A 72089-nucleotide genomic window follows, 5' to 3' on the forward strand; every position below is an offset into this window, starting at 1 on the left:
CCTTTACCCTCTTCCACGTTTCTAACTCAATCTGACCCAAGAATAGATTACATATCATAGGACCAGCCATTTAGGCCACTAAATCCGGCGTGTCTTATGGTATAATCCTTTGTCGATATGACGTACGTTTAGTAGCAGTTAATCTGTAAATGAAGTTCTTCAATATTGTAAACAGGCATATACTTTCGTATGTCGATCTATATATATTCACTGATGTCGATTATTAGCGATCGAGAAATGGTGGGTCTGCTATTGTAATCAGTACTCTCCACACCGACTTTGACTGGCAGTAGGAAAGGGTTCCTTCTCCAACTCCTGTGTAACTGTCATTAGTAAGGAAAGCCTACAATTGTAATGAATAGTTCCCTTCTCGATTTGACTTGCAGAAGGCAAGTGAGCATGCAGTTTTGTTTAAAACTCCCCTACCCGATTGTGTTTGGCAGTAGGCAAGGGTGCCTATCATTATAAAGAAATGTCCTCATCTAAAATGTGACTGGCATTAGGCATAGTGGCCTGCTATTTTGATGGAAACTCACCAACTTGGTGTGACTGGCAGTAAGCTGGCTGGCAGTAGGAAAATGGGCCTGGCATTATAATGATAACTGCACAACTCAATTTCGAGTGATAGTAGGGTAATTGCCTGCCATTACAATAGAAACTCCTCAACTGTAATCTGTCTGGAAGTAGGAAAGGGGGCTGCCATATTAACGAAAACTCCCCAAATCGATTCTGTCCGCGTAGTAGGCAATGGAGCCTGCAATTATAATGTAAGCTTCCCAACTCAATTGTGAATGGCAGTAGGCAAGTGAGCCTGCCGTTATATCACAAATCCGTAACAAACACTTTACATTGGAAACAACGTACGGGGAACTCCCCATGCTCTTTCTCGGATAACGCTAAGAGACATGCAATTTTAAAACAATCTTATTTACTGCATGTACACTGTTTACTTCGATAACCGAATACAATGTAGAATACCGTAGCGAAGCACGGGTACATTCGCTAGTTCATGAATATTCATAAAAAATTATCTTAATTTTATGTTTAAATAGAAACTATGTACTCACCACAAGCTGAATACACAAATCAACGCTTTATATAATTAATTTTAAGGCCTATATCACCTAAAAACTCACTAACTTAACTTTTTGTTCACTATTTCCGTATAAGTCTATTTTAAACAGTGGAGGAGTAACACGCAGTCTAGCGGCGAGTCTGGAACTAGAACGTATTGCACGCTGCATAAGCTGCCACGCGGAGGCCTTATTACTAATCACGTAGGCAACGCTCAAACACACTGTAAGTTGAACAGCTGATTCTTGGTTTAAAAGTTTATCGATAGATGGCAGCACATACACATCTTAGTTCGGAAGTGAGTTCATAGATGGCCATCCTGATGCTTCCACGGATTTTATAAAATCACAACTTGTTTTCACCAAATTTTTATAAAATTAATTGTACAAGTTTTGCGAAACATTTTGCCGTGAGCAATAGGCATTCTACTTTTAGGATTTATGTAGCTTTTGACATGACAAATAAATAAATAAATAAATAAATAAATAAATAAATAAATAAATAAATAAATAAATAAATAAATAAATAAATAAATAAATAAATAAATAAATCTATCTATATAAATAAAATTGTAGGGGGTCCGCTGTCTGTAATTTCTTTTGTTTTGCCAATTTTTCAGATATTTATCCGTTTTAGGTCAACTCAAGACCGAATCGGTGGTTTTTACGTTTCGTGTCTGTTTGTTTGTCTGTTTGTCTGTTTGTTTGTCTGTCTGTTTGTTTGTCTGTTCCACCATCACGTCGAAACGGCTGGATAGATCTCAACCAAACTTCATATTTAAAGTATACTCATCCCGGGGAAGGTTTCGATATGCATATTGTTTTAAAATCTTTGAATACACGGGGGGTTTATAGGAAAACCAGAATGGTTTTTCCACCATCACGTCGAAACGGCTGGATAGATCTCAACCAAACTACATATTTAGAGTATACTCAACCCGGGCAAGGTTTCGATATGCATATCATTTTAAAATCTTTGAATACACGGGGGGTTTATAGGAAAACCAGAATGGTTTCTCCACCATCACGTCGAAACGGCTGGATAGATCACAACCAAACTTCATATTTAGAGTACACTCATCCCGCGGAAGGATTCGATATGGATATCATTTTAAAATGTTTGAATAGACGGGGGGTTTATAGGAAAACCTGAGTGGTTTTTCCACCATCACTTCGAAACGGCTGGATAGATCTCAACTAAATTTCATATTTAGAGTATACTCCTCCCGGGGAAGGTTTCTGTATGCATATTATTTTAAAATATTTGAATAGACGGGGTTTTACTGGAAAAACAGAATGGTTTTCCTCCATTTTCTCTTATACTATTGATTTTCTGTAAACTTAGTTTACCGTACGTGAAACGTCTCTTCATTATAAACAACTTTCGTTATGTTCATAATTTACCTTACTCTTCACATGACGGAGAAATTTACAATTTTCCGCTGGTATCATGCTCTGCATTGAGTGACCGACAGAACGACAACGAACCTACAGGTTACCATGGCAACGTCTCTGACTGCATGCCAGCAGGGAAGTAACGTATTGCCATTTTCCTCATCATGCTTTTAAATTCGTGGTTGTTCCTCGGGTAGAAGGCAAGAGAGGCGTCAATCGGCCTATCTGCGGGATATTGGCGGAATATCGTTGGATGTTATAACCGCCCTCGAATAGATTAGGTAATAACACCATTAGTCATCTTCTTATTATTTGTTTACCTAGGAATCACTGGATCTAAATTTCTCCTCTGTTACTGCTTTATTATATCCATAACACACACTAGCATAATTTATTGAGGGGATTTGATTTTCCAATACGTTAACTTGGCATTTACATATTTGTCGTTATCCGGCTGTCCTCAGTTATAATCCATTTTCTATTACTTTCAACTTTCTTAACTGTATTATTTTCTTCCTTAATTACGCCGTATGTACGCGAATGCTACAAACTACTGGATGTATTTCCACCAAGACTCATATTTAGAATACACCTGTCCTTGATAGGTTTTAGGGAAAATATTGTTTCAAAATCCCTGAACTGACTGGGGGTTTATACGAAACCGAAACAGTAATTTTGCACTTCCACAAAATATACACAACCAACGTTAATTTAAATCTACCTGTCTTGGTAGAAATTAATTTATAAACTTTTTTTCTCATGTGCATCATTTCGATACCAGGATTAATAAGGGAGATATCATTAACGGACCGTTTTTCTGTACAAGTCCCATCGGACTTAACTCACGAGCGGGTGAGTGTAAAGCGTATTCCTTACAACTTGAAAACTACTGAAGACATTCGAACCAAAATTTATATTTAGCATCCACCTGTCCAAAGGTAGGTTTTAAACGTAAATAACATTTCATGTTCCGGAATGGACTGGCGGTTTATAGGGAACCGAAATGGTGATTTTACTCTTCCACAATATATACAGAACAAGACCAACCTAACTGGAAATCGACCAAACGTGATGGAATTCCACCTCTAAACCTTTTTCTTCATGTGCATTTTTCATAAATGGTCACTTTTGCAGGTTAAGTCCAGCGGACATAGCCCAAAAGGTGTTTTACATGGAGCAGATTCCTTATCTATATAAATCAAATCGTAACGACTGTGTGCCTCTACACTGACTATTTTGGCGAAATTTTCGTACAGCATTCCGTTATAAGGGGTAATAATGATCATCTCCATAATTTTTGGTTTAGTTTCCTGAAAGTCCTAATTTTTATCCGCCTCGCCCAAAATCCAGATTGCGGCATAATCTGCCAGAAGGAAAAGAAGATAATTGAAATTTGACAAAATTATACCTTTTCGCCTGTAACGAACGGAATACATCCCAGATCATTACATTTTTCACTTTTTATCCCCGAAGAATATCGAAATATGCAGGCAATTTTAATGATGGTGCAGACCTTCGGAAATTCCTATCACATAACGGATTGCACAATCTCCGTTCAATTTGGAATGATCTACAACTTTGGTCTTTGACTTTTGCCATATCTGTATCCCATTTACGTTTGATTTTTCTCTATTAATCGATGTTAAGTCAATTTGGAATTTTCACATGCATAATTCATACTTTCAGTTACATATATGAAATACAGAATCATCATACTCTTCACGAAAATCGGCCCACCCAGTAGGCATATGTGAGCCAAATGCTATGTATGTAGCTGTCACATAATTATCCGAAAGGTAATGTAATGTGAGATAATCTTACCAAACCTTTACCCTGTTCCACGTTCCTAACTCAATCTGACCCAAGAATAGATGACATATCATATGACCAGCCATTTAGGCCACTAAATCCGGCGTGTCTTATGGTATAATCCTTTGTCGATATGACGTACGTTTAGTAGCAGTTAATCTGTAAATGAAGGTCTTCAATATTGTAAACACGCATATACTTTCGTATGTCGATCTATATATATTCACTGATGTCGATTTTTAGCTATCGAGAAAGGGTGGGTCTGATATTGTAATCAGTACTCCCCACACCGACTTTGACTGGCAGTAGGAAAGGGTTCCTTCTCCAACTCCTGTGTAAGGAAGGCCTATAATTGTAATGAATAGTTCCCTTCTCGATTTGACTTGCAGAAGGCAAGTGAGCATGCAGTTTTGTTTATAACTCCCCTACCCGATTGTGTTTGGCAGTAGGCAAGGGTGCCCGCCATTATAAAGAAATGTCCTCATCTAAAATGTGACTTTCATTAGGCATAGTGGCCCGCTATTTTGATGGAAACTCACCAACTTGGTGTGACTGGCAGTAAGGTAGCTGGAAGTAGGAAAATGGACCTGGCATTATAATGATAACTGCACAACTCAACTTCGAGTGATAGTAGGGTAATTGCCTGCCATTATAATAAAAACTCCTCAACTGTAATCTGTCTGGAAGTAGGAAAGGGGGCTGCCATTTTAACGATACTCCCCAAATCGATTCTGTCCGCGTAGTAGGCAATGGGGCCTGCAATTATAATGTAAACTTCCCAACTCGATTGTGAATGGCAGTAGACAAGTGAGCCTGCCGTTATATCACAAATACATAACAAACTTTTTACATTGGAAACAACGTACGGGGACCTCCCCATGCTCTTTCTCGGATAACGCTAAGAGACATGCAATTTTAAAACAATCTTATGTACTGCATGTACACTATTTACGTCGATATTCAAATACAATGTAGAATACCGTAGCGAAGCACGGGTACATTCGCTAGTCTATATAAATAAAATTGTAGGGGGTCCGCTGTCTGTAATTTCTTTTGTTTTGCCAATTTTTTAGATATTTATCCGTTTTAGGTCAACTCAAGACCGAATCGGTGGTTTTTACGTTTCGTGTCTGTTTGTTTGTCTGTTTGTCTGTTTGTCTGTCTGTTTGTCTGTTCCACCATCACGTCGAAACGGCTAGATAGATCTCAACCAAACTTAATATTTAGGGTATACTCATCCCGGGGAAGGTTTCGATATGCACATCATTTTAAAATCTTTGAATACACGGGGGTTTATAGGAAAACCAGAATGGTTTTTCCACCATCACGTCAAAACGGCTGGATAGATCTCAGCCAAACTTCATATTTAGAGTATACTCATCCCGGGGAAGGTTCCGATATGCGTATATTTTTAAAATCTTTGAATAGACGGGGTGTTTATAGGAAAACCAGAATGATTTTCCTCCATTTTCTCTTATACTATTCATTTTCTGTAAACTTCGTTTACCGTACGTGAAACGTATCTTCATTATAAACAACTTTCGTTGTGTTCATAATTTACCTTACTCTTCACATGACGGAGAAATTTACAATTTTCTGCTGGTATCATGCTCGGCATTGAGTGACCGACAGACCGACAACGAACCTACAGGTTACCATGGCAACGTCTCTGACTGCATGCCAGCAGGGAAGTAACGTATTGCCATTTTCCTCATCATGCTTTTCAATTCGTGGTTGTTCCTTGGGTAGATGGCAAGAGAGGCGTCAATCAGCCCATCTGCGGGATATTGGCGGAATATCGTTGGAGGTTATAACCGCCCTCGAATAGATTAAGTAATAACACCATTAGTCATCATCTTATTATTTGTTTACCTAAGAATCACTGGACCTAAATTTCTCCTCTGTTACCGCTTTATTATATCCATAACTCACACGAGCATAATTTATTGTGGGGCATTTTATTTTCCAATACATTCACTTGGCATTTACATATTTGTCGTTATCTGGCTGTCATCAGTTATAATCCATTTTCTATTACTTTCAACTTTCTTAACTGTATTATTTTCTTCCTTAATTACGCCGTATGTACGCGAGTGCTACAAACTACTGGATGTATTTCCACCAAGACTCATATTTAGAATACACCTGTCCTAGATAGCTTTTAGGGCAAATATTGTTTGTAAATCCATGAACTGACTGGGGGTTTATACGAAACCGAAACAGTGATTTTGTAATTTAAAAAAATATACAACACCAACGTTAATTTAAATCAACCTGGCTTGGTAGAAATTAATTTATAAACCTTTTTTCTCATGTGCGTCATTTCGATACGAGGATTAATAAGGGAGATATCATTAACGGACCGTTTTTCGCTACAAGTCCCATCGGACTTAACTCATGAGCGGGTGCGTGTAAAGCGTATTCCTTACAACTTGAAAACTACTGAAGATATTCGAACCAAAATTTATATTTAGTATCCACCTGTCCAAAGGTAGGTTTTAAACGTAAATAACATTTCATGTTCCGGAATGGACTGGCAGTTTATAGGGAACCGAAATGGTGATTTTACTCTTCCACAATATATACAGTACAAGACCAACCTGACTGGAAATCGACCAAACGTGATGGAATTCCACCTATAAACCTTTTTTACATGTGCATTTTTTCGTCAGGAGGATTAATAAGGGAGATATCATGAATGGTCAGTTTTGCAGGTTAAGTCCAGAGGACATAGCCCAAAAGGTGTTTTACATGGAGCAGATTCCTTATCTATATAAATCAAATCGTAACGACTGTATGCCTCTACACTGACTATTTTGGCGAAATTTTCGTACAGCTTTCCGTTTAAGGGGTAATAATGACCATCTGCATAATTTTTTGGTTTAGTTTCCTCAAAGTCCTAATTTTTACCCGCCTCGCCCAAAATCCAGATTGCGGCATTATCTGCCAGAAGAAAAAGAAGATAATTGAAATTTGACAAAATTATGCGTTTTAGCCTGTAATGAACGGAAAACTACCAAGATCATTAATTTTTTCACTTTTTATCCCCGAAGAATATCGAAATATGCAGACAATTTTAATGATGGTGCAGACCTTCGGAAATACCTATCACATAACAGATTGCACAATCTCCGTTCAATTTGGAATGATCTACAACCTTGGTCTTATGACTTTTTGCCGTATCTGTATCCCTTTTACGTTTGATTTTTCTCTATTAATCGATGTTAAGTCAATTTGGAATTTTCATATGTATTATTCATACTTTCAATTACTTATATGAAATACAGAATCATCAAACTCTTCACGAAAATTGGCCCACCCAGTAGCCATATATGAGCCAAATGCTATGTATGTAGCTGTCACATAATTATCCGAAAAGTAATGTAATGTGAGATAATCTTACAAAAACTTTACCCTGTTCCACGTTTCTAACTCAATCTGACCCAAGAATAGACGACATATCATAGGACCAGCCATTTAGGCCACTAAATCCGGCGTGTCTTATGGTATAATCCTTTGTCGATATGACGTACGTTTAGTAGCAATTAATCTGTAAATGAAGGTCTTCAATATTGTAAACACGCATATACTTTCGTATGTCGATCTATATATATTCACTGATGTCGATTTGTAGCGATCGGGAAAGGGTGGGTCTGCTATTGTAATCGGTACTCCCCACATCGACTTTGATTGTCAGTAGGAAAGGGTTCCTTCTCCAACTCCTGTGTAACTGTCATTAGTAAGGAAGACCTAAAATTGTAATGAATAGTTCACTTCTCGATTTGACTTGCAGCAGGCACGTGAGTATGCAGTTTTTTTGTAAAACTCCCCTACCCGATTGTGTTTGGCAGTAGGCAAGGGTGCCCGCCATTATAAAGAAATGTCCTCATCTAAAATGTGACTGGCATTCGACATAGTGGCCTGCTATTTTGATGGAAACTCACCAACTTGGTGTGACGGACAGTAAGCTGGCTGGAAGTAGGAAAATGGGCCTGGCATTATAATAACTGCACAACTCAATTTCGAGTGATAGTAGGGTAATTGGCTGCCATTATAACATAAACTCCTCAACTGGTGTAATCTGTCTGGAAGTAGGAACGGGGGCTGCCATTTAACGAAAACTCCCCAAATCGATTCTGTCCGCGTAGTAGGCAATGGGGCCTGCAATTATAATGTAAACTTCCCAACTCGATTGTGAATGACAGTAGGCAAGTGAGCCTGCCGTTATATCACAAATCCGTAACAAACACTTTACATTGGAAACAACGTATGGGGACCTCCCCATGCTCTTTCTCGGATAACGCTAAGAGACATGCAATTTTAAAACAATCTTATTTACTGCATGTACACTATTTACTTCGATATTCGAATACAATGTAGAATACCGTAGCGAAGCACGGGTACATTCGCTAGTCTATATAAATAAAATTGTTTCTGTTTGTCTGTTTGTCTGTCTGTTTGTCTGTTCCACCATCACGTCGAAACGGCTGGATAGATCTCAACCAAACTTCATATTTAGAGTATACTGACCCCGGGGAAGGTTTCGATATGCATATCATTTTAAAATCTTTGAAAAGACGGGGGTTTTATAGGAAAAACGGTTTTCCTCCATTTTCTCTTATACTATTATAGGCAAAATATCGAATTTGTCGTATAAGGACGAGACAAAGCTCAATTTAATCCTCTTGACGCAAAGAACAAAACTCGGTAAGCCCTACGGGCCCGAAAACCATGTTTTAAGGCCCTAAAACCAACCGTTACGGAGATATTGGCACCACACTACCCCTGCTCTAGGAATCGGATAAAGAAATGAACTGCCGTAACCATGGCAACGTCAGCTCCAGGATTCTAGAGCAGTGAGATTATGCATGTACGTTTGGGCATAGCTGTCAACCAAAATAGGTACAAATAAGACTTAATATCTGGGAAAAAAATATACTGTTGTGTAAGGCACTCATAGGACTCCTTTGGGCGGGGATGGAAAGGGGGTGAAGAACGAGTGTAAAAATCTATATAAATAAAATTGTTTCTGTTTGTCTGTCTGTTTGTCTGTTCCACCATCACGTCGAAACGGCTGGATAGATCTCAACCAAACTTCATATTTAGGGTATACTCATCCCGGAGAAGGTTTTGATATGCATATCATTTTAAAATCCTTGAATAGACAGGGGGTTTATAGGAAAACCAGAATGGTTTTTCCACCATCACGTCGAAACGGCTGGATAGATCTCAACCAAACTTCATATTTAGAGGATACTCATCGCGGGGAAGTTTTCCATATGCATATCATTTTAAAATATTTGAATATATGGGGGGTTTATAGGAAAATCAGAATGGTTTTTCCACCATCACGTCGAAACGGCTGGATGGATCTCAACCAAACATTGTATTTAGAGTATACTAATCCCGGGGAAGGTTTAGATATGCATATCATTTTAAAATCCTTGAATAGACGGGGGGTTTATAGGAAAACCAGAGTGGTTTTCCCACCATCACGTCGAAACGGCTGGATAGATCTCAGCCAAACTTCATATTTAGAGTATACTCATCCCAGGAAAGGTTCCGATATGCATATAATTTTAAAATCTTTGAATAGACGGGGTGTTTATAGGAAAACCACAGTGGTTTTCCTCTATTTTCTCTTATACTATTGATTTTCTGTAAACTTCGTTTACCGTACGTGAAACGTCTCTTCATTATAAACAACTTTCGTTATGTTCATAATTTACCTTACTCTTCACATGACGGAGAAATTTACAATTTTCTGCTGGTATCATGCTCTGCATTTAGTGACCGACAGACCGACAACGAACCTACAGGTTACCATGGCAACGTCTCTGACTGCATGCCAGTAGGGAAGTAACGTATTGCCATTTTCCTCATCATGCTTTTAAATTCGTGGTTGTTCCTTGGGTAGATGGCAAGAGAGGCATCAATCGGCTCATCTGCGGGATATTGGCGGAATATCGTTGGAGGTTATAACCGCCCTCGAATAGATTAAGTAATAACACCATTAGTCATCTTCATATTTGTTTACCTAAGAATCACTGAACCTAAATTTCTCCTCTGTTAGCGCTTTATTATATCCATAACTCACGGCATTTATTTATTTGTCGTTATCCGGCTGTCCTCAGTTATAATCCATTTTCTATTAGTTTCAACATTCTTAACTGTATTATTTTCTTCCTTAATTACGCCGTATGTACGTGAATGCTAGAAACTACTGGATGCATTTCCACCAAGATTCGTATTTAGAATACACCTGTCCTTGATAGGTTTCAGGGCAAATATTGTTTCTAAATCCCTGAACTAACTGGGGGTTTATACGAAACCGAAACAGTGATTTTGCACTTCCAAAAAATATACACAACAAAAGTTTATGGAAGTCTACCTACCTTGGTAGAAATTAATGTCTAAACCTTTTTTTCTCATGTGCATCATTTCGATACGAGGATCAATAAGGGAGATATCATTAAAGGACCGTTTTTCTGTACAAGTCCCATCGGACTTAACTCACGAGCGGGTGCGGGTAAAGCGTATTCCTTACAACTTGAAAACTACTGAAGACATTCGAACCAAAATTTATATTTAGCATCCACCTGTCCAAAGGTAGGTTTTAAACGTAAATAACATTTCATGTTCCGGAATGGACTGGCGGTTTATAAGGAACCGAAATGGTGATTTTACTCTTCCACAATATATACAGAACAAGACCAACCTGACTGGAAATCGACCAAACCTGATGGAATTCCACCTCTAAACCTTTTTTTTCATGTGCATTTTTTCGTCAGGAGGATTAATAAGGGAGATATCATGAATGGTCACTTTTGCAGGTTAAGTCCAGCGGACATGGCCCAAAAGGTGTTTTACATGGAGCAGATTCCTTATCTATATAAATCAAATCGTAACGACTGTGTACCTCTACACTGACTATTTTGGCGAAATTTTCGTACAGCTTTCCGTTTAAGGGGTAATAATAACAATCTCCATAATTTTTGATTTCCTGAAAGTCCTAATTTTTACCCGCCTCGCCCAAAATCCACATTGTGGCATAATCTGCCAGAAGAATAAGAAGATAATTGAAATTTGACAAAATTATACGTTTTAGCCTGTAACGAATGAAAAATCCTATATCATTAAATTTTTCATTTTTTATCCCCGAAGAATATCGAAATATGCAGGCAATTTTAATGATGGTGCAGACCTTCGGAAATTCCTATCACGTAACGGATTGCACAATCTCCGTTCAATTTGGAATGATCTACAACCTTGGTCTTATGACTTTATGCCGTATCTGTATCCCTTTTACGTTTGATTTTTCTCTATTAATCGATGTTAAGTCAATTTGGAATTTTCACATGCATTATTCATACTTTCAATTACTTATATGAAATACAGAATCATCAAACTCTTCACGAAAATTGGCCCACTCAGTAGCCATATGTGAGCCAAATGCTACGTATGTAGCTGTCACATTATTATCCGAAAAGTAATGTAATGTGAGATGATCTTACAAAACCTTTACCCTGTTCCACGTTTCTAAATCTGACCCAAGAATAGATGACATATCATTGGACCAGCCATTTAGGCCACTAAATCCGGCGTGTCTTATGGTATAATCCTTTGTCGATATGACGTACGTTTAGTAGCAGTTAATCTGTAAATGAAGGTCTTCAATATTGTAAACACGCATATACTTTCGTATGTCGATCTATATATATTCACTGATGTCGATTTAGCGATCGAGAAAGGGTCGGTCTGCTATTGTAATCAGTACTCCCCACACCGACTTTGACTGGCAGTAGGAAAGGGTTCCTTCTCCAACTCCTGTGTAACTGTCATTAGTAAGGAAGGCCTACAATTGTAATGAATAGTTCCCTTCTCGATTTGACTTGCAGAAGGTAAGTGAGCATGCAGTTTTGTTTAAAACTCCCCTACCCGATTGTGTTTGGCAGTAGGCAAGGGTGCCCGCCATTATAAAGAAATGTACTCATCTAAAATGTGACTGGCATTAGGCATAGTGGCCTGCTATTTTGATGGAAACTCACCAACTTGGTGTGACTGGCAGTACGCTGGCTGGCAGTAGGAAAAGGGGCCTGTCATTATAATGATAACTGCACAACTCAATTTCGAGTGATAGTAGGGTAATTGCCTGCCATTATAATAAAAACTGTAATCTGTCTGGAGGTAGGAAAGGGGGGCTGCCATTTTAACGAAAACTCCCCAAATCGATTCTGTCCGCATAGTAGGCAATGGGGCCTGCAATTATAATGTAAACTTCCCAACCTGATTGTGAATGCCAGTAGGCAAGTGAGCCTGCCGTTATATCACAAATCCGTAACAAACACTTTACATTGGAAACGTACGGGGACCTCCCCATGCTCTTTCTCGGATAACGCTAAGAGACATGCAATTTTAAAACTATCTTATTTACTGCATGTACACTATTTACTTCGATATTCGAATACAATGTAGAATACCGTAGCGAAGCACGGGTACATTCGCTAGTAAATAAATAAAAACGTTCGTGTCTGTTTGTCTGTCTGTTTGTCTGTTCCACCATCACGTCGAAACGGCTGGATAGATCTCAACCAAGCTTCATATTTAGAGTATACTCATCTCGGGGAAGGTTTCTATATGCATATCGTTTTAAAATCGTTGAATACTCGGGGGGTTTATAGGAAAACCAGAATGGTTTTTCCACCATCACGTCGAAACGGCTGGATAGATCACAACCAAACTTCATATTTAGAATATACTCATCCCGGGAAAGGTTTCGATATGCATATCATTTTAAAATCTTTGAAAAGACGGGGGGTTTATAGGAAAACCTGAATGGTTTTTTGCACCATCACGTCGAAACAGCTGGATAGATCTCAACCAAACTTCATATTTAGAGTATACTCATCCCGGGGAAGGTCTCGATATGCATATTATTTTAAAATCTTTGAAATGACCGGGGGTTTATATGAAAACTAGAATGGTTTTTCAACCATCAATTCGAAACGGCTGGATAGATCACAACCAAACTTCATATTTAGAGTATACTTATCCCGGGGAAGGTTTCGATATGAATATCATTTTAACACGTTCAGTACCTGCTTCTGAGCGGGACACTTGAATGCCTGGACCAGCCATTTTCATGCCCGGCCCTCTTAACGTGCATCTATATAAATAAAATTGTAGGGGGTCCGCTGTCTGTAATTTCTTTTGTTTTGCCAATTTTTCAGATATTTATCCGTTTTACGTCAACTCAAGACCGAATCGGTGGTTTTTACGTTTGTCTGTTCCAACATCACGTCGAAACGGTTGGGTAGATTTCAACCAAACTTCATATTTAGAGTATACTCATCCCGGGGAAGGTTTCTATATGCATATCATTTTAAAATCTTTGAATAGACGGGGGGTTTATAGGAAAACCAGAATGGTTTTTCCACCATCACGTCGAAACGGCTGGATAGATCTCAACCAAACTTCATATTTAGAGTATACTCATCCCGGGGAAGGTTTCGATATGCATATCATTTTAAAGTCTTTGAATATACGGGGAGTTTATAGGAAAACCAGAATGGTTTTTCCACCATCACGTCAAAACGGCTAGATAGATCTCAATCAAACTTCATATTTAGAGTATACTCATCCCGGGGAAGGTTTCGATATGCATATCATTTTAAAATCTTTGAAAAGACGGGGGTTTATAGGAAAACCAGAATGGTTTTCCTCGATTTTCTCTTATACTATTGATTTTCTGTAAACTTCGTTTACCGTACGGGAAACGTCTCTTCATTATAAACAACTTTCGTTATGTTCATAATTTACCTTACTCTTCACATGACGGAGAAATTTACAATTTTCCGCTGGTATCATGCTCTGCATTGCGTGACAGACAGACCGACAACGAACCTACAGGTTACCATGGCAATATTTCTGACTGCATGCCAGCAGGGAAGTAACGTATTGCCATTTTTCTCATCATGCTATTAAATTCGTGGTTGTTCCTTGGGTAGAAGACAATAGAGGCGTCAATCGGCCTACCTGCGGGATATTGGCGGAATATCGTTGGTTGCTATAACCGCCCTCGAATAGATTAAGTAATAACACCATTAGTCATCTTCTTCTTATTTGTTTACGTAGGAATCACTGGACCTAAATTTCTCCTCTGTTACCGCTTTATTATATCCATAACTCACACTAGCATAATTTATTGAGGGGCATTTGATTTTCCAATACATTCACTTGGCATTTACATATTTGTCGTTATCCGGCTGTCCTCAGTTATAATCCATTTTCTATTAGTTTCAACTTTCTTAACTGTATTATTTTCTTCCTTAATTACGCCGTATGTACGCGAGTGCTAGAAACTACTGGATGTATTTCCATCAAGACTCATATTTAGAATACGCCTGTCCTTGACAGGTTTTAGGGCAAATATTGTTTCTAAATCCCTGAACTGACTGGGGGTTTATACGAAACAGAAACAGGATTTTGGACTTCCACAAAATATACACAACCAACGTTAATTTAAATCTACCTGCCTTGGTAGAAATTAATTTCTAAACCTTTTTTCTCATGTGCATCATTTCGATACGAGGATTAATAAGGGAGATATCATTAACGGACCGTTTTTCTGTACAAGTCCCATCGGACTTAACTCACGAGCGGGTGCGTGTAAAGCGTATTCCTTACAACTTGAAAACTACTGAAGACATTCGAACCAAAATTTATATTTAGCATCCACCTGTCCAAAGGTAGGTTTTAAACGTAAATAACATTTCATGTTCTGGAATGGACTGGCGGTTTATAGGGAACCGAAATGGTGACTTTACTCTTCCACAATATATACAAAACAAGACCAACCTGACTGGAAATCGACCAAACGTGATGGAATTCCACCTCTAAACCTTTTTTTCATGTGCATTTTTTCGTCAGGAGGATTAATAAGGGAGATACCATGAATGGTCAGTTTTGCAGGTTATGTCCAGAGGACATAGCCACAAAGGTGTTTTACATGGAGCAGATTCCTTATTTATATAAATCAAATCGTAACGACTGTGTGCCACTACACTGACTATTTTGGCGAAATTTTCGTACAGCTTTCCGTTTAAGGGGTAATAATGACCATATGCACAATTTTTGGTTTAGTTTCCTGAAAGTCCTAATTTTTAACCGCCTCGCCCAAAATCCAGATTGCGGCATAATCTGCCAGAAGAAAAAAAGAAGATAATTGAAATTTGACAAAATTATACGTTTTAGCCTGTAACGAACGGAAAACATCCTAGATCATTACATTTTTCACTTTTTATCCCCGAAGAATATCGAAATATGCTGGCAATTTTAATGATGGTGCAGACCTTCGGAAATTCCTATCACATAACAGATTGCACAATCTCCGTTCAATTTGGAAAGATCTACAACCTTGGTCTTATGACTTTTTGCCGTATCTGTATCCCTTTTACGTTTGATTTTTCTCTATTAATCGATGTTAAGTCAGTTTGGAATTTTCACAAGCATAATTCATACTTTCGATTACTTATTTGAAATACAGAATCATCAAACTCTTCACGAAAATTGGCCCACCCAGTAGCCATATGTGAGCCAAATGCTATGTATGTAGCTGTCACATAATTATCCGAAAAGTAATGTAATGTGAGATAATCTTACAAAAACTTTACCCTGTTCCACGTTTCTAACTCAATCTGACCCAAGAATAGATGACATATCATAGGACCAGCCATTTAGGGCACTAAATCCGGCGTGTCTTATAGTATAATTCTTTGTCGATATGACGTACGTTTAGTAGCAGTTAATCTGTAAAAGAAGGTCTTCAATATTGTAAACACGCATATACTTTCGTATGTCGATCTATATATATTCACTGATGTCGACTTGTAGCGATCGAGAAAGGGTGGGTCTGCTAATGTAATCAGTACTCCCCACACCGACTTTGACTGGCTGTATGAAAGGGCTCTTCTCCAACTTCTGTGTAACTGTCATTAGTAAGGAAGGTCTACAATTGTAATGAATAGTTCGCTTCTCGATTTGACTTGCAGAAGGCAAGTGAGCATGCCGTTTTGTGTAAAACTCCCCTACCCGATTGTGTTTGGCAGAAGGCAAGGGTGCCCGCCATTATAAAGAAATGTCCTCATCTAAAATGTGACTGGCATTAGGCATAGTGGCCTGCTATTTTGATGGAAACTCACCAACTTTGTGTGACTGGCAGTAAGCTGGCTGGCAGTAGGAAAATCGGCCTGACATTATAATGATAACGGCACAACTCAATTTTGAATGGTGGTAGGGAATTTGCCTACCATTATAATAAAATCTCCTCGACTGTAATCTGTTTGGGAGTAGGAAATGGGGCCTGCCATTGTAACGAACACTCCCAACTTGATTGTGACCGCGCAGTAGGCAATGGGGCCTCCAATTATAATGTAAACTTCCCAACTCGATTGTGAATGGCAGTAGGCAAGTGAGCCTGCCGTTATATCACAAATCCGTAACAAACACTTTACATTGGAAACAACGTATGGGGACATCCCCATGCTCTTTCTCGGATAACGCTAAGAGACATGCAATTTTAAAACAATCTTATTTACTGCATGTACACTGTTTACTTCGATATTCGAATACAATGTTGAACACCGTAGCGAAGCACGGGTACATTTGCTAGTAAATAAATAAATAAATCTGCACAGGTGAATCGAGGTACCAGTTGGTACACGCCGATGGCAGGGTACGAGTTTGTTGCCAAGCACATGATGATGAATCCCTCTTGACAGTAGGGTACACTTCAAGCAGTTGATGGTGGAATCCTCGTCTGGATACTGTTCGTGTGAGATCGAATAAGTGTCCTAGTAAATCTGCAAACGCCCCTCACAGCCGAACGATACAGGAACCTGCTGTCAGATCATATCCACCCATTTGTCCGCCTTCAGCACCATTCAGGAGACTTGAAGAGACCTATAGCAAGATTGTTCACCCGCAAAACGCACCCGAATTGTGGCCAGCTGCTTCAGTTAACACTCCGGGGACATGAGGATGCTTGTCTAACCCTCAAAGTCAACCGATCCTAATCATATTGATCACAACTGGGATGTATTCGAGAGGAAGGTACCAGGACGCTGTCACGAAAAATCTCTGTATGCGAGGCTGTGCAGTAATCGTAGATCAGAATGGTTCCTCAACGCCTCTACTGTCTTGTCGAGCCCATACCACCCTGCATCGCTGCCATCATCAGGGCCCAAGGTGGTCCTACATGCTACCAGGGGGAATATATACTTTAACTGCTCATCACTGTATTTTAAATATCGCACACATGGATAAAATTGTTCGACTCTTCTCGAATCATTAGTCACATCTGTGTCCGGCTCCATGGCTAAATGGTTAGCGAGCTGGCCTTTGTCTCAGGGGTCCCGGGTCGGAAATTTTAAACCATAATTGGTTAATTCCCTGGCATGGGGGCTGGGTGTATGTGTCGTCTTCATCATCATGTCATCCTCATCACTACGTTCAGGTCGCCTACGGGAGTCAAATCAACAGACTGCATCTGGCGAGACGAACTTGTCCTCGGGCACTCTCGGTGCTAAACGCCGTACGACATTTGATTTTTTACTCTGATCTGTTTTAACAGAGATAAATCTCACACTGACCAAATCAGAAACACCTTTTAATCACAATGTCACACAATCATCTGACTTGGTTTAGGATATTACAACTTACGTAACCAGTATTTCTACCCCAAAACGAGAAATGGTCCATTAAAGCACTCTCTCTTGCATCTAAATGTGCCCGTAGATTATCTCTAAAATTTCCCTCGTTCTCGACTGGGGGTTAATTATATCAAACTTACCCTAGTCTCTTCGGCGACGTAATGATATAACTTGTCCGCATAGTGTAACTGTTTCGATGATAGGTTTGAATTTTTCCTGTTGTCGAAAGCATGAATCTTTTTGTTTCATCAATGGATTTATCAACAGATAATTTCTTTTCATCTACAAAGTTTATCGGTTTAAAAAAGGCAAAAGCGTGATGCTGTGCTTTACCATGTTATTTAAAATGTTCCAGAGCTTCCTTCCATCTAGTAAAGCTTACTTTCACCAAATTATTTGTTTTTATTTAGAAAGACGAAATTCAAACCAGCTTCACTAGGGGAAAAGCACACACAAATGTTACAATACACACCGTATTCGATTTTTGAAAATCACAGTCATCTAAAGCTCTCTATGAAATGATACGAAAACTTACTTATTTGTTTCCCACATATTCTGAAAGGAAAATTGTAAGTTTCTGAAGGCACCAAAAGTTATTTAACTCATTAGACTTCTCATAGTCACTCATGAGTTTATTTATAAATAAATTAATGCTATTAGTCATATTAGCAGACAACGTCACTACACTTTCACCAACTGTAACTGCAGGAAATGCTTATAACTTTCAGTATCATCACTAATACTGCTCGGTCTTGCATGTTTCCAAAAATCGAAGTCCAATAAAGTTGCCTTTTTTCTTCTTGTTTATGATTAATTATTGAATGTGTATACTCACCAAACAAAAACGCAAATAATAAACACGACCATCATGATCTGCTCGTTATGATATGTCAGCTACAGGAGATCTGTTAAAATATTCAAGACTGCCAACACTCGAAGGGGACAATTACGAATACCACTTATTCATCATAAAATCACCTACATAAATGAAATTACGGAAAACGTCAGAATAATGCTTTACGCTTTATGAGAACCGCACGATAAATATATATATCAGGTTATCATTTATCTTGAGAAAATTATTTCACAAATATTCTTCATAAAACACAACTAAATCCTGCAGTATCTGCTTGGAATAGAAACAACTTTGAGCAGTTTTCAATGGAGGAAATGGCACGCTTTACAGCAAAGGAAGGGTCGTAGAGCTCCGGATTTGATAGACTGACAAACGAGCTCACAAAACAATCCCCGATGTTCACTATTAAGATCTGGTTTGATCTATTTAAAGAAATTTTAAAGCCGGAAAAAATACCGGATTGGAGCTCCTCAATAATTAACGTCGTATATAAGGGCAAAGGTCTGAAATATTGGCCAGATGCATACAGTGGGATAGTTCTTGAATGTTTCCTTTTCAAGGTGTTCAATAATCTTAAATCGCATAACATATGATCAAATGGATGCAATATCCTAAGAGCAATTTTGCATTGTAAACTGATGATCTACACTTCAGACAACTAGCACACGGGAAGTTCCCAGCAATAATAAGCAATATCCTGGAATATAACTTTCTAATTGTCAATGATGGAGTTAGGAGCTGAGAGGCTGTCAAGCAGACTAACGGAGTTTAGCGAGGAGATCTTCTGAGTCCTTAACCCAGGAGGTAGTCGAAAAGGTGGATTCATTGCAGGTGAAATTCCGTTCCTTTATGTTCCTTTATACTTCTCGCCATTCAACAGGAAATATATCCGAGCATGTATGTTTAGTCCCCAGCCCGAAGGCTGGTTGGATCCTCAACAGTTCCGCCATCAACTGTCATAGATGGCCTAGGCATCACTGAAGAGGCGTACTAGGGAAATGAGGAGTGAGGTAGTTTCCCGTTGCTTTCCTCACCGAGCCAGAAGTTGCTATTACATATCAGTCTGCCAAGCCCACTGAAATGCATGCACCAACTGACCCTATGAGCAATATTTTCACACCATTCATAGCAAGGACTGGCTGCAGAAGGAATGGCATTACTAGCATCACTCATACCTCAGTCACTTTCATTTTGTCAAAGCCAAGGATAAAGCTGAGACAGATCAATGAAAGTAACAAAATTGCTCTAGCCCATACCAGAAGACATAGTGCACTGTAAACACTAGGTCCTGCCAGCAAAGGCACATATCCGAGCATAATAACAAGAAATAAACCTAAACAAGACCAAGGTTTAACATTATAATGGAGTTTCCAAATTATACGGCAAATTATGGGGTAAGACTAATATGCGAAGAAAGTTTTCAAATTGACATTCTTAAAATAATTTTGAAATATTGATTATATTCAGCCGGGCTGAGCGGTTCAGACGGTTGAAGCACTGGCTTTCTGATCCCAACTTCGCATGTTCGATCCTGGCTCAGTCCGGTGGTATTTGAGGGTACTCAAATACGTCAGCCTCTTGTTGGTAGATTTACTGGCACGTAAAATATTTCCTGCGGGACTAAATTCCGGCACCTCGGCGTCTCCGAAAACCACAAAAGTAGTTAGTGGGACGTATAGCAAATAAAATTATTATCATTGATTGTTTAGATTGAGAAAAGGAGAAGGTGGCCATCTTCCGCAGACGGCATAGAAGTATCAGAGGGACAATATCCAGGAAGGGTACTGGTTAACCAAAGTGAAAAGTATACTAGAGCAGTGGCGTCGATTTGGGGGTGGGGAAGGCGTTTTATGTCCCCCACAAAAATATCGTAGGGGAGCAGAGTGTGCTTTTGACACCTTCAAAAATTCTCCTCCCAGATGTTAAGTCCCTTTACACTGAAACATGGTGTTCGGAATGTACAACGAGGCAGCTAACGCGTTAGATCTGGAGAAGGTGGCAGATGATTTTATATCAAGAAATGAGATTAGAAAGCGGACATTCCTTCATAGAACTAAATTTCATAATGGAAACTGTTAAGGTGGTACAGCTGGTGGTAGAGCTTTTCACATTACATATCATGATTTTTTTTTGCAAATTACTTTACGTCGCACCAACTCAGATAGGTCTTATGGCGACGATGGGACAGGAAAGGGCTAGGACTGGGAAGGAAGCGGCCATGGCCTTAAATAAGGTACAGCAACAGCATTTGCCTGGTGTGAAAATGGGAAACCACGGGAAACCATTTTCAGGGCTGCTGACAGTGGGGTTCGAACCCACTATCTCCCGAATACTGGATACAGGCCACACTTAAGCAACTGCAGCTATCGAGCTCGGTCATATCATGAAATGAACAATGCACAGTAATAGGGCATTTATTCAGAAAATGCAATTGAGGAGCAAGTTTTACTTCTTCTGTTTACTTGTGGTTATTTTTGATAACTCCGTACGTACGACATTCCATCAAAATATGTATTTATTAATCAAGTTCTATTTTTGGTTTATTTGCGAATATTATTGAAAACTCCATACAAAAGATTAATTCAGAAAATGTATTTGAGAAACAAGTTCTATTATTGTTATACTTTACTGTTAATTGTGAATATTGTTAATATATAGGAATGTTTGCATTGATAGTTGTTCATCATTCCGCACGCCCTTGCTCACGTTAATCATGCCCCCTCCCCCAATAATTACCCGAAGTCGACGCGCCTATGCTAGAGAGTTTGGGTTTGGGAAATTATTGGCCGAATAACTTCGAGATGATTCAGATATCGCTGAGCAAACAACTTATTATAATACTGATGGATATTTAAAGGCAGTGTTTGGTGCCCGAATTTAGGAGCAGAGCGACGCTCTCAGATTTCTATAGAGTAAGCCAGGGTATGGAGATAACTATTGTAAATGTAAATAGAAGAGACACACGAGGTCTAATTTAATGGATGACGGGAATTTATAAAAGGAAGGGATTGATCAGGGAAAAGTATTTAGTAAGTTGCCTTCTCTCTGGAGAATGCGTTGTGTATGTTGGGTATTCAGCCCGAAGGCTGGTTTGATCCTCCACAGTTCCGCCAACAGCTGTCAAAGATAGCCTAGGCGTCACTGAACAGGCATACTAGGGAAGTGAGGAGTGATGTAGTTTCCCGTTGCTTTCCTCACGGAGCCAGAAGTTGCTATTACATATCAGTCTGCCAAGCCCACTGAAATGCATGCACCAACCGACCCTATGAGTGACATTTTCACACCATTCATAACAGGAACTGGCTGCATAAGGAATGGTGTTATTAGCATCACACATACCTCTGTCACTTTCATATTGTCAAAGCCAAGGATGAGACTGAGACAGGTCAGTGACGGTAACAAATTTGTTCTAGCCCATACCAGAAGACATAGTGCAGTGTATACACTACATATTGCCAGCAAAGGCATCTCTGGAGAATATAGAAAAAAATTCCACCTGCTGAGATCTTGTAACGTAACCCTAGAGATCAGAAGGAAATGTAATAGCAATGCATGCCGCGTGTTTAGACAGGATGAGAATGGTTATATAATTATCGGAATGATAAACTAAGAATGGGCTAAGCCTAGTTATCTCAGTAAGTTGTTATTAGTAACTACAAACAAGTAGGCCTATTCAAGAAAATTGCAAGATTGGGATATGTAATTAATTAAATGATCAGTTCATTCATTCAATCAGTAATGAATACTCTCTTCCCAGTTCGTGGTAATCCATGACTGGGAGAGAATAATTTTCTGTTCATTCATTCATTCATAATGTCTCCCCAATTGGAGGATAACCCTGTTAGAGACTTGTGCCAATAAATAAATAAATAAATAAATAAATAAATAAATAAATAAATAAATAAATAAATAAATAAATAAATAAATAAATAAATAAATAAATAAATAAATAAATAAATAAATAAATAGAAGATAAAGTATATGGAAGGGAGTAGATCATGTTTCAACAGGTAACGATTAATCACCAAATATAGAAATATCGCACAAGTGGACAAATTTAAGTATCTAGGTGAAATGATTGAACCAGCATATTATTGAAACAGCAAGCTAATAAAGAAAGAATTATGAAAATTCAAAGAGCATACAAAATTACTTGGACAGACACACTAAAATAAATATATCAAAAAGGCAAAATTACGACCTTATAACACAGTATTTAAAACAGTAGCACTTTATGCACATGGAAATATTATAATTGGTAGCAAATCTCGAATAAAGGTGATCGAAAACAAGGAAGAAAAATCCTCAGAAAAATCTTAGGACCAAAATGCGAAAATGGAATTTTGATGAAAAAGAAAGCACAAGTTACAGAAGAAATCACAGATACAATCAGGAAACGTCGATTACAATTTTATGGTCACTTAAATAGAATGGATAATAACAGGCTCACGAAGAAAATTTTAAACTTAGGCTTATCAATAAAAAAATCACAATAAGCTAAAAATCAGTGAAGATGTGAATGAAATTTTCATTAATGAAGAAACCATTAAAGGTAGAATAAAATTCAGAACCTTAATTCACAAAGAGAAATTTTCTGTAAAGCCCACTCGACTAAATACAGGATGGAGTGAACAATGTAAACAGAAACACAGCGAGAGGATGAAGAGATTGGGAAAAGAAAAAGAAAAACAAAGAAAGTGCTAATAAGTTCAAATGCGCTCCTTAGTTGGGCATAACGAATAAATAAATAAATAAATAAATAAATAAATAAATAAATAAATAAATAAATAAATAAATAAATAAATAAATAAAATTATTTGTGAAGTTCGGGAGGGGTGGAAATAACAGCTGATTGGACCTGCCACGAAGAACATGAAAATGAAAGACTACACTGGCCTTGCAAACCTGATACTACCGGGGCTAGAAGAGAATGACAGTTGACCAAGGGAGATTACACAGGAGAGACCACAGAGAGAAGTCTGGCACGAGTAAATGGAAACAATTACAGACTCAGCTAAAGGCCTCGCGATGCCAACCCAAGCTCCAGAGGTGAGAGTCGCCTCTTATGATAGGCACGGATTACTGTGGATGTATTCTGCCATCTCCACTCAGTTGCGATCTCTCTGGCTGTCTTGAAATCTATTGTAATTGAAGGAACATCAAACAAAACTAAGTCACGTAGCTATCACTTTGCATTCGGTAGATATTGAGTTCGAATCTCACTGTCAGTACCCCTGAACGTTTTTTCCATGGTTTTCCATTTTAACACCTGGCAAATGCTGGGGCTATATCTTAATTAAGATCACGGTCGATACCTTCCCCCTCCTAGCCCTCTCCTAACCCATTGTCACCGTAAGAATCTGTGTCGGTACAACGTGAAGTAAAAAAAACGAAGTTGATCATGTAATTGATATTACAGACTTTCAATACTCGCTTAAGGACCATGTGACCTAGCTACGGTACCCATTCTTGCATTATAAAGTCGTGTATTAGTAAGTAGGCTAAGGAATCAATACACATATAATAGCATTATTTTTGAAAGAAGAACGAAGCTGAAATTTACCCAAAAATTAGGTTGTATATAGCGTGTTCCTAAACACATGGAAAGTAATGGAGGGGGAGGGGGGTTAAAAGTACACCCCAAAACAATACTAAAAGTCCCTGTGAACATGTGTCCTACGGCCGATCGTTTACAAGCTACGCCTGTTTTAGTTATTAGCTGGAATTGGGAGGAGGGGTGGGGGTGTGGGGGATGAGTTCGTGTTTAGGATTAAGTTTGGAGTCAGTCATACCGTTAATGGCACAGCATTATTTCTCCAGCGGGTGAAACAAGGTTGCTATCGAATAGGTGCAATGCCTAGAGTGTTCGAGCATGTCCTACAATAAATGAGGTGGCGTGTTCAGGCGTGCAATGAGGTGCATGGTGGACATTTTGAGCATTTCCTGTATTAGAATGCAGTAACTCTGCTACTTCACCAAGACGTGGGATATACCAGTTAAGTCTATTACCAATCGGATCTGGATAGTACAGCTCTGTGGTGTGTTGTAAAGAAAATGTGTATACACGTTAAGAAGTATAAATGTATAAGACTAAACAGAGCTAGACAACCACTCCAGAACCATGCATCTACCGCCTTCTAACTCCATCAAATTGCTCGGTATTCATATTACGGACAACCTAAAATGGAATAAGCACGTGGAGGAAGATACATGTAAGGTGTACTGAGCAGTAGGTTTTGTCCGTAGATGTCTCTCGGGAGGAAGAAGTAAAGCCCTGCCGACGGCTTATATTTCCCTGGTGCGGCCCATACTACTATATCGTCTTCCTTTCTGGCACCCAACGACAACAGAAAATAGGAGGAAAAGTTGAAGGTGTCCAGCGACAAGCAGAACGTCTAATTAACTAACTCATCCCTCTAAACACACCCAGGTCATTGCCACCAGTGAACTCGTTATGTGAACAAATAAACGCAGCCTTCCTTAAGAAATCCCTGACAGACAAAACACACCTCTCCCCTTTCCACTGCCTGCAGCATAATTACTATGCCAAGGAGTTACTCTTGTTCCAACCTCCGCCACAACAAACTCACATTTTAAGTGGATTTTGCGCACGGTCTGCTCGTCTCTGGAATCTTCTACCGTCTGAAGTAAAACTGCTTCCTCTTCCTCATTTACTCCAGGCAGTAAAGAAAATGTGAATGTAAATAAAAACCCATATGTGATTACATAACTTGTATAACTTGTATAATTGTATAATTTAAAGAATGATGTATGAAAGTGCAGTTGAATGTGGGCGAATATGTATGCGTGTGGGTGTGGGTGTGGGAGTGGTTGTGAATGACTGTGTATACAGGGGGCATGAGTGAGGGTATTAATAACTGGGTATTCTTACTCTAATATGCATAGCATAAACCAAGATGGTTATTATTCTAGGAGTACAGTGTTCGGAGTGTAAATATGTAAATTTGAAATTGTCTATACACTTTTAAAAATTCCGTAGAGTTTTTGTAAACATGCAGTACATGTGGGGATGGAGGCACTTTCGTGTATGTGAAGCTTACCTTTTCCTCTTCTACCACCCCTAGATTGTACATGCAAAATTTAAGGAAAATTAATAATAATAATAATAATAATAATAATAATAATAATAATAATAATAATAATAATAATAATAATAATAATAATAATAATAATAATAATAATAATAATAATAATAATAATAATAATAATAATAATAATAATAATAATAATAATAATAATAATAATAATAATAATAATAACTTAGTAAATCTTAACCGATCGAACGTAGGATATATACGTTAATCGGGGCATTTAGTGCTGTTTTGAGTTGCACAAGCCCCCTACCCCCACCCAGATTACTCCCAAGATATTTGGGAACACTCCGTATACGTTGCGAATCTATAGGTTGCGCTCCGGAAGTGGTGACGCCGCGACGTGAACTCTCTCGGCAACCATCATAGCATCTTCGTATCGCGGGTCTGCCTGCCGTGCTCCTGTTTTGAAACTACAGAATGTTAGTACGGTGTTATTTTATGATACGATTGTTGTATTCACATTGTACTTGGAAATTATGGATCTGTAAGATAACCATACTGCTCCACACACAAGATAATTCATTTCTGTATTTTCCTTGACATGCAGTTTAGCATTTCGTGTGCGATTACGTGAAACACATCATTCCAGCTTTCCGCAGACCTTCGTTGTCGTTGGAGCGACTTCGGACGATTTATATCTTGATTATATGTACCCCATAACGAATTATAAGGGAGGAGCTGGAAGCTCAAAACTACGTGTAGGAGACAGTCTTGGCGTACATGACAACGCCGATGATGTTAATGAACCGCGAACTATCCCCGCGTAGGAAGAACAAAAATAATTCACAGTTCTAGCCCTTGAGGCAAACAACTCATTGTTCAAAACATCCTAGGGGTATGAACTACGAATTTTAGATAAATAAAATATAATAACGTATGAGAATATATTGTTTATTTATTCCTGAAAATCACAGTCCTTTCTTAATCATCGTTATCCGGTCGATTAGATTAGCAGTTTGCCTTTTCCTACCATACGAACGCTAATGTAAGTCAATGCACAGTTTCACTTAAGCCCTTATAACTACATTCTGTGTGGATATTTTTCAAAAATAAAAAAATCGCCTGAAGGAATTGATCTGAAAATGAAATGTCGTATGGCTTTCAGTGCCGGGATATCCCAGGACGGGTTCGGCTCGCCAGGTGCAGGTCTTTCTATTTGACTCCTGTAGGCGACCTGCGCGTCTTGATGAGGATGAAATGATGATGAAGACAACACATACACCCAGCCCCCGTGCCATTGGAATTAACCAATTTAAGGTTAAAATCCCCGACCTGGGCGGGAATCGAACCCGGGACCCTCTGAACCGAAGGCCAGTACGCTGACCGTTCGGCCAACGAGTAGGACATCAGTACAGAGACAGTAGGGAACACAAAACAGAAATAATAAATGAAGCATATATATATTTTATAACTTACTTGAAGAAGAGAGATTTCAGAAAATGAAAGAAGTAATAATAATAATAATAATAATAATAATAATAATAATAATAATAATAATAATAATAATAATAATAATTCTGCGCGAATGGGTCACTTAGGAACGCGCGCAATCAGCATTTGTTGAGGTTTCTTCCTTGTCAACTAGTTCTTCGTTTTCATCGATTGTTGTAATTTCTGCTCCTCCGACCAAGTACGTCGTGTTGGTTTCTTCTCATCCTCCTCAAGTCCCCTTGTGTGAACAATTTTCCTCATTACATTTCTATCCTGTATATTTGGTATTCTTAATTCAGTGAGGTCTTTCTCTACTTGCTTATACCACTTTGATCTCGTACGTTTGATTTGCAAAAAATTGTGTATTCGATAAGTAAGTCTGCTGTTATTAATTCATTCCAAATGGCTTAAAAATTAATTTTTTCGCAGTCTAATTTTATTATTATTATTAATAATAATAATAATAATAATAATAATAATAATAATAATATTGATAATTTATTTAAGATATCCAAAGAAGTTGAGGAAATTTCAAGGTCTTGTTCGTATTTAACGTATTTATTCTACCGTTTTGTCCACTTTTTTAGGGTCGCAAGTGCGAACGTTGTCGCACATGTGGATTTGGCTCTGTTTGACAGCCGGATGCCCTTCCTGACGCCAATCGTACGTGGAGGGATGTATTCGCTATTGTATGTTTCTATCGTGGTTGGAATTTGGAATCTGCTTTAAAAATTAAAAACACGCGCATTTTTGGGGGAAAATCAACTTGGGGGGGGGGGTGAGAAATAGGAGTTGAATTCTTTTCATGAGGATACAAATATCTCAAAAACTGAAGATGTTACAGTTGTGATAATTGGTATTTGGAGGCTCCTTTATAAATAAACACGTATTTTTTGTTTTCGGAAAATTCACTTAAGGGGCTGAAAAGAATTGAAAATGCAGGTGAATTTTTAAAATGAGTAGCGGAATATCTACAGTGTATGTAAAAAACTTAACATGTTACAGACATGAAACTTGATACGTGAAATGTCCTTTAAAATTAAAGAAGCATGTCGTTTGTTTGTTTTCGGAAAATCCACATAGGTGGGGGTGGAGGAATGGCTGATAAAGGGGTTGGATACTTTTTCTGGGGACACTAATATCTCAAAATATGAAGATGTTATAGATGTGGAAATAGATATTTGGAATCTCCCTTAAAAATAAGGAAACTTTGCTTTACTTGAGAGAAGACGTTCTCACGTGTACACGTCTATATCGCATGGTCATCTTAGCTTCAAAAGGCAATACCACAAACGGTGGTTTACAAAGAGTTTCTGGGGTAAATGAAACTCAATTTTCGGTGAGTTTTTATACTTTAAAGATTTACAAGCAATGTCTTAGTACAATGCCGAGGAAAGATTACTTTTATCAAATTACGAAATCCACGCGAGAGAAGTCGCGTGTAACTGCTAGTCTATGTATAAGCGTTCCATAGTATAGGGCGAGATGCTTGGTGAGATGACAATAACCCTAGCTTCGTGGACAAGGTGGGCTTGCTAAGCAAGCAAGATTTACAAGCTTTAACCATTTCCCTGATTTCGTCGTCCATAGTCTTCCAGATGAACATCTCTTTAATTTTTTCTTGGAAAAGTGAAATTCCAACAACATTTACTAGGAGCAGAACACGTACAAAGTTTGCAATATATGCCATATTCAATTTTTGAATAACTCAGAAACCTAAACCTCGCTAACCAATGATGCATATACTTACTTCTTTGTTTAACACATTATTCGAAAGAAACATTGTAAGTTTCTGAGACCACCTCAAAATAATTTAACATATTAAATTTCTCATATTCACTCATGAGTTCATTATTATGACTAAACTAATGCTATTAGTCACATTAGTAAACAACGCACTACACTTGCACCAACTCTAACTACAGGAAATACCGATAACTTTCAGTATCGTAACTACTAGTGGTTGGTCTGTTTGCAAAAATCAAAGTCTAATAAAGTTACCTTTCTTTTATTCTTATATGGTTAATTATTGAGAGTGTATACTCACTAAACAAAAACGCAAATAATAAACACTGACATGTCCTCTAGAGCAGCTCCTTTAAAATATTCAAAACTGGCAACACTAGAAGAAGAATACCGCATAACACCTGACCAAATGGATGCAGTGATCGAAGAGCAATTTGGCTTTGTAGACGGAAAATCTACTCTTCAAGCAACTGAGAGAGTACTCTCAGCCATTTGGACGCACTGATTGTTAAAGGGAGAGTTTTGTTTGCAGTGTGTATTGACTACACAAAGGTATTCGATGGGTTAGACAGGAATATTATCCTAGGAAAGCTTACAGCCGTGTTAGCACATGGAAACATTCCTATCAATAATGAGCAATATCCTGCAATGTAACTTCCTAATTGTCAATGATGGAGTGAGGAGCTAGCGAACAAGCAATTGAACTAACGGTTTTACAAGGAGATTCTATGAGTCCTCAAAGACTCAACATCTTGACCAAGGAGGTAGTGGAAAAGGTGGCTTAATCGCAGGTGGAATTGCTCCTTTGTGCTCATACTTCTTGGCATACAACAGACAATAGATAGATAAGACGACGGTTATAAAATTCACATTATAATGTTATCAAATTGTACCCCAAATTGTAGGGTAAGACTAATATATGAAGAAAATGTTCAAACTGATATTCTTAAAAGAATTTGGAAATATTGGTTTAGACTGAAAAGAGGAGAGGGTGGCCAGCTTCTGCAGACGGCACACAAGCATCAGAGTGACAATATCCAGAAAGGGTACTGGTTAAACAAATTGAAAAGTTTACTACGTTAGGAATAGGAAATTATTGGCCGAAGAACTTCCAGATGGTTGAGGTATCGATGAGCAAACAAATTATTATAAGAGAGATATTATAAAACAGTGTATGGTGTCCGAATATAGGAGCAGAGCGACCCTCTCAGAATTATATAGGGTAAATCAGGGTATGGACATAACTATTGTAAATATAAATAGTAGAGAAACACGAGGTCTAATTTGGTGGATGATGGGAATTTATCAAAGTAAGGGATGGTTCAGGTAAAAAGAGAAAATAGGGAAGAATTTCCTTTGCTGGCATCTTGTAAAGAAATCCTATAAGTCAAAAAGAAATGTATTAATAGCAATGAAAGACGTGTGTTAAGTCGAGATGAGAGTGGTTATAGGGACATCAGAATGATAAACGCTGGACTAAGTCTAGTAATCTCAGTAAGTTGTTATTTTTTAATTTTTTAAAAGAAATTCACACAAGTTGTGTATGTAAGTTACATAGGTTCCATATGTTTCGAAAATTTTGAAAAGTTTTGATTGTACACATTTTAATTAAGCACAAAAGTCTACCAGAGGTATTACTCGTTTTTTACAAGTGGTCATGTGGTAACGACCACAAGGTTGATCGCACTATTCACATACACAGTTGTTCCCGGGATCACGGTGGTACCTATGCACAGCTATTGAGGTCACCAGGTGCCGGAGGTCTTGGTCTTTGTTGGACCAGGATATATCTACCATGGGTTCTGTAGTTTAAACGTCCAGCCAAATTTCTCTTCGTTTCTTTTGTCTTTCAAGGAGCAGTTTATTCGAGCTGTCGGTAGATGGGATTCTCATACGGAGTTCTTCTAAAAAGAACGGTTCTCTCGCGAACTCGTTGACTAGCCTCGACTTTGTGTGTTTCGAAGCACCTAGAGCGGCTTTTAAGAATCTTGATTTAACTGCTTCCAAAGTCATTAGATCTTTTAGACTTAACTTATCCCAAATAATATATATTCCGTAGGTTGCGATGGGAACTATTTTTGCATGGAATAAGGCCATAACGGTTGTTAATCATAATGTGAATATTTCTATGATGTAAAAAAATTGCTTTTGTGGCAGATGCTCCACGGGATTTCACGTGTATTCTGAAAGATCAGGTGGTGTTTTGCAGAGTCATTCCCAGGTATTTGAAGCTGTTGAATGTCACAAGAGGTTTCGGCCCTAGATATATCCTGTACTCCGCAGCTTCTCGACTTCCGTTGCGGAATGTCATCTGTACAGTTTTTAGGTGTTAATTTTCACTTTTTTCATGTGCCCACTTCTCAAGTTGGTTTGTGGCTCTTTGCATGTTGTGGGTGGAGTTCAATCCCATAATCATGTCGTCCGCATATACAGTATGTAGATTTTTATATCTTCTGTCTCTTGTCTAATCAACTGTACAACATCGTATGTGGAAACATTAAAGAGTAGGGGGCTTAATGGGTCCCCCGTAGGACGCCGTTGTTATTGTTTTCGATGTGGTTACGCCATCTGTGATCTGAATGAAATTGGCTGTCATAATGTTATGGATCAGTGCAGTGAGCTTATCTTTTCCTGTTATTGATTCCAGCTTTGAGATTAGGATACGTCTGTTTAGTGTATCGAAAACTTTGGTATAATCTACGAAGATTTCCTTGAGGATGCCTTAATGCATCTTTTATATTATCAATTAAATTGTTAATGGCGTGGAGAGTGCTCCTGCCTTTTCGGAAACTGAATTGTTCTTCCGGAATCATGTGTTCTACTCCTTAGAAATTCGCTTTGTGATAATGCTTGTTAGTATTTTGAATATGTATTTTTCCAGGGCAATTCCCCTGTAGGAGTTCGGATCCAATTGATTGCCATTCCCCTTAAATAGTACCTTGATTATCGAGATCCTGCATAGTTCTGGTATATTGCCTTCTTTTAAGCATGGGTTTAACATATCTGTGACTGCTTGAAGTAATAAGCTAACTGAGTCTTTGATATGTTCATTACACATGCCGCCGAGACCTGCTGCCTTCTTGTCTCAGTGGCCTCAGTGCCACGTACGGTTCCTTTCTGGCTTCTTCCACCATATTTGTTGTTTCCTTTTCCATGCAATCATTTTATTAATCTTCAGTAGATTTTTATATTCTGTTCTTATTTGACTGCAGGATTTTATATCCTCTAAAATATGGTTGGATATGGTAGTATGTAACGCAAAAATGGCAACCTTTTCATAACATTCTGTGTCAAAACATTTGTGAGCTCTTCTCCTTTGATTGTATACCATAGCAGAATGAATCTTTTTTTTCTGTGTCTTGGCAGCCGAATCAATATTATTTCTCTCAATGTGATTATCGAATTCTTCCCTTCTTCTTTCTTCTAGCTTAATAAGCAGTTTCTTAGCAGTCGCGTGACTTTCATTTTTGTGGTTTTACAGTAATTCCGCTCATCGCATTTGGAATGGAAAAATTGGCCACAACCGGGAAATGCTTCTTTAGAGGTGTCTAATATGCTGAATAACATACTATATAATTATTCAGTGTAATATTAGGTCCTTTATAGAATATTAAGTCAATAGTACTACATCTGAGTGTGTGAAGTACGTTCGTTCATCCGCTTGGTTGACCAGGATGAATCCTTCCTCTATCATCATATATAACAGTTAATTTTTCTGTGATTTGTAACGTCCAATCTGCAGTTCAGATCTCCGGCTATAATACTGTTTCGTCCTGGTGTCGCTTGTCTTATGGCGATCATAATGATTTTTATTGTGTCTTCTATTGGCGTTAATGGGTCAAAGTATATGACTATTATAGAAGGGTTCTCGAAATTTACCACAAGTGTCTCTTGATCCTAATGTGTGCTTAGCACTTTTCCCATTTTTGGTTTGAAGAAGCAGGAGATTCCTTGTTTTGGCCGTCCTTTTGGTCCTTGCGTCGCTGGTATATGTTGTGAATAGAATCCATTTATTTCCAAGGCTTTAGTTGCTAGAGTTTCTACGAGGACTAATATGTCCTGTTTATGCAAAAGATTATTGTTAGATAGCGTCAGAGTGCTTTTCAGTCCTTCCACATTCCATAGAAGCAGATTAAGCTGGGAGTCTGGCTCCTGCTCCTTGGCAACGAAAAATATAGTAGCGTCGTACGATGACTCCCTCTGGCCACACTTCCGCTATGTTGAGTTTGGTAAGTCTTGCAGTGGGATCACCACTTTAAAGGCTTCAAGTGTGCCTTTAGTTTGGAGTTATTCACATTCTAATATGTTGGCTACATGTAAGTTGGAGATGTGCTTTTTAACCGCTTCTTCGGTTGTATTTTGGTGCAATTTCCCTATATCTATAACCAAGCTCTACGATCTACGGCTTGTAGTTTATCTGTTTGGGATTTATCATTTCCATATTCGGACTTTTTTGGGCCCACGATTGTTGTGGTCATCATTCTCTTACTGTTATCCCAGAGTTTCGACGTGGAGGGTTTGGCAGCGATAACTGACCATAGGTCATTGCTATTCCTTGGATTTTCATGGGGTATAGGTTCCAAGAAAATTTGTAGCTCTGCCACAGATTTTGGCTTAGTTATGGTTATAATTTCTTCTTTGATCATATGCTTTATATTACGCGAGAGCCTTTCCATCATAGTTTGTAACTTCTGTGTTAAAGTTTTTGTTATCATGTCTTCTATGTCGGTATCTACACAGACTTTGTGTGTTTGGTCGAGAGATGTCGTCTGAATGTCATGATTACATTGCTGTCCGATAGACGTAGTCGATAGTAGTTGGGTTTCAATAACTTCCTGCGCTGGGTCAGTAGATGCCGGCACCTGTCCCGTAGGTCAACTGTCTTCTTACTTTGTATTCGTTGATTTGTCTATTCCAACCTCATTCTATTGATTCGTATTCGACTGATATTTATCATCTACGGAGAATTGCAGTTCCGTAGAAACGATTTCTAATGTCACTTACGGCTTTATGCATGGTTTCTTTAACTTCCTTTTTCAGATAACCGCCTTCTTCAGCGATGTTCACTAACCATTTTAGAGCACTGTCGAGACTTGTTTTGGTCTTGTCCACCATTTTCATTAACTGCCTCTGTGAATCAGTGGTAGAGTGTCGGCCTCCGGATCCCAAGATAGCGGGTTCAAACCCGGCAGAGGTAGTCGGATTTTTGAAGAGCTGGAAAAAGTCCATTCGACATTCCACGTCGTACGATGTCGACATGCAAAAGATCTCTGGTGAAACATTTGGTGTTCACCCGACAAAATTAATTAAATCTCAGCCATACTGTTACTGTTATCGGTTTACTCAGTCTGCCATCTAGTGGGCCTAGAGTAAAACGGAACGTCGAAATTGACGAGCAGACAGCCAGAAGTAATTTGTTATTAGAAATACATACCCAAGAAAATTACAAGATCATAATAAGGTTGGGACATAAATCTGTTATCAATGGAACAAGAAAGAACGGGTTAACAGTGATAATTAGGATAGTGATTATTGTTGTTGCCATTGATGTTATTAATTTTAATGTAATTCATTGTTTACTGCATGTGGATTTTTTAACAGATTTCAATAGATGGAATGTTCTTTCCTCAGCTGCTGGAGTTCCGTAGCTGTGGGGTCAGAGCATTAATCGTTCATTCATTCATTCATTCATTCATTCATTCATTCATTCATTCATTCATTCACGTTGTCTGTCTAATTGGAGGATATCTCTGTCACAGACTTGTGTCAATAAATAAATAAATAAATAAAAATAAATAAATAAATAAATAAATAAATAAATAAATAAATAAATAAATAAATAAATAAATAAATAAATAAATAAATAAATAAATAAATAAATAAATAAATAAATAAATAAATAAAGTATCAGCAGGTTAGACCTTCCACGAAGAGCATGAAAATGAAACACTGCACTGGCCTTGAAAACCTGATACAGTACTACCGGGGTTGGAAGAGAGCAACAGTTGACCAAGGGAGATTGCACAGGAGATACCAAAGAGAAGATCTGGCATAAGTAAATGGAAACAATTCCAGACTCATCTAAAGGCCTCGTGAGGCCAGCCCAAGCTCCAGATAAAAGAGCTGCTCTTACGACAGACAGGGATTACCGTGGATGTATTCTACCACCCCCACTCACGTGCGATCTCTCATGCTCTCTTGAACTCAATAGTAATTGGAAAAACATCAAATAAAAGTAACAAAAGAACTTGATTATGTATTATAATTATATCGCAGACATTGAATCCTCCCTTATAAAGCTTGTGGCCTAGCCACTGCACGTATAAGATGGTGCACCGGTAAGTAGTTTTAGTTTTGATAGTTTTGATAGAAGTATGACACTGAAATTCACCCGAAATTTAGGCTGTATATAGTGTGGTCGTAAACATGTAGGAAGTAATCGAGTGGGTGAGGGGGGGCGAGTTTGTGTTTTGGGATTAAGTTTGGAGTCAGATATGCCGTTATGGACATTGCAGTACTTCACCAGCATGTGTATCAAGGTTGCCATCGAATACGTGCAATGCCAGGAGTGTTCGAACGTATCCGATAATGAATGATATGGCGTGTTCAGGCACAAAGTGGACATTTTGAACACTTCTTGTATTAGAAAGCAGTAACCCTGCTTGTACATCAAGACATGGGATGTGCCAGTTAAGGCTATTACCAATACCTCCCTACAAAGTTGGAAAGTTTATAACTCGTAAACGATCGACCGTAGGACATATGTTCACCGGGACTTTTTGTGTCGCTTTGGGTTGTAAAATGCAACCCCACTCCACCCGCCAGATTACTTCCTACATGTATGGGATTACTCTGTTGTATATGTTGCGATTCCATTGATTGCTCTCCGGAAGTGATAACGCCGCGACGTGAACTCTCTCGGCAACCATCATAGCATCTTCGTACTACGGGTCTGCCTGCCTTGCTCCTGTTTTGAAACTACAGAATGTTAATACTGTGTTATCGTATTCAACGATTATTGACTTCACATTTTGCTAGGAAGTTATGGATCTGTAAGATACCATTCTGTTTCACACACAACCTGATATGTTGTCATGTTTTCCTTGTCATGTAGTTGAGATATTTCGTGTGCGATTACGTGAAACACATCATTCCAGCTTTCAGACAATTTATACCTTGATTATACCACAACATGAATTATAAAGTAGGGGCAGGGTGCTTAGAACGTGTAGGTACGATACTGATGCCGGCAACGTTAGTGAAAATCTGGTTTCAAGTGAGTCCCGTTCTAAACCTCAATCCAGGATTAAATTCTTTGAACTGGCCGGAAAACGAACTGAGGGACTTGGAATAAGAGAGAGATGGATAATTATGATAATAATACAAGGAAGGAAATTGTGAGGTCTTGGCCAGATATTTTGAGAAACTGCTAAGTGGCCTAGGAAGAATCCGGAACAAAGGAAAAAAAGATTCAGTTCCGCCAAACGAAACAAAACTTCGTAAAATAATTGCGGAGTTGAAGAATAAGAAAGACGCAGGTGAAAACTCGGTCACAGCAGAGATGCCGAAAAGTGGTGGAGAAATCACATTTAAAGTTTCAAGGCAGGAAATGGAAAATGTATGGGATGTCAAGTAATCTCTGTTGTTTGGAAAACTGCTCTGATTCATCTTTTACCTAAGACAGGTGATATAACGGATCCTGATAACTATCGTGGCATTTCCATTGTCCCTACAACGTATAAGGCACCATCCAAAGCATACAAGTCATCTCAAGGCGAGGTAAACTGAGACACTACAATACAGCAATCCAGTAATGTCTGATTGTTGCTTAACATGCTCTCAAATGACCGTAAACGAATATAATAATAATAATAATAATAATAATAATAATAATAATAATAATAATAATAATAATAATAATAGTAACATGTTTACGAGGTCTAGACTGTCTTTCATTTTCTCACAATTCCTGAGCCTTACCATATTTCTGTGAACACACCCATTTTTATTTCTATTTACCCCCCACATGTCGTAAGAGGCTACTGTGAGAAGAACAAGGAAAGAATCTCTGGTTGATCTCTCGTTTTCTAAGCTCAAAAACATATCCGTGATTCTATGCTCTCCCGTGTTGCGGAGAAAATGTACGAGTGTAAATTTTCTCTGAGTAGTTAATCTATACTAAAATTATAAAGAGATAAAGTTGTACATTTGTATGTGGAGGATGATCTCGATATAATTCAACAGGTTTTAGTAATTACTTCGTCATTAGGTAACTTATTTCTTCTGAAGCATTACAGACTATACAACTATTGTTCCTTATAATTTGTTACGGGGTTTCCCGTGGAACGCAGAGTGAAAGAAGGTACCGGGGTGAATGGGTCTAACTACAATGTCAAGAATTGAATTTGAAACTTAAACTGAAGGTTATATTTTCAGAATTTCAAACTTAACAATTTTTTTCATGACAATATTACAGGTACAAGTAGCAATCATTCAACAAGATAGGGAAAAATCCAAGATTCAGAATCCTAACACTTTGAGTTTTAAGCACCTAGCTTTACATTTCCTGAGCTACAAGCTCAAATTTACAACCGAGCACAAATTATTCAGGGGCGGAAATCCCCTAATTCAATAGCACTTGCTCTCCAAAATCTAAATATCCAGCCTTCCAAAGGCACTCTTTACAATTACAAAATTTGAAAAAGAGCTAACAGGCTCTCAGTTTCTTACTGCCTACTCAAGGCAACATTACATCAATCTCGGGTCTCTCAAATCACCATTTACAAAATTGAACTTACATTTACAGGGGTATTAAATATCCAACCTACAGGGCCTTTGTGGGAAAGAATAGGTTAAGTAAATGGCCCGAAACACAAACTGAATGGAGGCGTATACTTGCACTCCTAGAGATGAACACAAAAAAAAACTAAGGGGCTCTAGACCGATGAAACAGGGGCTATTCCCAAAATACTGAGGTGACTTATATAGAAATTACATTAACACATTACAGTAGGAAAACAGTTAGAGAAAAACGTGGTCACCTTAAACCAAGATGAAGGGGGGCTCGAGAGGGTAATTCACTCTATCCCAGATTTACAGTTAAAGATTTTATGAAGTTTTTACATTAGCCGACAGAAAGTTACATTTTTAGAAAAGTAGCTTACATAGTTAACGATTTGGATCTTCTCTCGGGTTAAACTGCGGAGTTAGCAAGAAAGAAAGATGTTATGTGGCCATTACCTTGTAGATGTACTGCTGACAGATGAAAGAGGCCGACCGCCTCCTGCTTTGACACACACACTTAGTAAGATGACGATTAATTGGCCATGAGACGTGAAAAGCCGCAGTTTATAAACCCTCAGGGAAGGTTCGAGATTATTCAAGATGGATCAGGATACGCCCTTTTGATTTTATTGGTTAAACACAAGGTGAGGAAGAACTACGGGATTGGTTGGAAATTAATTACAGAAATTAGGGATTGGCTAGATTCAAAACAGGCGGAAATAAAAGGAAGAATTGCCAACCCAAAAATAAATGAGCATCAATCAGTTACCAAAAACCTAGAAATACAAAACTTCTTTAAATCATAAGTTCTTTCACTTCGCACCAAGCTGCATGATCACAGTTTTGTGATGTCATCTGTGGAAAAAATGTCCAAACTTCTTGATGGTTGGCAAACAAAACAAGGAGAAATTCACTCAGGTTATGCAATTGCATAATAACAAAATTACATAATATTTTAGTGGTGACATCTGATCAAAGTTCCAAGTTGGTGTAGTTTCAGTTTCACTGATTTACCAATAGAGGAGTTGGTTTAGGCGCTAGTTTTGATAATAGATTAATCACTTGTATTGTTATGGTGTAAATGTTCATAATATTTAGCTTTTAGGTCATGTACATAGATCACTCTTTATTGCCATACTAGTTTTTCCATTACTTTATTTTGTATTCTGTTCTGTTTGCGCATGGGCATATATTTTTCAGTTTTTATTTTACTTGTTTTTAATAATGATTTTTCTTTTTCTTTTTACTTTTATGCTCCGGTTTTCTTTAATTTTATTTGTTGATCACTGCTTTCTTTTTCATTAGATGTTCTCCAAGTTTGTTATTTAGCTTAGTTGTATTTGATTTTATAATAGAAGAGTATATTTATTATGTATGTGTATTATCATGTAATTCACGAGGTTAAGTGTAAGAGAGGGCACGATTCCTAACTTCGTCACTGCTGAAGTATTAAATAAATAAATAAATAAATAAATAAATAAATAAATAAATAAATAAATAAAATAAATAAATAAATAAATAAATAAATAAATAAATAAATAAATAAATAAATAAATACTCTGACGTGGCCATACCACTATCAGTCTTCTTGAACATTTGAAACCCCTTTGGTATTTTCTGGAAGGAGTGAGTGAGTCAGGCTGATGAGCTACCGGCCATCCTGAGGGCATATGACGACCTTACTTCTATGTTCTTCTTCGTCTGGGGTCTCCATGAATTTTGTGGCATGCGAAACTAGAACACTCGTATTCTATCCGCGCCCAGAATATACTAGAACTTCATCACCAGGCATATACAAACATGCTCAAGGTGGAGAGTGGTGGTTGTATTGTTATCTTGTAGAGTGATGTGTGTTGAGTAGCCACTTACGAGTCGTGAGATGGGAGTTCAGTGATTGAAGTGGTCACGTGCGTTGATTCTGCTAGTTATCGGCCTTGTCTGGAGTCGAGTCTAATGTATAATCATCGGGTGTTGTGATAGCCAACGGGCGTGGGTTCGCATCTGACTGTATGGAACGGCTGTGTAAATTGACTGTGGTGCGTGCGAAGCGAAGTGAAAGTTGAAACCTGCCAGTCAGGATTATGGAGGATCGCCGCTCCAGGTAAAGAGTGGTGATGGTGGTAACCTGGGTAACCTTCCTCTTCCGGGTAAAGACTGTCAGCCGAAGACCCGCTGTGAAGAAAAGAGACTTTAGTGAAGTGCTTTTTCTGTTCTGGAGTGTTCTCTATCCGATGAAACGTGAAATGATCAGCGAACTATTAGTATTTCAAACAAAAGAAACCTAAACGGTTTAGAATTAATTTTCCTCTAAAGTGTACCAATGCAATTTCTTTGTAATTCTGACGATTTTTTAAGAAAGTTGCACTTTTATGTGTTAAACGAACATTTCGAGCCTGAGTCTGTGGCGCTCGCATGTTCAGTACGGAGTCTGAAAAGCCGTAGGTAAAGTTCATTGTCCAATATGTATCTGTAAAAAACTCATTGTCTTCAAAAATTGAACTTCATAGTTAGCAATTGGAATTGAATAACGACGGAAACGGTCTTGTAATAAGATAGTTACATTAATGCAGAAAAAATAAAATAAACAGTAACGGCGAAAAGACAAGGCACTAAGACGTAACTTGCAAATTCACAGAGATTGGATTATGAGAACTTAAACTAGTTAAACACTGTGACAGAAGTAATATATATAATACAATTGTCACTAGTCACCTCGTGCGATCACCACAGTTAAGCAACATTGGGCGTAGTCAGTAGTTGCATGGGTGACCGCTTGGCTCAGTTCCCATTGTCCGGCCCCGCGGTGTAGGGGGCAACGCGTCCGCCTGTCACCCGGCGGCCCCGGGTTGGATTCCCGGCCGGTTCGGAGTTTCTTAATTGTACATGATTAATATCCCTGTCCTGGGGACTGGGTGTTTGTGTCGTCCTTAATGTTCCTTTCCTCACATTCAACACTTTACCCTTCGCAATTTCCAAATACACGCAGGTTTATAACATATGGTGCAAAGAAGGGGCAAAAGATCTTCTTAGGTCGAGGTCCCGAATAAATAGCATTAAAAAAAATCACTAATCAACAAAAGTATGACCAGTAGAGAGACAATAGGGAACAAAAACATAAATAATAAATGAAGGAAATATATTTTCAATAACTTACTTGAAGAAGAGATAGTTCAGAAAATGAAAGTAATAATAATAATGATAATAATAATAATAATAATAATAATAATAATAATAATAATAATAATAATAATAATAATAATAATAATATTTTACTACGATTTATCCAAAGCAGTTAAAAAAATTCGTCGAAGAGCTTTGGGACAGGGTATTTTTCGTATTTAACTTGTTTCAATTTAGTCCATCAAGTCATTCATTCACTCAGTCACTCATTAATCAATGAATGCTCTCTCTCCAGTTAGTGGCTATCCGTGACTTGTTAAGAAAATTGTTATTCGTTCAATCAATCAATCAATCAATCAATCAATCAATCAATCAATCAATCAATCAATCAATCAATCAATCAATCAATCAATCAATCAATCAATCAATCAATCAATCAATCAATCAATCAATCAATCAATCAATCAATCAATCAATCAATCAATCAATCAATCAATCAATCAATCAATCAATCAATCAATCAATCAATCAATCAATCAATCAATCAATCAATCAATCAATCAATCAATCAATCAATCAATCAATCAATCAATCAATCAATCAATCAATCAATCAATCAATCAATCAATCAATCAATCAATCAATCAATCAATCAATCAATCAATCAATCAATCAATCAATCAATCAATCAATCACGACCACAATTCAACCATGAAATCATCCATTCACCAATTCATGCCGTCATTCACCCATTCAATTCAGTCATAATGAATGTTGTAATTTTAGGATAACTATGTAAGACAGGTGACACAAAATTAAGCATTAAAGAAGCTAAGGACGGGGAAGATACATGTTGTCCTAGACTATATAACATTGTTAACGTCTAGGACAAAATATATAATATTTAGTGTAGTAATAGTCAAATAATTGTAAGAAGGAGAACGTCCGACTCATTGGATGAATGGTCAGCGTTGAGGCCTTCGGTTCGGAGGGTCCCGGGTTTGATTCCCGGCCGGGTAGGGGTTTTTAATCTCATTCGATTAATTCTTCTGGCTCGTAGACAAGGTGTTTGCGTTTGTCAAAACACTTTCATCTTCATATTCAGACAACATACTATACTACCAACCACCACAGAAACACGCAATAGAGATTACGTCCCTCCATATAGGGTTGGCGTCAGAAAGGGCATCCGGACATAAAACAGGGCCAAATCCACATTTGTGATGCAGTTCGCACCCGCAACCCCGCAGATGTGAGAAAAAGTGGTAGAAGAAGAAGATCTGTAAGAAGGAGGATGTAATACAAATAAATGATTTGCAGTAAACGCATATAAATAAACGAATAAATAAACGAATGCTCTCTCCCCAGTTCCAGGCAATGCGGAGCTACGGTATGAGAGTATTCTATTCTACAGAGGGTCCAGAAAAGTGTAGACACTCTTTGATAGTTAATATATTTGGAACAAAATGACATATCTTGCACAGTAGCGAAGTCCGTTGTTTTCTCAACAGATGACGAAAGTCATATGAATGGCGCGACAATCTTGGCGCGCGTTTTCCAGCAGATGACAGTGCAGCAATGAATAAAGTAAGATTGTCGTTTGAGCAACGCAAGACCGTATTGAAGTGGTATGACTGTTGAATAGCCGTCACGGTCTCCAGACCTTACACCTCTTGACTTCTACCTATGGAGGAAGTTGAAAAAATGAAATTTATCGACAGAAGCCAGATACACTGAACGTCCTGTGCAGCTATCACACCGGCAGCAGTTCAGTGGCAACTCACCCGGTGTGTCACTGCTCTAGCAGCTTTTACTCACAATGTTTCAAATAATCTCGATCACAATAATTTTGTTAGTTCAGTATTTTTAGACTTATCTACTCGTATTGTTTACACAGATATTATTCATCGGGATATTTAGACAGCAAATCGTCTACCAATTTTGTACATATTATTATATTATGTTGGTTTACAGTCGACAGTACTGAAGGGTAGGAGTTAAATTCTACTTATATTACTTATGTATTTACTGATAAATTATAAGACAGGGACAAGCGTCCCTAACTTTACCAGGTAAGATAAACCATTAAACTGCAGGTGTCTTTATTTGAACTTTATTTCATCACATTTGTTCCAGCTACTTTATAGAAATGTGGATAAGAAAACTTTTACACTTGGAAATTATAACGATATCTGTTCTTAAGTAGTACGCTTGAGTAATATTGAGTTAACATGGCAGGGTGCATGCATAATCCAGGTTTGCTGCCACAGAGAGCAGAAGACAAGATTTTGGGCAAACACTGTATAGCTGTGAAGTTAAGAGTCAATCTAGAAGTAGCTAATCAAGATACATGAGGGAATGAAATATGTATATCAGTTTTGATACTACCTGTCGTAACTGCAGGTATAAGAATGAGAAAATTATGAGGCGGTCCATTCCAAAACTAGCTATATGCAAAATTGTACGATATTGAGTTATTGATGATACTGGATTTCATGTTATTCATTAAACCATTCTGAAGTACAGTACATCTTTGTTCCAAAAGTCGCTGTAAGCAGTCAGAATTTACGAATAAATACTAGGCGTCATTCCAAAACTTGCTATATTAAGTGGTCCTGTTACGTAAACACCTGCTGTTTGCACTTAAAGGAGTTAATTAATGATATAATTAGGTCACATGACCTGTTGTTTGTGCCTTCCCGAAACTCGCTATGTCCAGCCAAGAATAAGGTAATCCGATGACTGATGTGAGCGCGTGTACAACACTGCAACTTACTGAAGTTACAACCGTTCTGCTGTGGGAGATAACATACTAGCGAGCGGGGAACCATACTATTTTACGGATAATGGAATGCCTAGGTCTGTTGTGAAGAAAGCTAAACGCCTGGCCGACCTGAGGGTTACTCCAGTACCAAGAGTAGTGAGCGTGAATCCTGTAAAGCTTAGGGATATCAACAGACTACTGTCCGGCTCCATAGCAAAATGCTTAGCGCGCTGGCCTTTGGTCACAGGCGTCCAGGGTTCGATTACCGGCAGGGTCGGGAATTTTAACCATAATTGGTTAATTTCACTGGCACGGGGGCTGGGTGTATGTGTCGTCTTCATCATCATTTCATCCTTATCACGACGCGCAGGTCGCCTACGGGAGTCAATTCAAAAGACCTGCATCTGGCAAGCCGAACTTGTCATCGGACACTCCCGGCACTAAAAAGCCATACGCCATTTCATTTTTTTATTTCAACAGACTACTGACAGCACATTTTGGTCAATCTCGGAGAATAACAGCTCAAGTCGTAGACGTGTACATACAACCACTTGATGGTGTGAATGTCACAGCTAAACAAGATAATGAGTCACCAGAATTATTAGAAGGGAAAACCCCAGTCATTGAGCGTCACAACGAGCTTCCGGATTGGACTGTCTAAAATTATAGTGTTCTGTGGAAACTTGTTTGTTGTCTTCTTTAAGTAATGTATTTCAAGATTTTATTCAATAAGCACTAATTAATGGTACAATATGATGATTTGAGTAATTTAAGTTATAACACATTAAACGTTCCCACTTCCTTTCGTATAACCGTATATTACATTCCTGTGTTATTTCTAAATATTGTTCTTCAATATCAACCCTCTCTTATCAGCATTTTAATACAGTTCCTAAATATGCGTTATTCCTAAAGTTGCTATCTCACAAGAAGTATTCTTCCAAAACTGTCTATGTGCTTAATTAATCACTAAATATATTTAAAAGCACAACATCCTTATGTGTGATATCTATATGAAATAATTATAAATTAGCAGAATAATTTTTGACATAAAATCACCTTTGTATCTGAAATGGTTTCCAGACCAGACTTTTTTTTTTCCTTTCCTGAAAAATTTACAAAATGTCACAGCCAGTTTTTGAATTGACCGCCTCGTATAAACTTCCACTTATTGCTCTATGGACTATTGCATGCCGCCAGGGAACGAAGCATGCCAGGTCTTCAGGCAACTAAACCGCCTTGCTCCACATTCCGTCACAGAACTGCGATCTGCACGGAACATGCTCCTTTATTGCCGATAGGATTCTCCTCAAGCCTGTCATCAACACATCTGACAAATATCGATCTTCAGAACATTAACATTAATAATACACCTGTAGATGCTCGTTTTCACTCAACACCCAGTAAATAACGGCCGAGAGCTAGTAAATGAACCTCTTAGTTGCCATTATTCCAATTTGGAAACACGTGAATATGTTAAATATCTCAGGATTGTTAGACCGAGTGCATTGGCCGTGCGGTTAGGATAGCGCAGCTGTCAGCTTGCATTCGGAAGACAATGGGTTTAGGGACGGACTGTTGGCAGCCCTGAAGATGGTTTTCTCTGGTTTCCCAGGCAAATTCTGGGACTGTACCTTAATAAGGCCACGGTCACTTCCTTTCCACTCCTAGCCTTTTCGCCGTAAGACTCTCTGTGTCGGTGCGACGTAAAGCCTATAATAACCTAAAAAAGTTTTAATTACGTTAAGCTAGGTAATATTTATTTATTAATTATTTAATCCGTTCAACGTCCAGGGTTGGTTTTGCCCTCGGACTCAGCGAATGATCTCACCTCTACCGCCTCAAGGTCAGTGTCATGGAACGTAACACATTTGGTCAGGTATACAACTGGGGTACAGGACCAATACCTACCGAGCTCGATAGCTGCAGTCGCTTAAGTGCGGCCAGTATCCAGTAATCGGGAGATAGTGGGTTCGAGCCCCAATGTCGGTAGCCCTGAAGATGGTTTTCTATGGTTTCCCACTTTCACACCAGGCAAATGCCGGGGCTGTACCTTAATTAAGGCCACGTCCCCTTCCTTCCTCTTCCTAGGCATTTTCTATCCCATCGTCGCCATAAGACATGTCTGTGTCGGTGCGACGTAAAGAATATAGCAAAAAGGACCAATACCACGCCCAGGAGGCCTCACCTGCTATGCTGAACAGTGGGCTTGCGGCGCATGGAGGAAGGGGGGGGGGGAGAGGTCGGAAAAGGCAGGCAAGGGAATGGCCGTGGCTTTCAATTAGGTACCATTCCGGCTTTTGCCTCAAGTAGAAGTGGGGAGACGACGAAAAAAAAAAAGGACTTCGAGGATGCCTGAGGCAGGGTATTGAACCCGCTACCTGAGGCTGAGCAGACCCGGTTCCAGTCCTGGTACCACTGTTTTCAATTTTGTGACAAGCCGAGAACCGAGACCGGGTCTTCGGGGGTGGCAGCTAATCACACTAACCACTAAACCACAGAGGCGGACGCTAGGTAATATTAAGCAATCATTGTGGACATGATATAGTTTTTGGGCTTATGTCGTGTCAAGAAAACTAGGTGAAATTCTTTACGTTTCGCAGAGAACTTTACTCCGACGCCTAACAGCCTCTATTACGACCGGGCCGTAAAAGCATCAATATTATCATTAAGTAATAATTATTTGTAATTATATTTTGTATCCGAAGTAATGCTGCTCTAATTGCGATGACAGTTCTGTAGCGTGGAATAAATTAAATTATAAACTGCCCAGGCATTTGCCTGGTAGTGAAAATGGGAAGGCACGGGGAACCATTCTGAGGATGGCTGACGGTGGGGTTCGAACTCACAGTTTCCCGAATGCTGATCTTGGCTCCATAGCCGTATTCCGCTCAATAGGGGGAAACCGAGCTATTAGTCGAAAGGTCGAGATGAACAGGGAGAAAGGAAGATCTTATGTCGAAACTGTGTCCGATCGACAGAGGGGAAACATTCTTTAGATTCACATGGTAACACTTCGTGACTTCTCTGTGGAGAGTAGTCTAACAATTACATACCTTTCCCTTATGTACGTACTTTGCTGATTATAGGTAACTCAGTATTAAATACGATACAGATGAGGGTTATTGCCGGTCTAGAAAGCCAAGAATAGCGGCCGAGAGGATTTGTCGTGCTGATCACAAGACGCCTCATAATCTGCAGGCCTTCGGTCGGTTGGGAGGTCATGGCCCTTCAGGGTTGTTGCACCATGGTTTGGTTTTATGTGGGTTATTGAACTATGCTCCTTTTCTTTGCCATGGAGACACACATAATACACACAAGAGGGAGCTTCAGAGACGTTGTGAGGAATTTATACAGAATGACAATCAAGACAGAGTCAAGTGACATCGCTACATGCGCATCGCTTTGTCGACAAAACCCAGTGCACAGATATTTTCACCTAAGTTCACGAGCTAGTTGTGAGTAATGAGGAGGGAGCATTGCCCTCTCGAATACAACCGTAAACAGGCCTCATCTGGGGCTGTGCAAATAGAAAAATATGGAACATCATCTTCAGGGTTGCCGCCAGTGGGGTTCGAACCAACTATTTCAGAATGCAAGCTGATAGCTATGTGACCCAAACAGAGCAGCCATTTGCTTGATCCACTAACTTACTCTGTTTGGTATGCAATTATAGGATAAGAATGCAAATTTGTTTGGCGTGTAAGAAGTGTGGTCTATCCCGTTTCTTGGTTACGTAGGAAGAGTTGCATAAATACTAAGGGTTCTAAAATTGCGATTAGGAATATCAGCGCCGGGCATCCGAAAAAAATTCTTTATTGACCGAACTTGTCACTAGTGATGTTTATACTTCGAATCATGTACGGTTGGTCATCTAGAGTATTTTTTAGGCAGAAATAGGTTAGAAAGCAAACTAATTCTGATAGCAGCAAGTGCTGACTATCCCGCTCTTGCGCAGTGTCGCGAGAGTAACATGAATTCTACGGGTTGTAATCGGTCGTACCCCTAACGTCTATGTAAATCACATAGCAGAATCATTGTGCGAGTTACAGTATTTCTGTTACTTGCTACAGGACGTTTGGATTCTAACCTACTGCTGTCTAAAACTTCGGGCTAAAGGTCATCACTGCCGTCAACTTGACTAGTTACATACTAAAAACACCAAACATTACCAAAACAATTTAATCTCACTGTAAGCACTATTAATTGAGATTCCATAACCTGAGTACAAAACATTTGATGTAGCAATGTCCTCCATAATGTTATATGAAATAAATTATGATATTCATAATCAAGTCAGTTTTGAAGCTCACTAAGGGAAGCCCACATGCTCTCTCCCTCACTCTCTGCAAACAGTACGTCCATGAAGTCAAGAATAACTTTTTAAAAATGTGCTACTTTTAGCTTAGCTTGATTACGAAATTTGAACATTTCTTCAATTTCGCCTGATTTTCATTATTTAAGAAACTTATCACAAGAACAAGATGGATATAAATTCTTACCCCACACTAATTTAGCAACTTAACATCACGGCAATTCACAATGATCTTCCTTCTTCCATTTTCTCGTACATATTTACGATAGCGACCTGTAGAATAGATGACTTCCCTTTCATTTCGAGAGGATTTATTGCTGACTTTTCCTGCTTCTCAGACATCGTAAAAAATCTACATAGTAATTCGATACAATAAGACCATTGTTATAAAACTCTTCCTACACAATTTACAGACTTTTCTTTAGTTTAAAAGGGAAAGTGAATTTGAATTTACTGAGATAATGTAGCGTTCCGTATATTTTTCTACACACAGATATAGTTTGGGCAAACCTGGACAGATGTTCGTCAAATATTATATCATGATTCCTTACGGTTCGGCTCTACTGTATGGGAGTACCATTTCACTCGCAATACCTCATTTTGATTATTGGGATATAGTTTACGACAACCTAGGTGTAGAATGGGGAAGGAAATTACAGTGTGCTCAGAATGCTTGTGTAAGATTTATCTGTGTGCTCCGTTACGCTGACAATGTCACACCGTCGTACACCGGGCTCGGCTGGCCTCGCCTGCAAGAACTCTTTGCGCTTTGTATAATATTCTTAAAACTTCTCAGGCAGCCTATAACCGTGATCGCATCAAATTCCTCTCCACAGACCATCACAAAAATACCCGATCCTGAAGCACCAACTGCTTTTATCCCTTCGTGTACACAGAACAAACTTCACGAAATTATTCACCGTAACCACAGTCCGACAATGGAATCTCACCAGTGGGCATCAGAAGCATGTCCAGCAGCTCAGATTTTAAACACGCCTGTGTCGAAATACTAGGTAAACATGCATGAATCATCAAGTTTTGACCTGAAAACACCTCCTCCTTCCTCTTCTATATTATTTCCCTCTTCCTTTCACAGACCTTCTTCTTCTTCTTCCTCTTCTTATCTTCACCTCTCACCTCTCACTTTCTCTTTAGTAGTATATCTAGTACTTATTATTCATATATTATTAATGTACTCTACGTACAATGTTTATTATATAGATGATATGATTTGTTTTTCTATGCATAATATGTATCTTCCTTAATATTACTATGTTTGATTATTTTATTAATAATATTACTGTTATTTTTGTTAATATTGCTTTCTTTTCATATTATTGTCATAAGTAGTAATTATTAACAGTCTTCTAGGTTAAGACTGGTTAAGAGTAAGGAAGGGAGTACATTCCTAACTTTGCTACAATAAATAAAACATATTATTATTATTATTATTATTATTATTATTATTATTATTATTATTATTATTATTATTGCCGCATATTATCTAAGTAGATTTACAATCCTTTATAAAATAAAAATGTTCATTAATTACACTCTCAAATGCTAGTTGCATTACGTCGCACCGACACAGATAGGTCTTACGGCGACGATGGACAGGAAAGGGCTAGGAGTGGGAAGGAAGCGTCCGTGGCCTTATTAATGTACAGCCCCAGCATTTGCCTGGTGTGAAAATGGGAAACCACGGAAAACCATCTTCAGGGCTGCCGACAGTGTGGTTCGAACCCACTATCTGCCGAATACTGGATACTGGCCGCACTTAAGCGACTGCAGCTATCGAGCTCAGTCCACTCTCAAAGGTGCCAGTAGTGACGTTAGCAATACGCCAGTAGATGTGTTGCTAGTACTTAATAATCTCGCTAGTCACGAAAAGAAATCAGCACATAATGCCAACATGCGAGATGAAACATAACTGAAAGACGTCGTTTCGGCAAGCAGGGTCCATACACTCTACGGTTGGTGACGTATAATGCAACCGAACAGCTGTTTTGAGATAATGATGTTTAAATTCCATTAAGACTGAGTACCACCCAACTATTATCGTGGTCGAAGGGTCTACCTCGATGCAATTTTTCCGAACTAATTGATTAGGCAAAGACGTTGCGTTGAATTTCCTCCACGTTCTACCGATCTCTCGCCAATTAACGTTTTAATGAAATACGTCAAAGATAAGATTTAGAACATCAAATCAGTAATAGAAGTGAATGAGACAATTAAAATACAGTGTCTCTCAGTTGAAAATTGAATCGTTATTATAGTTTTCGAATCCATTTCTCTGTGTTGCCAGCTGTGTCTGAAAATGTTTTTATCATTAGTTTCAAATTTTAGAAGGTATTGGACTTGCTTACTTCAATTTCCTTAACGTTATTTTGAGATTACCTTCAAACTCGTATCTCCGTTAGTAACCACAGCCTTTTTGTTCCTGGGCTGAGAGGTTCGAAGGGTAGAACGTTAGCCTTCTTAAGTCTAGTTTGGCGGTTTCGATGCCGGCTTAGTCCGGTGGTATTTAAAGGTGTTCAAATACCCAAGCCCTGTGTTGGAAGATGTACTGGCGCGTAAAAGAACTCCTCTGGAATAAATTTTCCACATCTCAGCGCCTATGAAAGAGTGAAGTAGTTAGTGGGACGTAATAAATTATTATTAGACTATTATTATTATTATTAGTCAAATTATGAGTCCATTTGGGGCATCCTGTATTAGATTTGCGTAGCCTACTACAGTAATCCGACGACATAATAATACAGCCTCATTTAAACACAATACTCAGTTAGTTAATTATACCTGCAATGTTGGAGCAATTAAAATACAAAGGATTTTTCTTCTTTTGATGGATTATCCATATAATAATATATTGGCGTAAAATCATAATTGCTTTTAAATACTTTCATGTAATTACTAGGTATTACATTTCTAAAGTCAGCACAAAGTGGAATATCTGCGCCTCCTGTTACATTATAATCATTAAATGCCTTCCATTTTTTAAGAACAAGATGAGCTGAGATCACTAAACGTTCTAATTACCTCAATTGCATCGCTAAAGGGATGGAAAACCAAATAGAAATTAAGTCCATTGAGGAGATGGCTAATCTAGTAGTTGCTTAGCAATGCCATATCTTCCATTCGTAAACGTAACAGGATAATAATAATAATAATAATAATAATAATAATAATAATAATAATAATAATAATAATAATAATAATAATAATAATAATAATAAAATCATGGCGCAGCAGCCAATTAGAACCATAACATGCCAAGACGACTGATGCCCATTCATATGGCCTACAGATACTGGAGATCTACGAGGTCAGCGTGAAAAGACCGCCATCTGTATTGCTTGGCTTTCTTGACCAGGTCCGCTACCTCTCGTATCATCAGGTCCCCAGTTGGTATCATGAGTCTGAGTGAATACGTTTGGAACACTCAGTCTGGAATAAAATCCTTGACTGGACAAGAATCGAACCTGGGATCTCTGGCCAAGAGTTAGGCACACTAATCCTATAACACGGAAAATATTGATTGATTGATTGATTGATTGATTGATTGATGTCATTCTAGTTGATGCTCATGTGAATAGGCATGTTGTTTCGCAATAATTCACGTTCGATTTTGCGAAAAGGAAATATTTTTTGTATTATTTTGCGAAATAGGACTTGACCCATCCCTTAAAATTCGCTATAATGATGTTCTAAAATTATTCATAAAATTCTTGTTCACGCGATTTGTGAACATGTGATTTATTTATATCAAAGACATATAAAGAGAAACAATATTGATAATCATTCATTATTCATATAATCCTAATCATGATTACATAAGAAGTTACCCTTCTGTCGAGCTGAGAATTCCTTATTCCGTCTTCCATTCTTCTGTACACAGGTAATGTTGGAGTACTATTTCAAGTTCGTTATTTTACATGAATTTCGATGCAGTTTCGCAGTTATCGCAAAATAAGTCCACTTCTCTTTAAACTGGCCTTAGACCTAACGCTTTAATTCGCTGTAATTCGCAAAAATATAATAACTATTTTCTTAACCAGAATCATATAATTCGTTAAGATACCTGAAAATCGCTTCAAAGTATCTTTGTCACGTTTTTCATTAATGGGAAGAAATCATGCCTCTACCCATGTTAACCATCGCATCTGTTTGCGTGGTGGTGGCAATGATGAGGGGTAGGAGGAGGAGGAGGTATGGAGAGTCTGAAAACTGGTGTTGGTACCTAGCCTACTCCTGTCGAATAACTTCGTAAAATCTACCATCAACAGCGTCATATGCCATCACTCCAGATGGACACTGTGGAGAGTCGGGCTTGCATAATGAGGGCATCCACCTGCTGGACAATTGCAGCCGTAATGCGGTGTGACGTTCCAGGCCGCGCGTCACCGGCTAAGGACATCCATCTTTCCCTGAATTGCTTGTGCCATGCCTTGACATGCAGTGCTCTCCGTACATTTTTGCTATCTTCGATATTTCGTTCCCCTCACTCCTTGTGCTGTCAGGAGACGCTCTAAATCCATTTGCTGTTCCTTTAAAGCCTCCATTTCAATATTTTCAGCACGACTGGGTGCAGTGGATGATCACATCGTGTGCGTGCTTGCTCTGTCGTTACGTGATGTACACCCATGTCCCTCCAGCGGCGAGTTTAGGACCTCAGCGCTCTTATAGGGACCGCACATTCTTCTGCGGGGAATTGCATTTCGATCCTGTTAGTAGTTTCCATTTTATAGACTTCGGCTCATTTATTTTTGAATGGCCCTCGTAAATATTTGATAAATCATAACTGCTGTACAGGAAAACCTAGAGCAAATTCTTTGCATAAAATTTTTCTTTTATATGAGGTAAAATAACATACACAATCTCAATGTAATATCTTTCTTTGCTTTCTCAAAACAGCAAGATATTTTTAAATTTAAAAAATATATGGGGACAAAATACACCGAAATTTGTTCTGAAAATTTTCAAAATAAGATAGCTTTAAGTTTCATACCACTAGAGTTAAAATTTCCTGACTTATTTGAGTTTATGTGAAGCACTGCATTTCCATTGACAAACCCGTTACGTTGCACCGACTCAGAGAAGTTCTTATGGTGACGGCGAGGTAGGACAGGTGTAGAACTGGCGAAGAAATGAACGTGGCCTTAATTAAGGAACATCCCCAGCATTTTACTGGTGTGAAAACGAAAAACCACGGAAAGCCATCTTCTGTGTGGGTTCGAATCCCTATCTCCATAATGCAAGCTGACAGCTACACGTCTTGAATCGTGTAGCTAAACTAATCGGTGGGCTGATTCATGTTTTTTCTGGACTCTCACCAGAAAGATGACAATGATGGAAATAGAGTGGTTATGTTTGGTATTAAAAAAAAACCTGAGCTTCTCATACACAGTTCTCTTTGGTTCCTCGATTGAATTCAGCCCAAATATATTCGCACTGTCACTGTTCAACACACCAAATATTGAGACCGAGGTTTGGGTCACGTAACTATCAGCTTGCATTCGGGAGATAGTGGGTTTGTACTCCACTGTCGTCAACCGTGAAGATGGTTTTCCATGGTTTCCCATTTTCACACCAGGCAAATGCTGCGGCTGCTTTCTAAATTAAGACCATGTTCGCGTTCTTCCCACTTCTACCAAATTGTGGTGATGTGAGTGATGAACATGGTGAGGCGTTCACCAAGAAGTTTCAGTAATGGAACAGAGGTACAGAGGAAATTGGAGGGGTGTACTCGAACTGAGCGACTTGCTACCCAGGTAATCTAACGTAACGTAACCTAACCTAACCTAACCTAACCTAACCTAACCTAACCTAACCTAACCTAACCTAACCTAACCTAACCTAACCTAACGTAATTTTGCTCATTTCAAGTGTTTGCTGCGGAAGGCAGTTTCTGGCCAGTCACTCAATTCGAGTTTTTCTTCCTAACTAAGGCAGGTAGAATTCTTTCAGGTCGTGTGCGCCGAATTGGAGTGCTTCCATGTTAATTGATAGTTGATGGATGGTGAAAAGGGACCCTCCTGCAACACAGTACCAGACTCAGGTGAAAAAGAGACGCTAATAACGTAATTGTTTTTTCCACATTTTCTTGTAAAATACAAACAATAAATATTATTATGCTTTATCCTTAATTCTACCAGTAAACTGCATGTGAATTTATTCGTGAAACACTCTCCCAAGTTGGTGGTTAGCTGTGACTGGGAGAGAGGACTGTTTTTTAAATTCAGTCCGTTCATTCATCCAGTCAAACATTCATATATTCATTTATTCATACAGTCAGTCATTCATGTATTAATTCATTCATCCAGTCTAACATTAATCTTAATTAATTAATTAATTAATTCATCCAGTGAAACACTCATGCATTAATTCATTCATTCATTCATTCATTCATCCAGTTAATCATTCATGTATTAATTAATTCATTCATCCAGTCAATCAGTCATGTATTAATTCATTCATTCAGTCAGTCATTCATGTATTAATTCATCCAGTCAATCATTCATTTATTAATTAATTCATTCATCCAGTCAATCAATCATGTATTTATAAATTCATTCATCCAGTCAATTATTCATGGATTAATTAATTAATTCAGTCAGTCATTCATGTATTAATCCAATCAATCAATCAATCAATCAATCAATCAATCAATCAATCAATCAATCAATCAATCAATCAATCAATCAATCAATCAATCAATCAATCAATCAATCAATCAATCAATCAATCAATCAATCAATCAATCAATCAATCAATCAATCAATCAATCAATCAATCAATCAATCAATCAATCAATCAATCAATCAATCAATCAATCAATCAATCAATCAATCAATCAATCAATCAATCAATCAATCAATCAATCAATCAATCAATCAATCAATCAATCAATCAATCAATCAATCAATCAATCAATCAATCAATCAATCAATCAATCAATCAATCAATCAATCAATCAATGACTTATTCATCCATTCAATTATTCATACATATATTCATTCATTCAATTATGAAGCACTCTCTCAAATTTACAGGAGTTCAGTCTATTCACTCACTCATCTATTCATTCATTCATACAAATGGAACCTTCTCTCCCCTTACTGCCCAGTTCTACAGCGGTAAACTGAGAGAATTCATTCAATTAATTTCATTCATTCAATCAATCAGTCATTCATTAATGAACGCTCTCTCTCAAGTTAGTGGCTATCCGTGAGTGGATGTGAAGAATGTTTATTCAATCATTCGTGCTCGAACACAATTCAATCATAAAATCATTCATTCGCCAGTTCAGGCAGACATTCATGCAATCATTCATTTAATTGTAGGATAACTTTATAAAGACTTGTGACACAAAAATAAGCATAATACAAGGCACGGAGGGCAAGATACTCTACATGTTTGTCCTAGACTGTATAGATCTTAACGTCTAGGACATAAATAAATAAATAAATAAATAAATAAATAAATAAATAAATAAATAAATAAATAAATAAATAAATAAATAAATAAATAAATAAATAAATAAATAAATAAATAAATAAGTCTTTAAAACTAGAATTTAGAAATTGGGTTGAAATAGTTAAAAAGTTGAATTGTATTATTTAATATAGTAATTGATTAACAGTAATAAAGCGGGGCTGAGTGGCTCAGAGCGTTGAGGCGCTGGCCTTCTGACAGCAACTTGGCAGGTTCGATCCTGGCTCAGGCCAGTGGTATTCGGCGGTGCCCAAGTACGTCAGCCTCGTTTCAGTAGATTTACTGGCACGTAAAGAAACTCCTGCGGATTTAAATTCCGCCACCTCAGTGTCTCCGAAAACCGTAACAAGTAGTTAGTGGAGCGTTAAGGCAATAACATTACTACTACTATTATTATTATTATTATTATTATTATTATTATTATTATTATTATTATTATTATTATTATTATTATTATTATTATTATTATTATTATTATTAAACAGTAATAAGGAAAAAATGCATGCAACAAAACACATTTTGGATTACAATAAATCATTACTCCCTTCCCAGATCCAGGTGATCCAAAACTATTCTGTTCTTAGAGAAATATTATCATCTAAAAAATTAGAGCCGATCAATAAATATAAACCTTATTTTCAAGTTCAGTGACTCTAAAACATAAGAAGATCATATTATCTTCATCATAACATTCAACTTTTCAACATTTGTGTAACAGTGTTATAGGAATTGTAAGGAGACCTGGACTACTACACATACACCACGGGGCTGGTGACTAAGAATGGTCTAAGTCAGACCCAGACGCCGACTATTCAAAGCAGAGAAGACAGCTTGCGATCAGTTTCACGCACGGCGACCGAGAACAGAATAGCTAATGAGCATGCATTATTGATAACACATTATCCGCCCGAGACTATCGCGTTCTCTCCCGGAACACACACTTCCAGAGCAGGTGTTGCAGCCACCTTTCCAGCATGCAGAACGAAGGTTAGGGTTCAGTACGTCTTTGAAGAGGGTTTAAAATTTGTGCTACCATGACACTAATCAAGGACCGAGAAGCGCAATCCGCCTAGAAAAATCATCTTCCCAAACGATTTATTTATTTATTTATTTATTTATTTATTTATTTTCTTTCTTAATCTGTTTACCCTTCAGCGTTGGTTTTTCCGTCGGACTCAGCATGGGATCCCATCTCTACCGCCTCAAGGGCAGTGTCCTGGAGTGTGAGACTTTGGATCGGGGATACAGCTGTGGAGGAGGGCCAGTACCTCGCACAGGCGGCCTCACCTGCTATGCTGAACAGGGCCTTGTGGGGGATAGGAAGATCAGAACGGATAGACAAGGAAGAGGGAAGGAAGCCACCGTGGCCTTAAGGTAGGTACCATTTATTTTCTTTCTTAATCTGTTTACCCTTCAGCGTTGGTTTTTCCGTCGGACTCAGCATGGGATCCCATCTCTACCGCCTCAAGGGCAGTGTCCTGGAGTGTGAGACTTTGGATCAAGGATACAGCTGTGGAGGAGGGCCAGTAACTCGCACAGGCTGCCTCACGTGGGAAACCACGGAAAGCCACTTCGATTGGCTGAGATTGGAATCGAACCCACCTCTACACAGTTGACCTCCCGAGGCTGAGCGGATCCCGTTCCAGCCCTCGTACCACTTTTAAAATTTCGCGCCAGAACCGAGAATCGAACCGGGCCTCCAGTGGTGGCAGCTAATCACGCTAACCACTACATCACAGAGGCGGACTTCTTATTTATTTATTTATTTATTTATTTATTTATTTATTTATTTATTTATTTATATTTTAACGTAGTCAGTCAGTCAGTCAGTCAGTCAGTTAGTTAGTAATCTTGTCTTAATTTGTGAATTTAAGGCTGTACTTACAGTTACTAGGAAACAATAGTACATTGACCTATAAAATACTGTACCATTTCCTTTACGTCACACTGACACACATAGGTCTTATGGTGACGATGGGATAGGAAAGGGCTAGGAGTGGGTAGGAAGTGGCCGTAGTCTTAATTAAGGTAGAGCCACAGCATCCTCCTGGTGTGGTAATGAGAAACCACGTGATGGTTTTCGAGTAGCGTCGTCTAATCTGATTCCAGTCTTGTGTAGCTTCATCTTCTTCGTTTCGGAATTCATTTGACAACGAATAATATGCAATTTTCTACTAACTTTACCTGGACTAACTTCCGAATATTATACAATAGTTTATACTGATTTACCTGTCATTTGCTGATCTCTGTACTCCTTTTGGCGGGCTGAGTAGTTCAGACGGTACAGTGCTGGCCCCCTGCTCCCAACTTTGCAGGTTCAGATCCCGGCTCAGTCCGCTAGTATTTGAAGGTGCTCAAATATGTCATTCTCGTGTTGACGGTCGATTTATGGCAATGTAAAAGAAAAGCTGTGAAACAAAATTCCGGCACTTCGGCGCCTCCGAAAATCGTAAAATCAATTAGTGGGACGTGAAACTATAAAAATTATTATTAAGTACTCTTTTATGAATAATTCCATTATTCAGGATATGATTCTTCAAGTTCAGTTTTAAATTTTAAGAAAAGGCGTCAAAAGGGGCTTTGTCCAGAACCATTCAACCACGCTCTGCTACCACTTGGTCCGGGGATTTTGTGGACATAGGTAAATTTACATAGGTAAATTTTCATTCACTACTTCTTTCCACTTTTAACCTGAACGTTAATTAAAGAATCTCTCCAAGCAGGAGCCAGCAGGGCCTGCAATGCAGGCGGGCCCAGAACTTTAAGATGCCCTGTAGACTCCTTGAAAAAATATATATCTAGACTAATGTTACTCTGCACAGGAATGGTCAGGGCAGTTTTGTACAATGGGTCTAAATAGCTTTTTTTTAATAAAAAATTGTTCGTCGAGGAATTGCCATTTCATTGAATCTAGCAGCAGTTCCTTTAGCACAACTGTAAGCAATGCCTGCCCTTGCCATATCTCGCAACACCGCGACAGGCTGCTCACAAAAGACCTGCAACAATTATTTAAAAATAATTGTGTATGTGTATGTTCAGTCCTCTGCTGGCTGGTTGGATCTGCAACAGCTCAGCCATCAGCTGTCATGGATGACCTGGGCATCACTGAAGAGGCGTACAAGGGGAATGACGAGTGAGGTAGTTTCCCGTTGCTTTCCTCACTGAGCCAGGAGTTGAGATTACATATCAGTCTGCCAAGCCCACTGAAATGCATGCACCAACTGACCCTAAGAGCATTATTTTCACACCATTCATAGCAGAGACTGGCTGCATAAAGAATGGCATTACTAGCATCGCTCAAACCTCAGTCACTTTCATATTGTGAAAGTCAAGGATAAGACTGAGACAGATTAATGAAAGTAACAAAATTGCTCTAGCCTATACCAGAGGACATAGTGCACTGTAAAAACTAGGTCCTGCCAGCAAAGGCATTAAAAATAATTACAACAACGAAAATTATCACCAAATAACAAATTTTAGTTAGAAAATGGTACTTTGTGTAGTGCATCTGGGATCGTATCATGTACAAATTTTACTGAACATTTAACATTTATCACACATTTATGCGGTGACAATAAGAAGTAGGTGTAGTCAGTCAGTGCAGATTCGAATGAGCTCTCTTTGTACGAAGGCTTATCAGTTGTGATGTTTGATATTTTTCAAACTTTATTTGAACAGCTTTTAATTTAATTTTCTCCGTATATCTTTGTATATTGCCATCCAATAAATTATTATAACTGAGACTTTGGTATCAGTTACAGAGTATAGTTCCGTAGTTACTGTGTAATGAAACCAATTTCAACTGCGATCAACTAAGTGGTGTGTGATTAGCCGTTAAAGAACGGCGGCAACAAAATAAAACATTATAACTTTAATATGTATATTAAAAGAGTTTACTAAAAACAGCCTTGGAAAATCTGTCCCTCCATCCGTTCTAATCGACCGATTTGCTTCATTTCCATTTTATTCTCTCCGGAATTACCTGCTGGTGAATTCTGAGACATTGTTAAGTCTCTAAGTTCAGCCAACTTTGAATAATCATAAAATCAAATATTTAAATGATCACTCCAATAATTGCAGGCGAATACTTATCCTAACCCGCAACACATTCTGTACTTAGCAGGTTGCTAAGCGACTAACACTTTCATTAATATTCTGATATATGTGATTTTCATCCTTAGTAATGTCACTGCGTACAGCCTGTTTGATTACTACCTGTCAAGCCAGAGAGCACACATTTCCTCTGATCACGGAAGAATGCCATTTCCTGCTTGATAACATTTGATTCATTAATATTTTCCAGCTTCCAAACATATTCAACAGATGGCAGAACTTTCCTAATAACTTACATGCTGTTAAGAATAAAAAGTCTACGTACAAACAGACCCCATCATGACATACGCCTTAGACATTACCTGGGAACACCTATGGAAGGATAACCTAGCAACACGGGAAGGAATGAAGGCCATGTATCTTAAACAAGTTCTCTGTCTGGCAAAACACGCTCCTTCGAGACTGACCTAAGAGCTCACAAGACAAGCGTTCTAGGTAGAAGTACTGCGATTAAAAATACGATTGCCTTCTACGACACAATACCAAGCTTTACATCAAGAACTGCAGGATAAAAAAAAGCGAATATACGGGTAGATTTTTATCAAATAGACGACATGATGACATCACAGTGTGTGAATTCTTACTACGAACTGCGGCATACCACTTCTTATTAAATCTTCATAGAAGCATTGAAAAGGGGAGGTAAAACAATATAACTAGGACAGGCATATCAAGAGGAGTTATTCGACCTATTTACAACGAATACTGCGGAGCAGCTCGGGTCCTCTAGTTTTTAATAATCTTACAATAGCGAATAATTTCTTTGTTTATATAATTTGACAATATTCTGCATCTTCTCTACTTGCTATAATTAAATCTATATTAGATATTCTTAGGTTTTACATTTTATATGATGGGGGCCGAATATTACTTTATTTTGGCAGGAGGGCGCATACCACATTAGTTACGCCCCTGTCTTCAAGAGCACGAACTCTATTTGACGTTGTAAATGGTAGTAGAGCAGTTTAGCCACCTTACCAAACAGTCGGGTACACTGCACATTACTGTTCTATTTGGTGACGTTAACTAGACCTTGAGTCGCTTGAGAATTCTAAATACCGTGAACACACACCTAGACGTCCACCAGATTGCTCTTCCTCACTGGCGTCTTCTCAAGGTGTGTAACGTATTTCACCTTTGAAAGAAAATCGTAATTCTCTGCAGACTTTCTCTTTTTTCTCCATCTCTTTCTATTACATTAATTCATTTCGTGATCTGAATATTCCGGTAAAAGAATGGTGGGTGGGAGGAATGTGCGGGCTTACATTTCGCTCATCCCAGGTGTGACGGTTCAAATGCCGTTACAAGATTATATCTGTATTATTATTGCTATTATCATTATTTGTATTATTATTGTATCTGTATTATTATTATTATTATTTATCTGCGATATTATTATGAATATAGTATCTGTATTATTATTATTATTATTATTATTTAATTCAATTCTGTAATCTGATTTCGCTATGTAGTAATTGATTATCGCTTGATTGATAGTAGTTAATTTGTAGTTAATGTGTAGATTAACATTAAAGACATGTAAAATGAGGCTTGCTACCTAATATCAGATGTGGATTCGTAGTATGTTGCAATACTGCTAGCGTAACTGTCGAGTCATCGCTCTGTCATTGTGTGCATTTAGCGATGAGCTCATATTCAGGGAAACACCTAGTCGCCTTACGCTTTTTCACAACAACCTGCAACACTTTGAGTTGGGTGGGCGTGACATCATTGTTATTTTGGAAGATTACGTGCGGATGTAAACTTAAGGCTACTGTATATATATGAGCTGTATGTTATAGCAGCAGTCATTTGGAGAGTGAGACCACAGTTGGTCAGTCAGTCATTTGGATGGAGAGGCCTCAGTCGGTCAGTCAGTTGGAGAGTTCAGTTTGTTGGAAGCAGCTGATGGGAAGGAGATGAATGGAGAGACTTGCCATGAAGTCAGCTGGATAAAGAGCCTTGCCATACGGAGTACTAATGAGATGGTAGTAGTCAGCCAGTGAGATGGAGAAGCAGCAGTCACATGGATTCTTAGTCGTCAGTCACCATATGGATTAAATGTTCGGAGTGTAAATCTAATTTCAAGCCATGGTATATCTCGTCAGTGAAACAAAAAGGATACACCACCAAATTAGGTTGAGGTACCTACAGATGACACCAAGTGAAAGGAATACGTCGTAATTACACTCAAAGTGTTGAAGGTACTGTTATGTGAACTATAATAATAATAATAATAATAATAATAATAATAATAATAATAATAATAATAATAATAATAATAATAATAATAATGCTATTTGCTTTACGTCCCACTAACTACTCTTTTACGGTTCTTGGAGACGCCGAGGTGCCGGAATTTAGTCCCGCAGGAGTTCTTTTACGTGCCAGTAAATCTACCGACACGAGGCTGGCGTATTTGAGCACCTTCAAATACCACCGGACTGAGCCAGGATCGAACCTGCCATGTTGGGGTCAGAAGGCCTGCGCCTCAACCGTCTGAGCCACTCAGCCCGGCTAGGTTATGTGAACTAGTGAGGGATAAACTTCCTGTACAACTTTTAAATGTCCGGTCAAGAGGAATTCAAATTTATTGCCTAGTTTCTTTCAGTTGTAATGTCATAATTTTATATTTTTTATAGAATTCACCATTGAGACGTTGGTTGATATTTTACGATCTATTATTACGTTTCAAAGTTATTTGTATGCGTCCGATTTCAAGTTTTAGATTATTTCACTTTCGAGTAAAACTTTGTCAACATGGTAGCCCGAATTGACTGGGAAGTATATGATTCTATCAATTAAATAAAGTGATAACTGTATGTATTCACCCGTAGCGCTCTAGATATGGTGTACACTATTTCAACTGGCATTAAGGCTGTTACCAATCTGCATTGCGAACCAAAAATTTGTGGACTCAGCCCTAATCTCGGCCATTTTCAACTGCAGTATTTACTTTTCACCCCATCTCAGTTCCCGTCCCACTGGAGGCTGAACGTAGATTTAAGCGGTATCCAGAGTATCACTATTCATTTCAGGAGACACAAAAAGCAATGGATTCGACATTGTTTTACTCGCTTTATCAATGCCTCTTTCTAAGTATGTTCACATATGGAAAGTAAACACATTTATGTGTACAAAATAAATGAAAGACAATGATATTTAGTGCATTAAGTTAAATAAAAAAAGTTTATTCAAGTGCTTTTTGATATACAATATTTTTGGTCTTTCCATCTTCTGCAAAAGCAAATAACGTTTTCGGCTGTTCCAATCGTGGGCATCCAACATTATAAGTGACCATATTACGAATAAAACTCCATCTGCTTCATTACTCTAATTTATTTCAGGATGACCCAATAAATGCACACACACGCACAGTTGTAATCAGCTATGAATGTCCACAGTTACTAATAACTGTCTATTTAAAAACTGCTCTTCCTTGTAGCGCAGCAGGCGGTCCAGCCCGTTGCTTAATCCTTACTTTCACTTCCCCAAGTGTAGTCACCTCATACAGCAGCTGTGTGTAGACCGCTGGATCTGAACACAGGGCTACGGGCCACTCAACACACTACGACTGTTCATTGGCTCGACTGCACAGACCGTCTAGTAATTCATACAGTCACATGCAGCGAACAACTAACCAGCTCAACAATATTCAACAGCAGGACGATACTCACAACAGCGAACATTAACACAGGTACATTTATCCTCGCACTCACGATAGCGGGTTTCCTCGCTGACTCGCGGTGATCCTCAGTCCACAGACTTACATAAGCACACGTCTCCAGTTCCGTCGTCTCAAGTACATCTACTCACTGGATTCTCCGACACCACAACAACAGCTCCTCGTTCAGACCTCGGTGGGACACTAGTGACAGCTAACACCTCTGTCGTCCTCAGCTCAGCCACCGAACCCCAACTCACTGAGTGTCATACTGACTCTACAATGGAGCCCAACTCTCACTGACTGCTCGCGGCTAGCCCCCCTTTTTATAGCTCGGGTGATTTGAGCCAGAATTTTCACGAGGTGGCTAGAGCTTGAACTTCCAAGAATCTTACAGGTAAGCCAGCTGACGGGAACAATACACGGAAAGACCGGTCCCACCCCACAAGGCGGCTGGGAGATCCCAGGTCGTCTGAGTCACTAGCCCCTTCCTGGAAGTACCGAAAGGGTCTACCACACGGCTGCCACGTAACAATAGAAAGCATGGGTTTTTCCAAATTTAATCCACACACTTGAAGCGATTGACCTTGTGTCTTGTTGATGGACATTGAGAATGCAAGGCGAACGGGGAACTGCAGTCTTTCGAAATGAAATGGCATGTCGGTGGGCATCATGGGAATACGTGGCTCGTAATCGCTTTTCCTTTATTGGTCCGCTGCTAGATGCGCATTTAGGAGACAATATTATTTTGACAGAGAAATCGACAGCAACTGCAAGCAAAGCAACAATATTGTTAATTATTGTTTAGTACGTAATAGGGTACAGTTTACAATCTACGTACAAATAAATGACTTACCTTTTAATAGTTTTTAATTAGTGCTACGCTGATAGATCTACCAATTGCACCCACTTTGTTTATTTTGACATCAGTACCACGGAAACCACGAAGAAGATGTGCACTTTACTTTCTATTCACGGCGTTCCTAGGTCACAGGGACTGACCATACTGTCTGCTATCTTTATTTGCAAGGTCAAGAATCTCCTAGCAATAAACGCACTTCATACAACATGGCGACGTATTCCCATCCTCCTATATATTCCCGGACTATCATGATACAGAGCAAGCCGCTGTCGCCTAGCAACAGTCTCTTCATCAAGTCGATTCAATCTTGGTGCGGCTTTGCAATTAAGTTAATTACATAAAATTTCTCATCATAAAAATGCTACTCACCAGATTTCGTTCCAACCACTTCCTAAACCCTCTCAGAAGTAATAACAACATTTGTGAAATTTTCAGCGAAATCGGTCCAGTAGTGTTTGAGTTTAGTTGAGACGAACAAACAAATATCCATTTTTATATATCAGACTAGCATATGTACCCGTTCTTCGCACGGGAATTGGTAATTGATTTCAAGATTCCGTAATGAATTTATGCGAAGTTACATGCCTGTATTCAAACGTCCAATACGGCATGCGAAACTGATATTCTTGTACGAAAACACGTGGTAGTAACGTGAAGTACGATAAAGCTGAACAAAGTGTAGAGAGGATAGGGTAGAACATAGAGGGTATTGAACGATACAGTTCCTGGTCCGTAGTTGTGCGTAATTCTTCCTATTTCTCGGTTACATAATGTTGTTCATCTGAAACCGGGAGTGGCAGTGTGGCTGAAGGGTCATGACGATAATCTCCCTTATTATCTATTCTATCGAAAAGTGTAAAATGGCTCTTTAATTAAACCATTTAATACAACTTGAAATGACATGACAGCCTGTAAAACAGTCAATTAATGACAACTCCCTTGTTCTCCTCCTATCCAAAAGGTGTACATGAAGAAAACACTATTCAGAACTTGATTCAAATTAAAGCTGGTAGTTTTTCATTAAGGTTGGTCATGTATATTTTGTGGGAGGGTAAAATACTGTATCTACTTCTTATAAACCTCCACACCAATCCGGAATTTAGAGGTAATATTGACCTTAATACGTACACAAGGGCACATATAAAGTTTGGTAAAAATATATAGAGTAGTTTCCCAGTTATAAGAACTCAAAAAAAACCCGACGAACAGACAAATCGACAAAAAACCGCTTTAAAAAGAATCCGTTAATGATATCTCCCTTATTAATCCTCGTATCGAAATGGTGCACACGGGAAAAAGGTTTAGAAATCGATTTCCATTACGGCAGGTAGATTTCCTTGAAGTTTGGTTGTGTATATTTTGTGGGAGTGCAAATTCACGGTTTCAGTTTCGTATAAACCCCCAGTCAATTCTGTGATTTAGAAACAATATTGACCCTAAAATCTACCCAAGGGCAGGTGGATTCTAAATATGAAGTTTGGTAGAAATATATGCAGTAGTTTTCAAGTCATAAGAACTCAGACAAACAGACACCAAAACTAAAAAAGTATGCAGATGGTCATTGTTACACCCGGAACGGATAACAGAATGAAAATTACGCCAAAATAGTCAATGTACACATACGGTCGTTACGATTTTCTTTATATAGATAAGGAATCTGCTCCACGTACAACACCTTTTGGGCTATGGCCACTGGACTTAGCCTGTAAAACCGTCCGGTAATGATATCGCCCTCATTAATCATCCTGCACGTGAGAAAAACGTTTTAGAAATGGATTTTCATCAAGGTTGGTATATTTTGTGGGAGAGTAAAATTACTGTTTCGGTTTCCTATAAACCTCCAGTCCAAACCGCGTGTTTGAAATGCTATGGACTTTAATACCTTTGGAGAGGGGGATGGTAAATATGAAGTTTGGTTAAAATATTTACAGTAGTTTTGTAATTATAAGAAATATGATTTACACGGACACGCTTTTAGGCTAACTCCGTTCGAAGTTAGATTGAAAGAGAGTCCGTTAATGATATATCCCCTATTAATCCTTGTATCGAAATGATGCAGATGGGAATATGTTTTAGAAATTGATTTCAATGAAGGCAGGTAGATTTGCATTAAGTTTGGTTGTGTATATTTTGTGCGAGTGCAAAATCATGGTTTCGGTTTCGTATAAACCCCCAGTGAGTTCAGGGATTTAGAAACAATATTGGCCCTAAAACCTACCCAAGGACAGATGGATTCTAAATATGAAGTTAGGTAGAAAAATATCCAGTAGTTTTCAAGTTATAAGAAGTTATAAGTTATAAGTTATAAGAACAAACAAACAAACAAACAAACAAACAAACAAACAAACAAACAAACAAACAAACAAACAAACAAACAAACAAACAAACAAACAAACAAACAAACAAACAAACAAACAAACAAACAAACAAACAAACAAACAAACAAACAAACAAACAAACAAACAAACAAACAAACAAACAAACAAACAAACAAACAAACAAACAAACAAACAAACAAATAAACAAACAAACAAACAAACAAACAAACAAACATGAAAGCTATAAAATATGCAGATAGTCATTATTGTACTTGAAACGGTTAATTTCGCTAAAATAGTCAATGTACAGACACACAGTCATTGGAATTTAATTTATATCGATATTCAGAATATTAACAACTCAACTTATCTGGTTCTTACTGGGGACTGTTTTGTATTCTTGAATAATATGGCAGTAAACATTGGCTATTTCTTCAATATTATTACGAAATGACTTATCTTGTTAGTGTCAAAGAATAAAGAGATTAATTTTTGTTCCTGCCTCTTACCGGGAGGCGCCGGGTTCGATTCCCGGCCAGGTCAGGGACTTTTACCTGGACCTGAAGGCTGGTTCGAGGTCCACTCAGCCTACGTGATTAGAATTGACGAGCTATCTGACGGTGAGATAGCGGCCCCGGTCTAGAAAGCCAAGAAAAACGGCCGGGAGGATTCGTCGTGGTGACCAAACGACACCTCGGAATCTGCAGGCCTTCAAGCTGAGCAGCGGTCGCTTGGTAGTCCAAGGCCCTTCAGGGGCTGTAGTGCCATAGAGTTTGTATGTTTTGTTTGTAAAAATGATTTACTGGGTTCTTCGGCAGGATGAGTGATGCAATCCATTAATTTCATCTATAACAACGCCTGAACCTCTTCTTCTTCTTCTTCTTTGTCCCTTTATCTCCAGGATCGGCTTTTTCATCGGATTCAGCGAGTGATACGAACTCTACCGCCTCAAGGGCAGTGTCCTGGAGCTTCAGATTCTGGGTCGGGGGATACAACTGGGGAGGATGACCACTACCTCGCGCAGGCGACCTCACCTGCTATGCTGAACAGGGGCCTTGCGGGCGATGGGAATATTGGAAGGGATAGACAAGGAAGAGGGAAGGAAGCGGCCGTGGCCTTAAGTTAGGTACCATCCCTGGCCTGGAGGAGAAGTCGGAAACCACGGAAAACCACTTCCAGGATGGCTGAGGAGGTAATCGAACCCCCCTCTACTCAGTTGACCTCCCGAGGCCGAGTGGACCCCGTTCCAGCCTTCGTACCACTTTTCAAATTTCGTGCAGAGGCGGGAATCGAACCCGGCCTTCGGGGTGGCAGCTAATCACACTAACCACTACACCACAGAGGCGGTCACGCCTGAAGTTCTGGCCCGTAAAGACCACTGTTCTTCCTAGGTCGGAGCAATCAGGAGAAGTCAATAGTGTATAGGAACCTATATTCATCTCGTCATTATTATTTCTGTGTCACAGGACTGGAATTAATTTTATGTAATTAACATAATTGACAAGGGTTTCCTTTATCCATCCTTCTGCAAACACGCAGAGCTGAGGAAACTCCTCATTTATTCTGCTCTCGTTTTCGTCCCTCTACAAGCTTATCCGTCCGTCCTCCTCCTCCTCCTCCTCCTCCTCCTCCTCCTCCTCCTCCTCCCATCTGAAGTGTTAATAGCAAATACGTGTACTTACGCCCCGCAAGACAGAGAGCTTACAGCATGGAGGTTATAAGATAATAACCACCATCCATCCCCAGCAGCTTTTACTTAATTATGGCATCCTTCTCATGCAGGTGCGGTGCTGTAGATCAAAACCTGCCTAATGACAGCTTTCCGTATCTTTTGCCACGAGTCTCTGCACATAGCCCGAAGGTTAGTTCTTCCGTCATTCGTGTTATAAGACGTCAGTGTGCGGAGTTTTGAAACTCTGCGAGTAATGACTGCGTCTCAAGCCGGGAATATGAGTCAAACGGAATCTGCTGTCCGCCTCTGTGGTGAAGTGGTTAGTGTGATTAACTGCCACCCCCCCAGCGGTCCGGGATCGATTCCCGGCTCTGCCACGAATTTTGAAACGTGTTACGAGAGCTGAAACGGGGTCCACTCAGCCTCGGGAGGTCAACTGAGTAGAGGGAGATTCGATTCCCTCCTCATCCATCCTCGAAGTGGTTTTCTGTGGTTTCCCACTTCTCCTCCAGGCAAATGCCGGGATGGTACCTAACTTAAGGTCACGGCCGATACCTTCCCTCCTCTTTGTCTATCCCTTCCAATCTTTCCCCCCACAAGGCGCCTGTTCAGCATAGCAGATGAGGCCGCCTGGACGAGGCACTGGTCCTCCTCACCAGTTGTATCCACGACCCAATATCTCACGTTCCAGAACACTGTCCTTGAGGCGGTAGAGTCCGAGGGATAAACCAACCCTGGAGGGTAAACAGATTAAGAGAGACAGAAAGAAAGAAAGAAAGAAAGAAAGAAAGAAAGAAAGAAAGAAAGACGGAACCTCCTGCTTAGAGTAAACGCATTAATTCATTAATTCTTCCTGCTGTGCAGAGTTTCACGCAAAAAAATAATTTGCTTTATTATTATTATTATTATTATTATTATTATTATTATTATTATTATTATTATTATTATAATGTCCGCCTCCGTAGCGTGCCGGTTAGTGCTATAAGCTGCCGTCCTCGGAGGCCTGGGTTTGATTTCCGGTACTGCCAGAAATTTAAGAATGGCAAGAGTGCTTGTATGTGGTTGAAATGGAACACGCAGCTCACCTCCAATGGGGGTGTGCCTGAAAAGAGCTGCACCACCTCGGGATGAGGACACGAGTTTACTTTACTTTTGATTATTGAAAAATGAAAATGAAAACCTACAACCTGCTTTCCAGTCATTGACCGGTATTGATTCACTAATGGTTGATGAAATCCAGCTGAAACCTTACCTAGATTATACTGGTGGTAACATCCTCGGTGCTGCATATAATTCCTCAAATGCTGCTGCTAGTGCTCAAGTTTTTATGATTCAAAGTTTATTGTCATCATTCAAAGATGTAGTACACATCCTTCCAGTCAAGAAGCTCAATGGTGAGGGTCTGTTTCAACTTATTAAGAAAGTGGTTTGTGGATTACATGCAATATGCTTTAAGGTCATATGCATTGTAACTGACAATAATGCACTCAATAGAAAGGCTATATCTTTTTTTTTTGCCTCACCACCAAAATGATCAATTGTTTATAGGCACCCATTGATGACAACCAGCCTCTTTTCTATGTGTTAGATTCTGTTCACATTCTCAAATGTATTAGAAACAATTGGCTTAACCAAAAAGATGTTGGTCAGTCGATAAAGTATCCCTCATCTGAGACATTTCCACAAGACACTGAGTTAGTGGCCATATTCTTAGCCATTAAGACACTTTATGACATTGAGTACTAACCACAGGGACCTTCCCCTATCCCGTGCTGTTCCTCATATAGTGGGTACTAATCATAGGCAAGGCAGAACCATGGTAGCTATCTTCCCATGGTCCTGCTCATATGGTGGTACTAATCACAGGTACTGCAAAAGCCGACCGCACGGTGCTCCTGTGTGCTACTATAGTGCTATTAAAACAATGTGCGTGTTCTGACAGCTCTCAGCGTGGTAGTAGGAGGTGGCAGTTACTATGGCAACCAGTACACGCCTTCCGTTTCAGCCAATCCCAACTCGACATGTGCTCTCCCTTTTCCTACCCCCGCTGTCGTAAGCTTTGTGAGGCGGTCGGTCCGAGTTCCACGTTGCCAATATAGTATACCGTAGCACATGTGGCTGGGCTATATAACAATGTCTACTTTGAGTGATATCATTGTCTGTATAGTGTGTTTTTGAAATCAACTCAATATTATAGTGCTATTGTGTTCATGTTAATAAAGTGTATCGTTATCGAGGCTGGCATTCTAGTGTAGTGTAAATTATAGTATGACAGGGAAAACCGGAGTACCCGGAGAAAACCTGTCCCGCCTCCGCTTTGTCCAGCACAAATCTCACATGGAGGGACCGGGATTTGAACCACGGTATCCAGCGGTGAGAGGCCGACGCGCTGCTATCTGAGCCACGGAGGCTCGCCACTTTCGATTATTATTTATCTATTTATTTATTTATTTATTTACGACCTTCTTCACTTCGCACCAACACAGGTAGGTAGTATGGCGACTACAGGATAGGGAAGGGCTGGGAGTGGGAAAGAAACAACCGTGGCCTTAATATTAAGAAACAGGCCCAGCATTTGCGTAATGTGAAAATGTGAATCCACGAAAGACCATCCTCAGGGCTGCCGACAGTGGTGTTCGAACTCACTATATCCTGACTGAAAGCTCACAGCTGCACGCCTCTAACCGCACGGCCACTTGCTCAGTAGTAATGTTTTAATTTGGACTTGTACGTGTTGTGGCATAGTCTGAGGGCCATCTCCATCCTCCTCACCCTCTCTTTTAATGCCTCCTTTTCATTTCCATTGGAATATTACTTGGATATAGCGGCTGGTTTGAGGTTCACTCAGCCTACGTGATTACAGTTGAGGAGCCATGGCCCCGGGCTAGAAAGCCAAGTATAACGGCCGAAAGGATTCGTCACGCCTACCACACAGAGCTCGTAACCTGCAGGCCATCGGGATGAGCAGTGGTCGCTTGGTAGGCCATGACCCTTAGGGGCTGTTGCACCATGGGGTTTGATTGGTTTTATTTAAATGTATGAACGCGCTACATGTCCCCAAATTCAGTTATGTTCATGTCATCTGCTTTTTCTGAGTCAATGAATGCTGTTTCATTCAAAGGAAATTCTTAATTCTGTTTTGGCCAGAACATTTTGTACTTCAACTTGCTTCTTCTCTGCTTCCGTAGCGTAAAAATGAGAAAAATTAGCTATCATTCTTGAAGGCTCGGATTAGATACCCGGTACTGTCAAAGAATTAAGAATGGCAGATGAGTTGTTACGTGGTTAGAATACTACAGTATATGCACTTCACTCCCCATTAGGGGTGTGCATGGAAGAGAGTTGCACCACCTCGGGACAAGAAACGAGCTTACTTTTACTTGTTTCTTGGCTGTGTGAGGGTTACTTTAGCAGCAAGACGTTGTCTGCAAAAGCTAGACAATCGAACTTGAGGGCTCTTTTTCTACAAACTATTTTTATCCAATTCTGAGTTTCATTTTCAGTCATTCTCGATCTCCATTCCCTGATGACATCTTCTGGAATGCAATTAAAACGGAGTGAAGGATATCTATCTCCTTGCCTTCGGCCTGTTTTTATATCAAATGGATTATTATTATTGTACCGGAGGTACACTTGCCCCGTGCATTTAAAACTAGCGCCTTGTAGAAGGCCATCTATAACGTAAACTTTGAAACTGCTAGTGGAAGAAGTTCGAACGTTTTTTGACAGATGTCTCTACTATCAACTTAGATGCGCTTTCTGGTGCGAGGATGAACAATTAATTTTTGAAGTAATTTTGTGTGTCAAGGTTTCCTAAACTGAATGATTTATTGATTGTTTTCCTTGTTC

Source organism: Anabrus simplex, chromosome 6, assembly GCF_040414725.1.
Source record: "Anabrus simplex isolate iqAnaSimp1 chromosome 6, ASM4041472v1, whole genome shotgun sequence".
NCBI lineage: Eukaryota > Metazoa > Arthropoda > Insecta > Orthoptera > Tettigoniidae > Anabrus > Anabrus simplex.